Below are 52,189 nucleotides of genomic sequence, written 5' to 3'. Positions count from 1 at the left end.
GTAATGTTTCGAATTTGATTACATGCATGTCTTCTATCACATAATCCTTCACAACATTTATTGCACAGTCGCTTCTTCCCATTAAAGAAACCTGCAAAACGATAAAACATTATCTTTGCACGACATTTTGAGTTGCTGCAAGCACCAACTTGTGTGAAAGTAATAAAAAACTAACTACTAATTATTCAAACCACGTGAATTTTGAATTCGATCTTGGATTCTAATATTATAAACTAATATGCACCAAAACAAAAGAAATTGATTAAACGACATTCAAAAAACATAAAAGTATAATAAAAATTGCATAATCTAGAATGAAAAGACGTCAAACTGCTTGGAATTGGACTGAAAAGATAAATTGTTTGAAGATGAACACTAGATATTTTGCAGAGAATTTGCAAAAATTGTGTTTTTGAGTTGAGTTTTTGTTGTCTGTCGATGTCTTTCTTTTCTTCAGATTCTTAGACGGTTTTCCCACTCCCTCACTACTCTATGATTTTGCTCGATATCCTGACACGATATCTTCGATGTGTAAGACATTTGATTTATTAAAATCAATTTTGAATTGATCAGCTTATCTGATCTTCTCGCTTCTTTATTCTATTTGTACTTGAGCTCAACCTTTGGACCAAGAGTAGGTCTCATGTGAGACCGTCTCACGGATCTTAATATGTGATACAGGTCAACCCTACCCATATTCACAATAAAAAGTAATACTCTTAGCATAAAAAGTAATATTTTTTCATTGATGACCCAAATAAGAGATCCGTCTAACAAATACGACCCGTGAGACCGTCTCACACAAGTTTTTGCCTTGGACCAAGTTTATATGGGTAAAAAAATGGGTGCAAACATAGGGTATTTTAGTCATTTGTATGTATGTTATTGGGTATAAATTAGGGGCATAAACGAACTTAATCGATCAATTCTTAATAAAAATTTAAGGTTTGAATTTGGCTTGAATTAAGTATATTTGAGTTCGAGCACGATTCGAAACTTGAAAATTTTAGATTTTTTGACTTGAGTTTGACTTAAAATGAAATTTGAGTTTGCGTTCGACTCGAAATGTTCGAACATATTCACGAGCTATTTGGCCTAATGATCGAATACTAAGGCTCGAGAATCAAGGTTTAAAATCTCGAAACGTTCGAAATTTATATATATTTAACATATGATAATATTATATTAATATATATTAAGGCTCGCGAACGACTCATAAATTATCGGACAATTTTTTTTCTCATGTTCGATGAGTTCAAATATTCTGACTCAAAAACTCGCGAACCAATTCGATTCGTTTATACCTCTAGGCTAGACCATCTAGTTAACACTTATCTCACCATAAAATGGGCCTAAATAATAACCACTAATTAAACCGAGGTTATAGTTTCCAGATGTGTAAAAAATTTAAATCAAACTTGGATAAAATATGTGATCTATAGTCACAAAACATTTAATCTTTTGTTTATGGTTGTAAATGGTGACATGTTCGTTGACAACGAGCTCTTCATTGTATAATTATTTTTTTCACGTTGCCACTCTTTTTAGTCAACAGGGTTAGGTGTGATTTTTGGTCGGTTTTATTTTTGAGATTATTTGTCAAAAAAATTTAAACATTTGATTTGAAGATTTTTGGAGACATAATGTTAATGAAAAATATATTTGTTTGAATATGTTAAGAAGATATTGGATTACATTATCTTGAAATATGATGCAAGATTTGAAAAGCTAATATATATAATAAGACTCATAGATTTAATATCAAATCTTTCAGAGTTTTTCAGAGTTGATTTGTTATTTGTTGATTTTACATATTATATCCATTTAGACATTATTCGAGAGAAGATGATGAGTTCTCGGGAGATTACAATATTTCTTGCATATAACATATTTTATATTGTGAGTTTTTCAAGTTGATTGGGTGCGAAATTAACGAACTAAAACGAATATGTTTCTTCCGTATTGTATTATGTGTCATGACAACTTCCGACACAAGATTCAAACAATGTCACTTCATCATTTTGTTTTGAGAGATTTTATATTGCTGGTGAGGCACAAGCATCCATTAATTTATTATTCATTCTTCGGGAAATGATGGTGATGTTCAAAGGAGAGAACAATATACATGTTATCGAAGAGAGTCAAGTGAAGTATATTTAATGTGTTTGTCAAAAAACATCACTAGAAAAGATGTAGTCTTTTATTTGAATAAGTTATTGTAAGATTGTAACTGCTTATATTTAGCGGATTTACTTAATATTTGAGTATATCTCAGTGGATGTAGATCGGTTGGACCGAACCACGTTAAAAATTTTTGTGTCCTTATTTTTGCTTTCAGGTTTATTTCTTAATTGAGATAATAATGAAAACTAAGGAAAATAAGATAAAATCGGATCAAGAAGTGGTATCAGAGATGGTACATTATTTTATTATGTTGATCCTGGAATTCGGTTTTTTGGGGCAATGGAAGGATGCACGATGAAGAAAATGCCTCTGAGGGTACGTGTAATGCCCGGAAATTTAATCCCAGTAATCGGTAATTATTGATTTATAATTGATATGATTACGAAAGGATTAATCGAGACACGAAAACAAGACTACATGTGAACTTCAAGGGATTTGGACAGAATGTCTCGCGCCCGAGCGGTAGTTATTGACCGCCCGAGCGCGAGAGGATAATAAAATGAGGATTTGGGCAGAATGTATGGCGCCCGAGCGGTAAAGAATTACCGCCCGAGCGCCAATGGGTCATGAGAAAATCCTCGGGCAGAAACCTCCGCGCTCGAGCGGTCGTTTCTTACCGCCCGAGCGCGAGTCATGCAGAACGCGAATTTGCCACTTGGTCTTGTGTGCAACGTGGATATATATATATATATATATATATATATATATATATATATATATATATATATATATATATATATATATATATGTACAAATGTTAATTATCAGATGAAAATCGTGATTTGAAGGAAAAGCTTACTTCTTGATTTTAGAATTCGATTTGTGAGAAATCCGTCCGTTGAATTTTGAATCCGACTTCAGTACTGAGTTCCTATCAACGTAGGCTACAACTGGACGTAAGTTTTGCTACGTTTTGACATGTTTTGAAAATATGATATTGTCAGAATTGAATAGAATTCATATATGATGTTCTTGTCATGTTAGACATCATAGAATTGAAGTCAGATTGAGAAACGGACCGTTTATGTAATTGTTATGATTTTTAGATTCGATTTGACTGAGAATTCATATCATAACTGTATGGTTATTGAGATTATGACTGGTATCGACATTGATTATGAATTCGGGTATTATATCTGTGATGTTAGGACTGACGGGGTTATCGAGACTGTATTGTTATACCGTCGAAACATCAGTTAATTGATATTGATCGGATTCAGTAGCGATTTCGATTATATCGTGATATTGTCGATATGGATTAGATTGTATCTTGATTTGATATCGATCAGCATATATTTCGATTTGAATATTGATCAGAACAGGTATTGAATTGAGTTGTATATTGATATTATATCTGTTCGGTATGGTTATTACCAGATTGAGAATGGACCGAGATAGTGTCGGGAATTCTTCTTCTTCTTCTGAGCGAGGAGATAAAGGTATAAATTAATGTCGAGTTGGGATTGAACAACTCGAGTGAGGTTTGACTCGAGTTTTCCTAAATCACATACTTTATTTTATTGCATGGATATTTGCATTAAATTGACTTATGTACTTGTTCTCTTGATATTAGATAACAGGTATTAGACAAGTTACCTTGTGACAGAAGTGCCGGATAGTGGTGGTATCGCCACGGCACATTGCACGATGTCTCAAGATAGGATATTAGCGATAGAGCTACAGTCCTTGACGGTTAGGTCAGGACACTGGATATTTGGTTATATCGCGTAATGGAATCTATTACGGAATTCGATATAGGAACACCATATTTGGTTATATCGAGTAATGGAATCTATTACGGAATTCGATATAGGAACACCATATTTGGTTATATCGAGTAATGGAATCTATTACGGAATTCGATATAGGAACACCATATTTGGTTATATCGAGTAAAGGGTATTGGAATTCTTCTATTACGGAATTCGATATAGGAATACCAGGGCACTGGTTATATCGAGTAATAGAGATTATGGTTCCATCCTTTACGGAATTCGATATAGGAATACCACATCTGGAAACCGGGATCCCTAGACTAGGATTGAGTCTAGTCTGAATGATGTAGCTACGAGTATTGTCGACAGTTTGATATTGATTATGTTCCTGATATTGGTACATGTTTAGAATAGGAATTATTCTTGATATTGAATTATGTTCCTGATATTGGTACATGTTTAGAATAGGAATTATTCTTGATATTGATTTATGTTCCTGATATTGGTACATGCTTAGAATAGGATTTATTCTAGATATTGAATTATGTTCCTGATTAGGGTACCTGTTTAGAATATGATTTAATGCTTGTTATTGATTTATATCATGATGTTGATATAGGATATGATTTTTGTTATATGCTCTTATATGATTTATATGATTGCATGTATACATGATTTATACTGGGATATTTATATCTCACCGGAGTTATCCGGCTGTTGTCTTGTCTGTATGTGTGCATGACAACAGGTGGGATAGGAGCGGGGTCAAGAAGAGAACGAGGCTGGACTAGATAGCGTGGAGATCCGGGCTTCAGAAGCAACTTAGGATTCAGCACTGATATGTAGTTGAACCTAGTTGGATTATTGTAGATGACATCAGATTTGTATGTTCATGTTTAACATGTAATTGGATTTTAATTACATTACGTTTCCGCTTTGCATTTTAAAAGAAAAATTTTTAGACCCTGTTTATTCTGAATGATTAAATATCCCTAAAGACGATTAAGGAATGGATTAGCGTCCAGGTCCCCACAGTACGTATGATGGAGTGATGGTTGATATTCAGGAGGAGTATATGATTATCTGATTTTTATGTTCACGATTTTTTTCATGTGCTGTAACAAAACTAAAGACAATATTTTCAGATGCAGCTGATAGGGGGAGAAATTGATTGAAAACTATTGGTTTGATTTCTGAAGTTTGATTTATTATTTTGGAGAGTTATAATACTTTAATTTTTTTTATGGTTTTATGATTTTCCAAATATGATAAAAAGAGGGATATTGTGACATGTGACATTTGGTTGGCTTTATTTTTTAGATTATTTATCAAGAAAATTTAAATATTGATATGAAATTTTTTAGAGATAGAGAGATAATAAAGAAGATAATTGTTTGAATATGTTTTAAAGATACAATGAAGAATATCTTGAAAAAATATGATATACATCATTTGAAAAGATAGTGTCTATCTTTGATATGATGAGGTATCCTATATAAATGAATATTCATTAATTTTGAAGATTGCCGAGAATGGTCATGTATGGTCGAGGAAGCCCAATGGGATTTTAATATCAAATTTTTTAGAGTTAATTTTGTTGGTTGTTGCTTTTATGCACTATATTCATTCAAACATTTTTCGGGAGAAAAACATGAGTTCTCGTGAGAGAACAATCCGCATGTTATCGAAGAGAGTTCGAGTTGACAGATATTGAAGATGAATGGTGATTGCCAAGTGAAGTTTACAGAATTGGATTTGTTATACAAACATCATTAAAAAGATAGAGTTTTCTTATTTGAATAAGTTCTTTAATTATTGTAACCGCTTATATTGAGTGGATTTGCTTGTAGCCAGGCAGAACCCCATGGATGTAAGTCGGTTGGATCGAACCACGTTAAAATTAAATTGGTCCTTATTTTTCTTTCATTTCTATTATTTCTTAATTGATCTAATCATGAAAAGTAAGCAAAATAAGATAAAAACCGGATAAATAAACACCACAAAATAATAACAAAAAATGTATTAGAAATGTCAAAATGAATTGTGCCCGGACATGCTTGTTCTGTCGGGTAAAATAGTTGGGTAAGATTAGTAAGCATGTTCGTAAAATTACATAAAAAATAAAATAAAAAAAATAAAAATTAGCTAGGTAAGTCGGATTGATCTGCTCCGAATCTAAAATAAATGAGTTGAGTTAATAATTTCTCGACCAACAAAAAATGTGGGTCAGACCTCCTCACCCCGTTAATCTATTTTGACATGTATAGTTAATAATAAATTGAACAAAAACTCACTATAAGTGAAATGGTTGAGTTCAACATACATTTATTTTTTTCCCATTCGGCTAACTTTATACGAGCTTTAATTTTTTTATGATTTATTATATCTTTATATATATACATATATATATATACATATATATATATATATATATATATATATATATATATATATATATATATATATATATATATATATATATATATATATATATATATATATATATATATATATATATATATATATATATATATATAGTGGGCACTTTCTCGAGCCCATTTCTTTATTTCCTCACTTTCACACATTGCATTTGCAGTTTTAAAAAAGAACAACTTGGCCGCACCTACAAATATTCTCAAGACAAATAGATAGGATCGTGCCATTTTCTTTGGTTATAACCAATTTATAATTTACCATATTCGACGGATTTCTCGAACTTCTAAACCAAAAGTTATTAAAGAACAATATCTAATATCTATTATTGCTCAATTTATAACGTTTGGTTTCAGGACTTTTTTGGCTTCGTGAATATATAAATGTACAACATTCTTCCAAATACTGCACGTCTATGGATAATTAATCTAATGATGATTAACCACTGTTTATTTAAAATATAGGCTATTTAAAGTAGCGTCTCGATGTAAAAATTGTCAATGTTAATCTGCATTAAATTATTTTTGTATTTGTTTTTGTTATTATTCTGTATTCTGATCATTATCTAAAGTAATACTTTTAGCATGAATCAGGTCAAGCCGAATATCTCTTTCACCAAATTTGTAAGGTGTAATGCTTTACAGATCAACGTTAATATGATAACAGTAGTGTAAGGTTATGCATTTTTGTTTTACTAGAATTAAGTGTTGTGTTAAATGTTAGCATCGGAATATTAAAATTTGTTACGCAAATTGACTTTAAATAAATAGGTGGACAAGATTAAATATGCACAAGTATTTGCCTCAGGGCAAAAATTAATCACTAGAAAATCAAATCGTTTATAAAAAAACACTCACTAGTGATTATGACTAAAATCAAATTTCTAAACATGTTGAGAAAATAAACGCTTTCTGAAACAAATAACTAAAATAAACTTAGTCAAGAAAGCAAATAAAAACGTGATGCCAAAACAGGAGAAAAAAAAATGATCTTCAGCCAACTTCGTCACAGATATTGTCTGTAGTTGTCTCTAACATTCAAGGTAATACGCGATATCTGCACTCTTCAAAACTGCACACCTCTTGAAGAATGTTTTTCTCTAAAATTCCACAAAGCACGAGCGTGAGTATATGATTAATCGAGAGTGCGTCCAGCCATCACTATCCTCGCTTCTCTTATTTATGACATTCCTCACGGCTTCGCCAGCCAAGGCAATTTGTATGCCATTAGGTTACTCAAATTGGTGTTATGTGAACTTATACAAAACCTATTAGCATTCCCTATTCTTAATTACCTTAACATTATATAGATTATAAAGGAAATTTATAAGATAAGGAAGGTAACAATTTAATTAGAAAATAAACTCATCTTTTAAACATTGATACCATATCATGATAATATTTACATACTTATCTCATGATCTACAGAAACAAAATCTCATTAAATATTATACACAATCAAATCAACAAGAAAATAAAATATTATAGAAATTATTTAAGATAAGAAAGTATATCAATTAAAAAAAAGAAAATATATTTCCCTTCAAAATTGATTGAGAGAGTTTTTATGTTGGGCACTATATTCTTATGTGGTAAAATGATTAGTCAATTAACTCAATTGTCCTGATTGATTTTTTGAACCAAATTGGTTAAATTAAATCTTTTATAATTCTTAAAAAAAGTCGTCAATTATAATATAGACAAAATTATTTATATTTTTATCATATATCGTTATTAATATGATTTTTTTTTAAAAAAAGGTATAGTCCAAACCCCAGCATATGGAAGAATCTGGTCTAAAGATATATATATGCACAAGTCAAAAAGAGCGGGGGGCCTTGGATCCTTCATTTGACAATGACTCACGCAACATGATTTTGTATTTGCACTCCATGAAAATGCACTGCATTACTCAATTACCTTCTCTAACATTTATTGGCACTTGGTTCAATTTTATAACAAAAAACTTTTATATTTTTTTTAAAAAAATTTGTTCAGCCTAGCGATTTTGCGCGCGATGCATGCATATTTATGCATTTAATGCAAAATATATAATTTTATTTTAAAATTTTTATAAAGTATATTGTGTTGTTGTTATACCTTTTTCTTTACCAAATATTTCCTTTTTTCTACTAGTAATCAATATAAATATATAAATAGCTTTGCTTTAATGACAATATAGGTGAATTTTTAATTTTGCTATATATATATATATACATGTGGAGTGGTTTGATTGGGGGGAGAGAATACCAAGTTGGGGCAAAAATCAAATCGGTGGATCAGAGTTGTCTTACAACTCCCGCATATGTCGCCGATATGTACATTCCATAGGCTCGTATGCCTACAACACAAGCTCCTCCTTGGTACCTCAAACAATAAATTGAAAATGGCTCCCACCCGTTTGCCCTACACTCTAAAAAATATATGCAATAATATATAACATCCTCATAGCATCGAGTCTTTTGTCGTTTGTCGTCTAGTTTGTTGGCTTTTTCTGATTTAGTCGCACGCTAGTTAACCACCCCACACCCAACAAAAGTATATATCTAAATTAGCGTGTTGTTTATTTTCCAATGCCTACTAATAATTTTGGATTTGAATTAATATAAAAGTATTGTCTTCTACTGTTTGAAAATTTGAACTTCTTGTGAGTATTTATTTGTCTTCGATCTAATTTGTGTATCGAGTTCGGATTTTGATCTATCGAGAACTCGAAACAACGACTCTAATAAACTCAACTAAGATTTATCCAAGAATGGCTCAACTTTCTTGGGCTAATGATCGTTTATGTATATGAACTCTTTGTATTATGTTCACCTTCGTACAAAAATTAAAGAGAGCTGAAATCTATATGTAATCTTCGTTCAGAGGAATTTTGGATTTTTCTCAAATAGTTGAAAACGTAAATCAACTCAATTTACCTAAAGAATTACTCGACTTGCTTGTGCTATCCTGTTTTAACAGAATATACGAATTTACCTAAAAATGTATAAAACATATCATAAAAATGACGGCTGGAGATCTCAGCAATCAATATAAAAATATAAATCTTTTAATTCATTGATTTAATATATATATATATATATATATAGTTGATTTTTTTATTTTTTTTATTTTTTATTTTTTACTTACATACTCTGCATCGGTATGCAATTTTTATGAATAAATTTTGAGTCCATGCACGTTTAGACAGAGAAAAGAGTGTACAGAGATGGGTCAATATAAAAGCGTAGAACTCTGACTCTTTCCTTCACTCTCCAACCAAACCCCACTTCTCCATTACAATTACAATTTGGTAAAAGGGCCATGGATATTCAAAAAGGTCTTCCTCTCAACTGGACTTACTTCTACCAAGAAAAGGTGAGAATGTTCTAGCTTTTTTACCAGCAAGTTACGTTGCACTATATATAATTTTAGCTTGTTACAAGCAATTTGAAGTTGGTTTTCGTGTTAAATTGTTTGCACAGAGTATGGATGAGCTACGGCATTCTCTGGTGCTCGCAATGGAGCTTGAGGAAACCAGGTTGCAGGCACATGAGGAGCTCAGAAACAGGGACGAACAAATTCTGCAGCTCAAGTTACTGCTAAACAGGGCAATCGAAGAGAGGGATGAAGCCAAAGAGAAGTGCCAAAATGCCTTCTTTGAGAAACTATTGCTGCAGCAGCAACTGGAGCAACAGTGTCACCAATCTGCTCCGCATTCTGGGATTTCAGGGGTTGAAGACGACCCCAGAAGAGGGATCGACTCCAACAATACCTTCTCCTCGTCAGACAGTGACGAAAGCATTGTTTCGTCACCGCACCAACTCTCACCACTGATTCCCCCACCGAAGCCGGCCGCGGACGCTGAGCAAGACTTTCCCGTGGTTCCCGACAGGCCATTGCCTGAAAAGGGTAAGCTTCTGCAAGCAGTGATGAAAGCAGGGCCACTGCTTCAGACCCTCCTCCTCGCAGGCCCGCTTCCGCGGTGGCGCCACCCTCCACCACCGCTTGAAACCTACCAGATTCCACCACCGCCGGTGGTTATACCCTCGCCATCGCCACTGCCAACACTTCCATCGCTAGTGTCCCAACCTTCCATCTACCAAGATTCATTGCACTACGACATTAACAGCGATGTCAATGTAAACAGGAAAAGGGGTCTTTCTGAAGGATCTGACACCTCCACGGAGTTAAAACATCAGAAGGTTTTCTTCCTTAATAACCATTAATTTAGCAAAATATGTCTCTACTTTTTGGTACTGTCTTTATCCATCAACTTGAAGAATCACTAGGTTGAGAGTGATATTTTCATCCTTTAACGTTGAGTTACTTTGTGAATATTTGTTGTATAATCGTATTTAAAAATGATCTCCTATGATTGATGGATGCTCTCTGTGAAATGGGGAGCTTCCCAATACATAGAATTTTATGAATACTTTATCCATCATTGATTTTGAAGAGTAATCCCATCTTAATAACATATAAAATATATAATTTTATTATCTTATCTATCAACCATACCAACTCACCGATGAGATGAACCAGATCCAATAAATGAGTGTCATTTCATTGACAGACACAGAAATTGACACGATTGATGAACACCAGAACAAAACTATATATATATATACATATCTCGCATTCTTATAATTTAAAAAATTTCATTTCATCAATTATTTATACAATAAAGACTGAATTAATGTAGCATTGTATAGTGACTTTAGAAGAATAAGTGAGGTGAAGATCTAAAAATCGACCAATCACCAACTAAGAGCTATTTTTATATATATATTTTTTGGCCAACATTTGGGTTGGATTGTCTCCTTTCCACCATATAATTAGTCTTCTTTAGTGTAGACTTTGTATTCCTTATTTTGCCTTGTCAAGGTCATAGATTTACATCCATAATATAGTCGCAGCATTCAAATCTTAAGCCATGTATGTCACGCTAAAGTAGCAATGTTGTGCTTACTACGTCTCCATCAAAGAATAATGTATAATATGATTTTAATTTATTTCAATCGGACCATGATTTTAAGTCGATAATTTGAGTGTTCTCAATCATTCTTGGTTAAGGACTTAAAAAGCTTGGATAGATTTCTAGTTTCACATCGTTCCGATTTCGGTTTCGATTCCAGAAAGTAAAACTAGTGTCTTCAATTTTGAAACAAACATCAAAAAATTTATTTTGTTGCCAATTTTTCAAATCAAGTAGAATGATTTGAAAGTAAATGAAATTTTGAGATGAAAAGAGAGGGCATGGTATTTGTCTCATTTGTGCGTGGAATTGGTGTTGATGGTAGATGGGGGTGGGCACTAAGTAGGTGTGAAAGGGCCGGTCCGGTTTGTCGGGTTTAGTGGGCTCCCACAAATCAAATTTAGGATCCAAGACAACTCTACCCCCTTCGTCTTTATTATATTTAATCATTTCTTTAATCAAGTGTTGTGCTTTTTTAAATATGCGCCAAATTGTTTAATCTTAGATAAATTTACCTTTCATCATCAGGATTACTATTACATATGCATATTTTCCTAAAAGGGAAAAAAAAGTAAAAAAGAAGAAACTTTTTTGTTGACGATTTTTATATTCAAGAAATCAATAAAATATTATGTTTTATACTGGAGCAAATAAATGTCATGCTAAAAAGACTCAAATGATATATATTTGCTCGGAAACAAATTTTACAATTTTTTAAATATTATATATGTAGTTTCATTGCAAAAGTATATGTTAGTTTGAAATTGTCTCGATTTTGGTGATAACAAACAATATCGAGTTGTTTATAGGTCGAGCTACTAGTTCTTTACATGTTTCAAGCTTGATTTTATAGTTAAATCAAGACCAGGGGCGGATCCAGGGTTTTAAGTTTGGAGGGGCCGGCTCACCACCAATTATGATAGTTTTAAGTTGGGCATTTGACCATTTGTAAAGGTTCGTTATTTAGTTTTTCGAAAAAAATTGCAGATAATGGAACGCGGACCACATTTGTAAATCTTGAAAGTCTATAACCATTAAACTAATTATAGATATTTTATTTTTTTATGTTCAAATGATATGTATATTAAATAATAAAATATATCTTATAGAGTAATAATTTTTAAAAAAAATTTCGAGGGGACCGTCTATAGATATTTTATTTTTTTTATGATCAAATAATATATATACTAAATAGGGGGGGGGGGGGCACAACCCCCCGGGTCCTACACTAGATCCTCCCCTGATCAAGACAGCTTTATATTCAAGACTTTTGCTAGAGTTAGGCTGCATTTCTATCTATAAGATCAAGCTAATTCAAAGAATAAATTCGGATTGCACAGAAGCTCAAGCTGCTGATGAGTCTCTGCTTAGTATGCTTGCACACAAGTCAATCTTTGTACGTACGTATAAGCTCGAAGTTTCATAAGATCAATAAACCAATCAATGCATATTATTCGATGTCTTCAGTTGTCCTAGAACGTCTTCTAATAACACAAAGGTAAATACAAGCTTTCCTCTCTCTTGAATCAACTTATCAGAAGGTGTTTATTGGTATTTTTGGATACATGCTAGGAGCATTTATTGCAACATACTATGAAGAGAAAGGAAGAAAAAAAAGAACTTTTTTTTTATGCTGGCCATCAGTACAAGTATAATTTGTTGAAGATCTGACCGTTGAAGGAGTTCATTTATGTATAGGCATGGCTAGAGTTAGGCTGCATTTCTATCTATAAGATCAAGCTAATTCAAAGAATAAATTCGGATTGCACAGAAGCTCAAGCTGCTGATGAGTCTCTGCTTAGTATGCTTGCACACAAGTCAATCTTTGTACGTACGTATAAGCTCGAAGTTTCATAAGATCAATAAACCAATCAATGCACATTATTCGATGTCTTCAGTTGTCCTAGAACGTCTTCTAATAACACAAAGATAAATACAAGCTTTCCTATCTCTTGAATCAACTTATCAGAAGGTGTTTATTGGTATTTTTGGATACATGCTAGGAGCATTTATTGCAACATACTATGAAGAGAAAGGAAGAAAAAAAAGAACTTTTTTTTTTATGTTGGCCATCAGTACAAGTATAATTTGTTGAAGATCTGACCGTTGAAGGAGTTCATTTATGTATAGGCATGATTCAAGAATGATAGAGACTACTGAAACATTTAAAATATGTATTATCAAAGATTTCAAGCACTCTTTTATTGTTTTATATTCACGCTGCTTCATAGCACACACATATTGTTCATATCTAATCATTAAAGATCAACTTATATTGCTTTACCAACTCTAGCTGCTCAAGATATATGTTAAAGATTGTGTTTGTGTATGTATGAACCTAGTGCTCAATAGACAATTTGTGATCGCATTTGTGTAGAAGAGATACCAAGAGTTTCAGCATAGACATTGAATAAATCCTAGCTGAAATGAGTTGTTACAAGTTGTTGTAAAACCAAAGACTTTTAGTGAATTATTTCCTTGATTGAAAGACTGAAAGACGTTGAAGGATATTGTTTTCGAATTTATATATATCTTGTATTTTTTACCTTCAACAATTCGTATATATGTCTGCCTATCTATATGTCTGGTTTTTTGTTTAAAATGCTGCTAAAAAGTGTGTATGTATATATATTATATCACTAGTCTAGCATGACTCTTCCATACTTGAAAAACTATTTTAAGTAGTCTAGCTACATATTATTATTATATATATTATATCGTTGCCATGCACAGGAGATATACTAGCTAATAAATGCGTATAATCATTTCAAAAATGTATTATGGGGTACAAATTTTAAAATTACATTATTACATATAAACGGCCAACTTAAATCTTTTGCTACAAAAAAGAAGGGATTTTTTTTTCTTTTTTTGAAAAAAATGGATTTAAAGCCATTTTCCAACATTGCTTACATGTTTCAAATTTAGGTGACTTTTTGAGTAATGTTTATTGTCATCGAATATGACACCAAATCTCCAGCGAGTGTTGTAATGATGTGATTATTATTGTTATTGGAAAAACATTGCTTCACAAAATACTTCCTTTTCTTTATTTTTATATATAGTACAATTATTATTGTGGGAATGACAATTTACCATTTGCATTAAGGGGGTAATCATGAGTAATCAGTTGCATAACAAACAAAATAATGCCAGTGGTGTGAAATAATTGAAGTTTGTACCATGTCCTGATTTAGGAGTATCAAAATCAGACACGACTCATCAACCCGATATAGTTCAACTCGAAAAAATAAAGTTTGAGTTTTGGTTTGGGGTTTTCTGGTTCGGGTCGGGTTGGACCCCATAGCTGACCCAAAAATATTGATTGTATTAACGAAGATATGTTCAACTAATATTGATTGTATTAAAGTTTGAGTCAACGAAGATATGTTCAACTAATATTTCATCGTTCGAAACAAACGACCCTAAAATATTGATTGTATTAAGTGAAAGATTGGTGCGCTGACAGCTTAGAAGGGCAAAATTTATACGGTATGGAAAAAACAAATGTAAATTATGTTAAAACGATATTTTGAGAAATGATAGGGAAAAAAATTGTTGCTAGTGTGTATGCAATAATGATGTACGGGTTAATCTATATTACATTAATAGTGTTTCTCATCTTATTCTAATATCATTAGATTATGTCTCCCCCACATTTTTTAAACGGTAATTGAAACTCCTTCTCCATCTTTAGTTGTTTGAATCACCTTAGACGAATAGATTAGGCTGAGTGTAGTAGGAAATATCCAAAGGATTGGATGGTGTAATGTGAGAGGAAAGAGGCACCACCTCAATCAATTTAGGTTCATATCTTTAAATAAATTAGGCATAAATTTTCTTAGTGCTTCTCTGATATACTCTAGCCAGCTATTCCTCTGGTTTTGTGGATCATGACTGAATCAAGAAGTATAAACATAGCCATTAAACCAGTAAAACACTACAAATAAGGGATAGATGGAGCAATCCTTTTTGAATTATAATTAGGTGTATTGCAGGATTTTTTGTGATCTTGTAGATTTCAGTTAATTTTTCGAGAAATGAGTTATATTTTGTAACAGGTTGATTTTTCTAATGGAAGCTAAAAGAGGTAAGAAGGAAACTATTTTTTCCATTTCTTAAAACCTGAAGAAGTACACTGACTAGTGAGGAGCATTTTCCAACTAATGCTGAGATCTCAAATCGTGATTATTAACATCCAACCAAGTATCAAATAGTTTATACTGGTGTAAGTGATAATGTTTAACTAGATTCGGTCGTGCTTACTCTAATTTGGCAATGTGCAATGTCCTACCAATGAAAGAGATGCAAACATACGAGTTTATTACCAATTAGTATGTACTCTCGTTCGGTGAAGGATCGAAAAAAATTCTGGCTCCCCGAGTTCTGATGTGTGCATTGTTAGGTGGATTTGGTTTGGCCCGAAAGGAGGTTGGAAGGTTATGTGGACAGAACCCAACTCAAAACTGGACCACGAGGCAAGGTGGAACACCATTCATATATAAACCTCCACACTGAAATAATTAAACTTTTTAATGTGAGAATCATTGTGTTTTAAATTGCAGATGAATTGAATAATGGTATGATATATTGTTTTCTGGGGTCCACTGATTATGTGGGCCTGTCCTAAAAATATAGGCTTGTGGGGTTTAAAGAGCCCATATATTATCTGCTGGACATGGCCCATGGCAAAAAATCTGCATTTAGTATCTTATCTGCTGGACATGGCCCATGGTAAAAATCTGCATTTATTATCTTTTCTGCTTCCACAACAACAATAATTAAAATAATAATAATCATCATCATCCAATGGATTTTGTCAATTGTAATAATTAAATTCCAGTTGTGGGATTGGAACTCGAAGTCCGAGCAGCATGGCATGAATTTTGTAAAAACAAAAACTCAAATTATAAATAAAAAACCATATGTATATAAAAAAATAAAAAAAAAAAATCAAACTCATTTATTTCGAATACTAAATCTCTGATAAGAAGGTTTCACATATATATATATATTTGTGAGATATGTTGATTCAGTCCACAAAAGTAAGGCAAAAACTTGTGTGAGACGGTCTCACGGGTCGTATTTGTGAGACAGATCTCTTATTTGGATCATCCATGAAAAATTATTACTTTTTATTGTGAATATGAGTAGGGTTGACCCGTCTCACAGATTAAGATCCGTGAGACGGTCTCACATGAGACACACTCTAAAAGTAATATATTTTTTTACATAAAAAGTAATACAAAAACTCATGTGACACGGTATCACATATTAATTTTGTGAAACAAATCTTCATTCTGATATAATTCATGAAAAAAATATTATTTTTCACTTTAAATATAGATTGAGTTGATATGTTTTACGGAAATAGATATATGAGACCGTTTCACTAGAAAACTACTCAAAAAATAATATTTTTTCATAGATCAGGTCAAATAGGAGTCCGTCTCATAAAATTGACGCGTGAGACGATCTCATAAATTTTTTCACGTTTTTTCGACATACAACCATAAACATTGTTAGACTGCTATAAATAGCGATTTGGTTAGCAAAGAGTTAAATTTTGAAGTCGAGTATATAAAAAAACACATAATTTTCCATTATAAATTGTTTAGCCTCTATAAAGTATGTACCAGCTAACCATTTACGCCCAACTCATTGGAGTAATTTTTACAACTGTGGAAGAAAACACAATATTTAGTCTAAGTTTTTAAATTCAAATTTAAGTGCACACATAAAAAAAAATTATTGGAAAATAAAAATAAAACGAAAGTACTATTTTGTAATATCATTACTGTTGGTCACTTTAAAGATGTACTTTTTATTCTTTTCTATTTAAGTTTAATGGTTAAAATCTCCGAGTAAAGACAAAAACTTGTGTGAGACAGATCTTTTATTTGGGTCATCAATGAAAAAAAATTACTTTTTATGTTATGAGTATTATTTTTTATCATGAAGATGAGTAATATTTGTGAGACGTTTTGGAGGATACTTACTCATGAAAAAAATGGTTATGAGTCATGTTACTTTATACACTGAGCCGACGGAAAAGACTTTGGGCCCCCCAAGGTCACGATGGCAATAGTTCAATTTAGTGGAGAAAACAACAGGGAAAACAGAAGGGAGAGATTGGGATGGAACCATGGGAGAAACCCCGCCCTCGCCTCACAAGAAACAATGCAGTAGAAGTCCCATGAATCTGCCAAAAGATGCACAGTCTCGCTCCCTCGATATCAGGCAAAAAGCCATTCTGTACTACATATTAACTTCTCCTTTCACCTGTCCCTTTCCTCCTCCATATGCATTCCTATTCTCTGTCGCTGCTCTATCAATTCCATGACATGTCACCTCACTCCCTTAAATGCTTTATCCGCAGGGTTGGTTTTGGGCCTGGGGAGGGCGGGATCACTGATAGCTCATGGGTTGGTTTCATTTTGATTTAACGCGGGCGTGTGCCGTTTGAATTTGAGGCTCGACATTTTCCTCGCTTTGCTCCTCTCTTCCCCAGGTTGGCGTACCTTTTCTTTTCTTTTTCCATCTACATTTTTCTACACTCCCGAGTGAGGCGTTTTCTTTTCTTCGATTCTTGGTCCATTTTATTTTTCTGCGACTTGATTTTTTTATTGATTTTCTGCAACTGGTTTTACTTGCATTTTCATTCACGTACGGGTACGTGTAATGAGCAGGCAGTCTTCCGGGCAATTCGAGGTCTTTTTTTCCTCTTCATCTTTGGGTTGCACAACAGAACTGGAATTGTTTCTAATTTTTTAGGGATTTTTTGTTTTTATGCTTAGAATGGGAGATTTTTAGCTCTGGACTACTTAAGAAAAGTAGGAAAATATATGTGATTTTTTTTAGAAGTTATATTTATTGAAAAAATTCAGGTCTGACTCGTTTGACGTGCGGATTAAAGGGAGAATGAAGAAATATCAGCAACTGAGCCCAGAAAGAGCCAAAGTATGGACTGAAAAATCACCCAAATATCACTACAATCATCAACATAATAATCTGCAGCAGCAACAGCACAAGCACAAAGTGCCGGTAGTTTACTATCTATGCAGGAATAGACAACTCGAGCATCCACATTTTATGGAAGTCCCCCTCTCCTCCCCTGATGGACTTTACTTGAGAGGTACCACAATGCTGCTTTGCTTATGGAAACATTCCATTATTCAGTATCGCGATTTTCTTGAAATTCGAATTCTGTTTATATTTGAAGATGTGGTGGAAAGGCTGAACGGTTTGAGAGGCAGAGGCATGGCATCAATGTATGCTTGGTCTTGCAAAAGGTGTATATGGACCCATGACTTTATGTTCGATTCTTAGAATGCGATTTTGCCTTTCTGAAAATGTATCTTAACGTTATAGAGTAATTTTTGGATGCAGGAGTTATAAGAATGGTTTCGTGTGGCACGATCTTTGTGAAGAAGATTTAATCCTCCCGGCTCACAGGGACGAATATGTTCTCAAGGGCTCGGAGCTCTTTGAAGAATCCAATTCTGGTAAAGTGACCACCTTCCGTTGTAATAATTATTGAATGCTTAAGTTTTTTGAGGTTTTATATGGATTCGATGATTCGGTAAAGAAATCCTTCTTCTGCGATTATTAACCAAATTAAAAGTTTCATTGTGAATAAGCTGAGTACCGGGTTCAGAAACTGTAGAATTTAAACTCGTTGGTGGTGTTGTGGCGGTGTGTAGAATTAATATTTATAGCATGTTTTATGTAATTCTAAAATCTGTCAGTGGAACTTCCATTTCTGCAGTCGTTTGTGCGAAAATATAAGTAAAAGGAGGCAATGTAGTGCTATGTTTATTTCCTATATTTTTCTACGACCGTGATGATGGACTACATGTAAGCACATGTCAATATGTGTTTTGTGATAATAAACTGCCTTGTTTTCTAGGCCACTTTAGTCCTGCTGGAAATCTCATGTCACAAAATCAGAGAGCATTGCCAGAACCACCATCTTTCAGAAGCCAAGAAGAATCTTCATCTTCATCTAGCCTGAATGGAAGAACTATAAAAAGCTCTCAGGATGACGAACTATCACCTCCGGCTCAGCGTCTTTGCACTTCTGCTGTGTCTCCAGACTCTAACATGGGGAAAAATTCCCCTTGGAATGGTTCTTTGAGCCTAATAGAATACAAGGTTAACAAGAAGGATGGTGTTGCTGATGCTTCCACCCAAACCAAGGATAAAGGCAAAACTCGAAGAAATTGTGCAAGAGGCGTATCGACTGATGATGGGTTATTAGATCCTGAATGCAGCACTTGTCAAAACGAGGGTCTCAAAATAAAAGAGACTTCGGAAATTTGCAACTTGACATCGCCGCCTCCATCCACATCCAGTACATCATCAAGTGGTAGAACAGATACCTTGGAAGCTCTCATTAGATCTGATGCTAAAAAGCTCAACAGCTTTAGGATTCTTGAAGAGGATGAATTTAGAATGCCATCTGGTACAAAACTCAAGCCTTCGAATATTATAATGCAACTGATCTCCTGTGGCTCAGTTTCAGTGAAAGATCCCAGCTTTGGCATGATCCCGACCTACAAGCCAAGGTTTTCACATTCCAAAGTTCCTTCCCCATTGTTCTCGACATCTTTGATGTTTGGAGAGCTCGATTGCCTTTCGGAGAATCCTCGTCCAACTGGAGTGAGAGTGGAAGATAAAGAATACTTCAGCGGGAGCTTTGTTGAAACAAATATGGTCAAGGAAGGGATACCAACTCTGAAACGATCATCTTCATACAACGCTGACAGGTCATTACTTTATCTTCCCATCAGTTGATATTGTTGATATTTTCATCAATCAGTAGAGAACTCGATGCTGAAACATTAAAATTTCTTTTCCTTGTTGATCTTATATTAAGTCAAGATTGTGTTTATAGTTAATCAGGCCACTTTCAACAACCCTTGAAGCAATTTTAGTCTTCATTAATCGCAGTCTAGATACGGGAGTTAGCTTTCATGGGTTAGACTAAACTTAGAACTTTGTAGATATTTTCTTGCCCTCATCATGTTGAGACAAATAGAGAACTATTTCATGCAGAAGTACGCAGCAACTTGGCTCTGTTGAGAACAATGAAGCGGAAAATTCCACACGTGTGAAGTGCATTCCAAGATCACTCAAGGCTTCTATAACCAAGCAGCCAAGATGCGAATCAATGAGATCTCCTCTTTCCGATGGACGAAGAATCTCATCTGAGAGAGTGGAAAGTTCAAGAACCCTTACACCAGGCACACCCAGTGGTGGAAGCAAGAGGATTACCGAGCCGTCATCGGGGAAAACACAATCAAGAAACCTGGATTCTTGTGGAAATGAAAAGAAAAATGCGAAGAAAGTTGAGTTCTGATACCTTCTCAATCTAACCACTCAACTTAGCATGGTGCTGCAGTTCTTATTCATGTAGCTTGAGATTTCTGTTTCCTTTTCCTGATCAGGCTTGCTCCAGGAGCTCGGGTTGTAATATACAATCCAAAGCATGTGACAGCAAGAGAAACTCCTTGATGACAATTGGCATATTTGATGATTTTGGAGTGAATTATGTCAAAGCTATACTGTCAAATGATTTTTTTTATTTATTTATTTTATCTCTGGTTGCATTCAGATTTTGTGAATTATTAACTTAATGAAGGTAGTAGATTTTGCCATATTTTGGAGTGATGAATGATGATCTGATCCCGCTGGCATACTGGTTCAGTCACTTGATTTTACTGTTAAGATTATCCTAGAACCAATTTTGATATGGTGTGCACGTTCGAGTTAACCAAGTTGTTTTCAATTAGTTCATTTGAAATAAAAACTCCATTCAAAAGAGACAGAATTATACATCACAAATATCTTATCAAATTAAGTTTAATATTGTTGAATTCAATCATTTGAATTTAATAAATTTTGTTTGGTGATTCCCTTTCCATTATTTGTATTATCATCTACAGTTCAAATACATGCACCTCCATGTTATTTTTAGGCCGACCAAATTTTGGGTTTTGGGCATATCTCAGATGCAACTATCAATGAATTTACTTCTTTTAGGTTGTGCTTGTATTGAACGGTTTGGATTTAGAAAGTATTTGATGAGATAATTTAAATTGACATGACGTCTAATAACTAGCCAAAAATTATTTGGGTTTTGAAATTCATTGTCAAGTGAACTAATTCATTCATTCGTTTTTATAGATTTAAATCTCGAACTTCGATCAATCCAAATATAACTTAAATTGCTGATAGTTGAAATGTTATTTAATTTGAACATCTTATATACAAATTGATCTTGTTAGCAGGACCTATTAATCACAATTAGTATGTAATATGATCATATCTCAGTCATCAAATCCAATAATAATGTGTACATTTAAACTTTTTAAAATGTAAAAATAAAAAGACAAGAACATTAATTCCCACGATGTTTAAGCCATTGAATTGAAATTTATAAAAATTGTCTACCCAACAATGTATATGGAAAATTTAAATTGGAGCACGTGCAAGCATTGGGAGTGGGTTTGTTTGTTTGTGTATAAATGCTTTCTGGGAATTAATTACTTTCGTTTTCAGAGATTCTTGAAAGTCGTTTTTGGATTCTCTGACCTTCAATGGGTTCACGGTTGACCCAACACCAACTCCAAAATTTTCAAGTCAAAATGATCATTAATGTTAAGAACCCAAGTATTTAATTTATTCAAGACATAATTGTATATTTCTAAAAATCGATTAGTTAAAAACAAAAAAAAAATGTTCGATGGATGGGCGAGTTTGGTTTGAGTCTTCATCGATCGGGTGGATCTATATGACTCTTAGCATAAAAAATAATATTTTTTCATGGATGACTCAAATAAGAGATCAGTCTCACAAAATACGACCTTTGAGATCGTCTCACACAAATTTTTGTCTAAATTTTTTGGGGTAAAATTTTGAATTGGATTACTATGTTGGTATAAACTTTACAAACTATTTGAAATAAAGAGAGTGAGAAAAGACAAGAAATTATTATTCATTAAATCAAACTGATAATGTATACAAATAGAACATCAACATGGCAAATAATGTAAATTAATTAAATGAATCAACCTTCCTTCATGTTCTTCCCTCATCTGCATCATTCACCATCCTCACTCTGCGCCATTGTCTCTGAATACCATTGTTAAACAACCAAAGACCGCCTTCAAGGCGCGGTGACTCATTGAATTTGTCGAGTATTGTAAGAGCTGCATCGCAAGCATTTGTATGCCACAATGTGGTACTGCACCTCGCATGTCGACTCACAGTCATTGCACAGTATCCACACCTATTTATATCAAAAACATTCAATAAAAACAAGATATTTGGTATGTATTGCTTTTTTTTTTTTTGTGCCTTGAATTTTTCCAAATAAAATGATTACCATTTTGTTCTTGTACATTTCTGGCATAGGAGTTGAAGCAACCTGTCAGTCAGATTTTGCATAACAATACATATGAGGGCAATAGAATTTGCATTAATCACGGAGTTTCAAAAATGGATGAATTTGAGTAGGGTACCTCTTCGTCGAGCTTTCTCCATATGTTGGACATGTCACAGATGGATTTTGAGCAGACAGGACATGAATATCTGTATGGTTATAAAATCCAAGAAACCGTTAGAGCATGAAAAGCTAGCAGCCGACTCAAATGGTTTTGAACTATGATTGATACAATCACGAGAATCCTTGCCTGTGGTGAAGCTCCATTTCCTGGACACACTCCAAATGTATAGTATGTCCACATAGTAAAACAGTAATGTTCTTCATTGAGTCGAATAAAAACTGCAACCATAATACAGAAAACAAACCTTTATGAATCCGACTGAAATACTAAAAACATAAACTAATGATGCAGGAAGAAAAAAATTTATTTCAAGAGGGACAACTGTATGTTCATCCCTGGATAGCCCAAGCATGCAAGGTAACTCCAAGAAATCTCATTACCTCAAAACAAACTGGACAATTATGATGCATTGCTCTTTCCACACAATGATGGGCACCTTTGATCAAATTTGAATAGCAACACCCTAATTTATGCAATATATGACAAGACTTAGTAAACAGAATTTGGAAATCCAGACAAACTTTAGTTTGAGACTGGAGGAAGTTAACTTCGGCATACCACATTTGTGGCAGTGAAAAAAGTTCTCCTTGCCACCAGTTCTGCATGAATCATTTGGTAAGTTTTCACGATTTTTCAGGGTTGAATCGGCCAAGTAAATGGTAAGTGTAAGCAAATAGTCTCACCGACATATTCCACATTCATCACAATGGAATTGTTCCTTCGAAACCTGAATCCATGAAATGCAAAGTGTAAGAATTCAAGATTATGAATGAGGAAGAACAAGGGTAAATTACACTGTACAAAATTTACGGATATCTTACGTCGTCATCAAAGAATTTGCATATTGGGCAGAAATAATTCCCCATGCAAACTCCACAACTTTCACAATTTTGTTGAACCTGGAAAGTGGAAATTATAAAGCACCAGTAAATTAAATTACAAGGTAAACTTCTCAAAATTTGATCTTTCATACAGATCAAGAGATGCATTCAACTTACATCTTGTTCTGTGTCGCAAACAGAACATATAACCTGCAGAAAGTAATATCGGGGTCAGACAAGTCGAAACTTGGACGATTTTAGCTCATATAATATCTTCTAACGTGCTTTCTTCAACCCAAAACCAAGATAAAACTAGGATTGAATTGAAAGAGTTCAAGCAGAATTCCACATTGACGTATTATTTACCTGACGATATATTTTGTATATCGCTGATAAATGCAAAGTAATTGCTAGCAAAATTGGGGGATGAGCAAATAAATCAATGAAATGTCATCATTGAAATTTTTGAACAACCAATAATGATAACCAAATGCACAGCAACTAAAAATAGAATCATGGACTAAAAAAATTTACCCTTTTCACTTGATGTCGGGGAACATCATGCCGATAAATGGGATCGATTTCAAGAGCATTCTGTCAAATTAAAACCACAAAACAAAGAAAATAAAGAGAGGAAATTGTTGGTGGATTCAAACCCAGAAGCACCAAAGAGTATAACAAAAAATCCAAGTGCTAGATCTCGATATTGAACAAATCAAACCTTAGTTTCATTATGGCAATGCCTGCAGTCAAAGATCTCATCACAACAAGGTGCCCTAATCTTACATCTCCTTCTGTAATGCTTGCATCTAAAATTTGGAGATTTACAATTAAAAGGAAGATCACATCGGAAAAAGCACGATCAACGCATTTTCAAGCATCGGCATCATCTGGTGACGAAGAAAAGAAGAATCCCAGAAGAAGAAAAAGGTAAAAGCTTTAACTTACCCGTGATTCCCAGAAACAACCTCCATCTTAGAATTGTCGTCCGAAATTACAGAATTTCTTCAAAAGGGAGCAACACGCTGGTTACGTACAAAATAAAAATTCAAGAAAATGAAGCCCGAGGTTTTTATAAGGCGGGAAAAAGGAAGATTTTACAATGGGCGTGGATGGATTATGTCGATGAACCCAACAGAAGGTTCCAAACGAATCAAAAACAGCAGCCTAGTTCAAAGTTCAAACCAAGAAAGTGGAAGCGAAACTCGCTTTTTTTTTAAAACATCACCTTTTAGGGTCCGGCTGTGACCAGATCATGCGAGCTAACTTATGTTGTCGTTGATATATATATTTTGATGTTATAATACTTAATATATAATTATATTATAAAAAGAAAAATATTCCGTGTATCACCCTCCATCTTTTCCCAAACTAACCAAATTAATGTTGGCAAAAATTTGTATGAGACGGTCTCACGGATTGTATTTTGTGAGACAGAACTCTTATTTGTGTGATACATGAAAAAATAATATTTTTTATGCTAAGTATATTACTTTTTGTTGTGAATATCAGTAAGGTTGACTTGTCTCACAGATAAATTGTTTGAGATCGTCTCACAAAAGACCAACTCATTATGTTAGAACATAGACAATAAGCTAATAAAAAAATTGCCAAATAGGAAATTGTTAAAATTGAGAAAGGTGTAAATGGTAATTATGAAATGATAATTACTTAAAATTGACAAAGAGGCCAAATAATAGTTACCAAATTGAATAATGTTGATTTGACAGGTAACAAAAAAATAATGTCAACCTATTGTCTTTATTACACGCAACAACTTTAATATAGTAATATATATTTATAATGTTAACAGCTATATCACTTGACAGGTGATGAGATATATCTTTTGGGACACTATCAAAAGAAAAGAAAAGAAAAGAAAAAGAAAAAACAAGAGTTTCAATATAAAAAAGATCGTTTATCAGTATGTACGTAGTTAGGTTTGTTGATTTTGTAATAAACTCTACATTTATTATTAAAAATTCACAGTTGAAATTTCTCCTTTAACAACACCAAATAGTAACCATCAAACATTTTTAAAAAGATAAGGATAAAAAAAAAGTGGAAAAAACTATTACAACGTAAGTATAACTTTTAACAAAGATATTAGTAATTTATTTAACTAAAATTGATCAAAACAATATTTACGGAATTATAATTGATTTAGCGAAATATGACATACGAAATGTATGTATGGGACTAAAATTAATGTTGTTTGTTGCAAATGATGTAATGTAAATAACTCATTAGAAAAATAGTAAAAATTTGTGTGAGACGGTCTCACGGGTCGTATTTTGTGAGACAGATCTCTCATTTTTGTCATCAATAAAAAAATATTACTTTTTATGCTAAAAATATTACTTTTTATTGTAAATATCGATATGATTGATCTGTCTAACAGATAAAAATTCATGAGATCATATCACAAAAAATCTACCGTAGCAAAAGAGCGATAGTGGAGGGAGTGTAGTTTGTGAGTGCGACGAAGGGAAAAAGTTGGATAAGAAGTGGAGTGGAGTGAGTAGATTCCACGTCACTACTTCCATTAATATCTTAGAAGTTCGCAAAGAATATAAATAAATCTTCACTCCACTTTAAGGATTTGCTGACTCGATTTTATATCTATACAACTAATCAGACAGCGACTCTGCCCCGAGACACGACCATTGTTTTAGAAAATCTTATACAATATTTTTTAAAATTTTAATAAATAAATTTAAATATTTTACGTAACTTTTTGTAAAATATTTTGACACATTTCTTTCTCTTATTCTTTGTCCAAATTTTTATTTTATTTTTTAGGACTAAAGGAGAAGTAGTTCGCCGTACCCCGTGTGTGTTCCAATTAACGGTCCCTCGGGGTTCTTGCCTTTTTCAAAAGATAAAACACGATCTCCTTTGAAAATGAATATATGGCTCTTACAGTTACAATCCATTTCTTGAGAATAAGCATCTAGTCAAATAAAATATATGATTATAACACCATGGAGGGATTGAATTGTTGCATTGGGATTTGTTTTAAGGGCCAATCATATGTTTTCAGCTGTCGTTTGGTTCGATTTTAGATAAAAATTCGAACCACACGATGTTTTATAGAATTCACAAAATTTAAAACCAAATCAAACCATTAAATTTGGTCTGGTTCAAATTTTACGTTTTGTGCTTCATAGTGAATTGGTTTATTTCATCCTACCTATATGGTCATTGTTCTCATTATAGGATGGATGACCAATATTTGTCCATACATATATAAGACCCACTCTTTTTTTTTTGGAAATTGATATGTGTGACAAGATCTTACTCGTTGAAATGAAGTGAGGGTAGTGCCCACAGTAGATAGGATCTCATCTACCGAATTGGTGTTGTGTGATATTATTATTTGGAAAAAGTAGTAATTGACACTTGATATAAAGTGAGTGCACAATTTATTTTTTACGTAAAAATAATATATCAGAATGCTTATGCAAATTACAATATTTTTCAACTCATAGAAAGTTCTAAATTTTTTAAGTTTGTAGTTGAGTTTATTTAGGCTGAAATCTATCTGCAATAAATAAAGTATCAATGTAATTGAAATGTTAAAAGGCTCCCTGATGATAAAGTTCAAAATAAAATTCAAATTAATTTTTTGTATATCCAAGAAAATCACACTAAATTAACAAAAAATTATGACATGATTTTTCTATATTAATGTCACCGGTTTGATTTGATTAATTTTCTTTTTATCAAAAACTTGAACCAAACTAATTTTTACGGTTTGATTGATTTTAACAACAATCCAGACTATAATTTCCTGAAACTCGAAGAGATGCCAAAAGCGTCGGTAGCATAGTTCTTCACAGCAAATAGACGAGGGAAAAAAGGGGAATTTTTTTAAAAAGCAAAGGTACAAATTTTTGTACACATACAAGATTATTTTACTGGGAATCGATTCAAAAAAAGTTGTGAAGCGGCTGAGAAAAGAAGAAATGTCTTGTTCGTCCATTCTAATTTTATCTTTACATGTAAGAACCTCTTGAATAGAGACTGAGAAGTCAGGATCAACTATATCTACAGAGAACAAAGGAGCAGTTGATTATTTGGCTTCGGAAACACTAAAATACCAACAAGGATACAGAACTATCTGGACCTTCCAGCAGACATAGATGAAATCATTGAAGAAAACAAGATAGGAATAGGCTATTTGAGAATAATTATAATAAGCTAATAGTTCATGGCGACTGGCAAGTGATCCTCTCTCTTGTGATAAAAAAAAATATTATTACTTTCCATACTGGAAAATTATGGTTTACTAAAAAAATGTAAATTTTCTTTTTCTTAAAACAATCCTTGATTATAAGAATAATTGGATTGTAATTAAAAATTTAAATTGAACCGTATATTTTCTGAACTAAAAGTATTTAAAACTATACGAATTATCAGGTAAAATTTGTTAATTTAATTCTTAAAAGGTTACACAGTTAATCAAATATTATCGAGAAAATCAATTATATTTTTTACAAAAGGTAATGAACTTACAATGGTTTATTAGAATTTTAATCTCTAACCAACTAACGTATTAATTGAATAAAATATGTTATATTTGTCAGAATATTTAATTATTTGTTTGTTTTCAAATGCATTAAAAATTTAAAGTCAAAATATTCACATTATTCTTTATAATAATTCGCAAGGGTGTTACGGTGGAGTCGTTATTTTTTGATACACTGGGTTTTTATGTATCAAAATTTTTAGTTTAAAAAAATTAATTTAAATATTTTTTGGATATAGTTTTTTAATATAATAGATATAAAAAAAAATTATGCAATGACTTTATTGGATTTTCGAGGAAAATCGATATTTCAAAATTTCTTTTAAACATGAAATGTGAGCCCAAAGATATGGGCCTAAGTGGAAGCAATCCTTGGGTTGACCAAAAAAAAGGCCCTCAATAGAAGAGAAGCTTTGCAACTTTTGGAAACCAAAAAAAAAAAGAGTTTCACGAGTATTATATGCTATAGACTGATCTATATATGTAGTGAAAATAATATTTTTGATATAAAAATCAATAAATTTTCACGAGTGGAAGACCCGTCTTACAAACTTGACATGTGAAACAATGTCATAAGAGTTTTGTGTTAAAACAAGATATTGCAATAGGTTGTTCTACTAATCTACATCTTTCCTTCTATGTTTTTCTAGTTATATTTTTTGAAGCCCATATTAGATTGATTTATTTTACATTTATTATTTTTAGAAAAACTAAAAGTCAAAATAAAATTGATAAAATGTTATATATATTTGTTAAATAATAATAATAATAATAATAATAATAATAATAATAATAATAATAATAATAATAATAATAATAATAATAATAATAATAATAATGATGATGCATGATTTACTGAAAAGTGATGATAATTTATTTACCTGATAATCCCATGCACGTCCATCTATGATTCCAGCTCTCGATCAGTGGAAGAGTCACACTGAATATGGTTACACTCAAACTTATGGATTTCGTCCTCGGTAGCTTGAATCATTATCAACTTCTTAGATTGAATGCTTTCGGATTGATTGGTTTCGACTCGATTATGCAAGAACATTCCAACTCGTTTACATCACTTTTTTTTGTCATAAATCAACTCCAAATGCAAAATTACGCAAATCATTTGGAATGAGTCGTAATAGTAGATCAAATAAAATAATGTCTTTGTACCATATAAATGTTTATCTTCGAAGTTAGATACACAGTCCGATCCAAAAGAAAGAAAGAAAGAAAGAAAGAAAGAAAGAGAGAACAAATTTCACCATTGAAAAATAATAAACTCGGTAAAAAAAGTCCACCTCGGGCTGTGATTGATGGCCGATGCATTGAGCATTAAATTACAACTCGCTCCAAAACAATCGAAATCAATGTGATTAGTAAAGACATGGCCACAGTTTCTGTACGTTTGCTACAAAAAAAATAAACTTAGTTCAAAAGTGATAAGTCAAGTATTTGAGCGGACATATAAGATAAAGAAGCCCTAAGGAATTCAAAAATAATTTGAATAAATCAAAATTTCCAGTATCGTTTCAATCGATTTTTTTTATTTTGATACTAGAAGATTAGAATTGACGTTGAAATTTAAGATTCATTTTATTTAAATAATTAAAAGTTAGAATATAAAAATCACATTTTTATTATTTTTAATTAATTGAAATTAATGTGGATAGCATCTTACATTGTCCGTATTCTGCGAACAGTTTCCTTTCACATTCATACCTATTTCAATGGGTTTTTTTTTTTAATTTAATTGAATATTATAATATAGACCTACATGCCATGTGAAACATAAGGCATGCCAAAGTTTGGAGCCTTCATATTTTGTACTCTGTAATTGATTATTGCCAATGGGGACCTCCACTTTCCAGCAGAGCCACAATATTTTCTTTTATGTGGTCGCATTCATCCCAAGATTTCATGGGATTCTTTTTCTACTTGTCACCATCAATTATCATCTTGTATGGTTAACAAATAATATATTTAATCATTTAATTAATGTTTCGAACTAGTAACAAATCCCTCCATCAATTCGATAATATAATAACTTGAATTTAATACATCCAAATAATTCAAGAACTTATAAATTTGGACCACAAATTTCAAATACACTCTCAGTTTTTTTATATTTGTTAAGGTTATTTTGAAATAAAGGACATAATTCGAATTTTGGTACGTAAAAGACACAAGGCCACACAGACCCACAAAGAAAAGGATTGCCAGCATATCCTCACGCTGATGAAATATACTCGAAATATGTGATTTCCTACGTTTCAAATTAATTAATGATGCTAAGTTCTTTATTTATAAATTATCAATAATTGCTTTGTTTAAATTTTTGTAACTTATGTTGATGTTGGAATTAAAAAATATTATTAGAATATTATATTGTATGCATTTAGTCGGAGATGATTTTGATGTAACATTATTGATGTAGTGTAGAATGTGGTTCGTGATTAAAGAAGGTAAATGTAAACTCTTCTTCCTAAACTATAGTTTTGTTGGATTAAATGTGAGGTTTATGGGCTTGAGGTTTATGAGCATTTCCAAGTAAGTGAATGAAAATTTAGAAATATGGGTTTGTTCTACATCGGAAAAATAAAGTGATATAATTAAATTTATATGTATTATATTTTATGAAGGTGTAACAATGATTGGTCAAGAGACTCTCTCTCGCGCTCACCAACGCAGAGGGGTGCAAATTATGGGCCCGATTTGCATTGGAAAAAGACTTGACTTGTGTACAAGCGCGACCAGGGTGCGTCGAATGTTGGACCGATCAAAGCAAAAATCGCCTAACAGTCTATGACATATTTTGTTATTTTTTTCGGTTGAGACCTTTCACATGCCCTTGAGACCTTTCACATGACTTGGCTTTTGGTGTTTAGTCTCTTCAACTCTTGGTGTTTCGTCTACCATCTTTAAGACAATCTTTGGCCTTTCATATGAATGATATTGACATGTATAAATAGGAGATGTGCCTAGCCAAGAAATTACACCAAATGTTAAGAATGAAACTTGAACCTAACTCAACCCCAAGAGCTGATACCATGTTAATTGTCCTAAATCGGTTGGATAAATAACCTTGGAGTTGTATATATGGGCTTGAACAATCCTCTCTCCTTGAACGAACTTTTGGGGTTGAGTTATGACCAAGTTTCATTCTTAACATGGTATCAGAGCTTGGACAATATCCCCTCTTGAGCTAGCTTTTGAGGTTGAGTTACGTCCAAGTTCCAATCTTAACACCGAAATCCACTTTCTCCTTCGTGTTCTGTTTCTGCTCGTTTTCTTGTGCTACTGCTTCTGCTCGTTTTGCTACACCTCTGCTCCTACTCAATCCAATGATAAAGTTCAGGTACTGTTTAGTTCGCTAGCATAGTAATTTGTTCTGCATCACTGTTGGTCTGTCCGTTGTATCTTGGAAAACAGACGTCCGCTGAAAACTCTAAGCACATACTGGTGGAGGCGAATCTGTTTAAAGAAACTGTACAACACTACGGGCCTCGGTTTGGTTTTGTTTTCGGTTTGGTTTTGTTTTCCTTTGCACGATAATCATATTGTGAACAACAACACACTTATTTCGTTTACAACTTTATCTTTGCGATTTTGTTTCTACTGCTAATGTGGTTAGCATATTCGTTCCAACAAGTTTAATATTAGAAATCACATATTCGATACACACGATTACTAAAAGTAAAACCAGAAAATAAATCGAGATGGAAAATAAAATAAGCCATATTCCGAGAAAATAAGCAGTGCATTTAAAATCCGACGCAGAAATCAAAGAGAAGACAATGAAACCAAGTAAAATTATGGATATAGAATGCACGAGGACACACGTCTCTCAGTAATCAACGGGCAGTGGCTCGTGAGTGTGGCTGATGAAGAACACCTCGTAAACTATGCCGGCCAGCCCAGCCCCGATCAGAGGACCCGCCCAGTAAACCCAATGGTCAACCCAGAACCAGCCGACCAAAGCTGGACCAAATGAAACCGCAGGGTTCATCGAAGCTCCAGTGAACGGCCCGCCGGCGAGGATGTTGGCTCCCACGATGAAACCTATAGCAATGGGTGCGATGATTCCCACTTCACCTTTCTTTGGGTCAACGGCAGTTGCGTAAACGGTGTAAACTAGCGCGAAAGTCATCACTATCTCGAATACTAAACCGCTCCATACGGACACGCCGCTCAAGGAGAATCCGGGGGGCTCCTGGGTTTACAAAAGTCGAAAACATGGATAAATATATAGAATTCTATAGTTATTGTTAATGCATGAGAAATACGTGGAAGAAGAGTCGTTGTAGTCTAAGCTAGCATACCAAGCCACCAGTAGTGAAGAGTAGGAGAGCGCAAGCGGCGACGGACCCCAGAAGTTGAGCAATGATGTAGAGAATACCGCGGATAAGGGAGATGTTTCCACCAACAAACAATCCAAAAGTGACGGCGGGGTTGACGTGGCCTCCTGAGATGTTAGCGGAAATCGAAACCGCCACGAACAGGGCGAAACCGTGGGCTATCGCGGCAGATATGAGTCCTGGAGGGGAGGCGGAGGCGCCACCAGTAAGCTTGTTATACGCAATGCCTGAACCAGAGCCAGCAAACACGAAGATGAGTGTGCTGAAGAACTCTGCTAGAGCAGCCTTCACAGCGCCAGGTTTCTGGAGCTCATCACGTTGCCCAATGGCGAGATGGCGAAGAGGGACGTTGAAGTACTCGTTCGGACGCGGCATGGTCGGAAAATCTTGAAATGGGGGCGGAGTAGGGTGTCACAGTTTGAAAATGGTGTAACGAAAGTGGAGATGCACGGCAGTACTTATAATGGAAAATTCTTAGTGGGTAACCGGATTAGCCAGTTGTAGGTGGGTGGTTTGTCGTACAATAATTGCCATAATAATGTAAAACAAAGATATACCTTTCTCTATTAACAAATTTAGATTTCTCTCTTTAAACATATTATACGGTTGGAGCTTTTATATACACTATTGGTTAAAATGTAGATTTCAAATTTAATTTATTTGAATTTTGACTCTTTGAAATCTGGAAAGTATAAACTATGTGCATGAGAGAATTTTACAAACATTTGTTCTTTTAAGTATTATCATTAGATTGAAAGTTTATCAATTTACTAACAGTAATTATACAACTTTAATTTTTAAATTTTATTGTATTTCAACAATTTTATTCATAATAATTGTACTCATTGCAATTTATGATAATATAAGATATAGTTTTGAATTTTATATCAACGGTAGGATCAAATATTTGTAACTTACCAAAATGTACTGCTGATGTTACGAAATAACTTATCTTCTTAACAGTATCAGTATCGTAGCTCAAGCGTTATATCAATCATTTTATATGAGAAACAATTGTTATATCTCAACTATCGTATGTGTTGTTCATTGGATTCGATTGTAATTATTTTAAAGTTAATTATTGATCTAAATATTGATTAAAGACCAAGCTAGCCACCCAAAAAAAGAACAAAAACCAGGGCTGTGTCTAGATTTTTTTTTTTGGGTCTAGGTGGAGAGGTTTGGGTATGTAAATAATTGTTTATACATTGAAAATAAAATAGATGTATGAATTGTTCATTTGTTTGGAGGAAGAAATCATTATTGTCATTAAAAAAATCTCATTGTGTCAGATTCGTCCAAATGATAGTTGACTAGCCCGTGAGTCGTGACCGTACATGGATATGGGCCACGTCATGCTCTATATGTGATTTGACTGTGCTGTCCCTGCACCCAAAAAAAAGACTCCGGAAAATTTTGGTTTATTTTTTATGTTTTTTTTAAATATTTATTTGGATTCGTTTCAAAATATTATTATATTTTGTTTGTTTCTTGTTGATTTTTTAAACTTATTTTGAGAAAATAAGTTACACTTTTAATCAAAATTATATGTAAAATTTAATGGTGGTTTTTTTTAAATATATATTTTCTTATTTGGAACTTAAACTTTTGTGTAGTTATTGAAATTCTAATAATGCGCTTTTAAAATTTTAGAATACATAGTATGTTAAAATATAATGATTATTATAATTGTGAGACGTGGAATTGAGTTAACTGAAAATTAAATGAAAGTACAGTATTAATGTTGTTTTTATTTGTTTGTATTGGTTTCAAAACAACAAAATCATGCCTGTTCGATTTGTTTTATTTTGAAAGTGTTGAGATTTCTGTTTAACATAAATTGTAACAAATTGCGTGTATCAAATATGAATGTTGGCTCAAAAGTTGTAACATCTTGTGATAACACACAACATAATATTATATCAAACAAATAAATAACTTAAACAAAAATAACACATAGATGATTATGCGCAAGTATTTTGGACAAAATAATAAATAGAAAAACAACTTGAGTTTATAAAACCAACCATAGTGATTCTATGAAAACTATCTTCCTTAAATTGTTAAAGGAATCACATTGTATCCTAAAACAAGTAATCATGTTTAAAAGTATTCAAGGATTGCAAACAGTGTGCCGAAAAGTGGAGCGACAAAAACGCTATCTTCAATCAACACTTTCACAAGTGTTATCTTCAAATGTATCCAACAATCACGGTAACACATTGTAGCAGCAACAACGATCTTCAAACGCGCGATAATCTGAGACTTAATCCTTCTCTCTGATAATATTTATCGTCGTCCAAATATTTTTTTACAACCACTACTTTATCTTGTTTATTAGACTCATTTTCTCCTAAATTTGATCCCAAAAAAGAATCCTACAAAATATGAAAAACTGTATTTTTATAAGAAAATGGTCTTTTAAACAATAAGATCATGTCATGAAAATTTTAGCTTAAATATCAAAAATCTAAAAAGGTAAAACCCTTAATTGATTATTTCACACAATCTTATTAATAAGGAAAATATTATTTGAATGAATAAATTATATCTCGGAAACCAATACTTATTTTTCCTTTCAGAAAGTTATATCCATGGGTTTTGGTTTTGTTTTTATCAAACAAAAAATATATATTTTTGTTTAGTTTTACATATAAACTAATGTAAAACGGTCTTATAAGTCAATTTTGTAATACGAATCTCTAATTTGGCTCAAATTATGAAAATCTATTATTTTTTATGCTAAAAAAAACTTATTTTTCACTTTAAATATGAATCATTGTGATATCGTCTCGCAAAAAACGTATTCTATCATAACATGCTTGGTTCCATTGCATTTTCATGAATATTTAATGTAGTGAGTATCGAATATTTGTTTAGAATTTTTAAAAGTGTGTGTGAGTATCGAATTTCAAATTTGTGTAATTTTTTAAAGCTTGTATTTTGTTGCGACAATTTAAATTTTTGCTTTTTAAAAAAAATTATTATTATTATTTAAAAAAAAATGAATGAGCTGTCTCACCAATTATTCGAAGAGTGATATCGGATTGAGCTTTAGCGAAGGATGTAGATGTTGGGTAAAGTAGACGCTGGGTGTGGGGGCAGTGCCCCCACACCATATCAAGGGCCCAAAATTCACTTCATGGGGAGGGGGGAAAATAAAAAATAAAAAAAAATGGGCCAGAATTTTTTCTGGCCCTTGGATCTACCCCTGCAGGCAGTGCCTGCAGGGGTAGGGTCGAATTTTCCTAGATGTTGTCCCTTGGATGAACCGCCTTTTTCCGATAAAGTCCTCAATCACTTCATATTTCTTTGTCTTCTTCATATATTGATAATAAATGATATTATCTATATCTCTGGATTGTTATGGCACATTAGGAGTGTCAATTCGGGTGAGTTGGATGAATTAGATCGGGTTGAGAAATATTATTATTCAAAAATTGTTTAACTCGAATCCGAACCAATTCGAAAACTCTCAACCCGAATTCGAATCAACCCAACCAACTAGATCAACCCGATTTTGAAATTTTTTAAAAAAAATTAAATAAAATTCAAAAAATAATATATTTTAAATTAAACACATAATAACAAAATCTCTCATATATATATGATTTAAATTTGAAAGTTTAATTGAAGAAAAATAAATATATTTAGTAAATCAAATAAACAATTGTTTTAAAAATAAAAAAATGTTCAAAACAAATATTAAATTATGAAAATTTATGATATAATATATAATAAATATTTTTCAGACATAAAATATATAAAAATGTAGGCAATATTTATTAATTATATTTTTAAAAAAATTTTAAATTTTCGGGTCAACTCGAATCCAACCCAACCAGATAATTTTTCGGATCAGTTATCGGGTTCAACCCAATCTGACCCGAACCCGAATACTCCAAACCCAAACATGATTTTTTTTGGTTGAAACATGTCAGATTGGTGGGTCACGTCTGATTTTGACATTCCTATTACACATGAATATATAATTTAAATCAAAATTTCAAATTTGAGAAAAATTTTATAATTAAATTTCCTTCTTCGCTAAATGGAAATGGTTATTGTGTTGGCGTGGACCGGATATGATCAGGTTGGACCGACCAATTCAGCTGAGAATCGACCTCGAGTCCTGTTCTAACCAAGACAAATAACCGTTTTTACGATTAAATCAATAAAAAATCGACCGTGAAACGCTTAAAAACCTCTCGACTGGTTCACTTTTGTTTAATTTTTATATATTTTTTAAGAATTTGGTTATTTTTTATATATTTTTTCAAAATTATCTCTTATATTTAAATTTTATTTTATTTGTGTTAGAGCTTATTTTGGTTTATTTTTGTCTACAAAATATAGATATAATTATATTTGATTATATATGTGTTTTTTAGAATTTAAATTTTGATAAATATATTTATCATTATTATTTACATATATATTTAATATTTTAGATTTTTAAAAATTTTATTATTTTATATTATATAACTATTTTTGGGTACGACCAATAGGTTGAACTATTTTTTTTAAAGATAGATGGATTCGATTGTAATATGTTTATGAGAACGTTGTTACATTGAGTTAAACCATCGATTTTCCAACAAATTCCATAGATAAGTGGAACGACGCAAGGGTACCTTTTTGAAACTTTAAGAAAACCAAGGGCCTAAAAAATATTACAAACATTTGCAAAGACTATATTTAAAGCATCTTAATCTTGGAAACAAAATATAATTTTGCGCATTAAAATAATGAGAGCAAACCATATTATTTCATGTTTCCACTATTAATAGATATTTTATGAGACAATCTTATATATCTTTATCCATAAGATGAATCAATTATGTTCATATTTATAATAATAAGTAATATTTTTGTTATAAAAAAAATAATATCTTTTTATGGTATCCCAAATAATAGATCTATATCACAAAATCGACCCGTGAAACCATCTCACAAAATTTTTTGTCCCAACTATAAAATATTTGATTCCATTGAGGTTTTTCCGAGAGAAGAGGATACTCATCCTCTTTTTCGTTTTTTCAAAATAAATTAATATGTTTGAACTGATGTACGATTTAAAAAATTAGAGTCACACCATCACCACCAACTATAATTTTTGATAAAACAACAAACATTCATTCCTATAATATTTAACCAAATTTGTAGTAATTATTTTGTATCAAATTCACTTCGACCTATGCATTTGTTGAACTCAATTTTAATTTCCATCACTAGACAAAAGAACGGGTATATTATATATGGACAAACATACGCTTTTAGATTTTATTTTTATTTATCAGATATTTTTGAAATAAGAAATCGGATTTACAAATTACAATCTCATTTTGATTTTCCTCCTGAAGTAGTTGTATTTGCAATCCATGCTGATAAAATATCATAGCATACAATTTTGAATAGATTTGTTGTCAGGTGATCTCACGAGTCTATATCTGTGACTATGAGACGAGTCAACCATACCGATATTCACAATAAAAAATAATATTCTTAGCATAAAAAGTACTAATTTTTCAAGTATGACACAAATAAGAGATCAGTCTCACACAAATTGTTGTCTACAATTTTTATATATATACACTCTACACAACGTTTTCTTTAGACAAATTTGACTTTGCACAGCAGTTTTGAATCTTTGTTCCAATCAGAAGGCAAATCATTGAAACCTTGGTTTATAAATAATATAATAATAAAAAACCCACGCTTTAGATAATGTATATTATTTTTTATATTTCCACGTGACCTATCCATTTTATACTATATATATAATAAATTAAATAGATTGTACAATATGAATTAAAATTCCTCTTTTCTCAACAAAAAAAAAAATCATTAAACTGGGAGATACTTGGAATCTTCCACAAACCAATTACACTGGGAAAACACATGTTTGGTACGTTTTGTAGCAGATGTAGCTAATTAGGTGTTTGCTATTTGTAACTTGTAACATAATTATTCCCTGTTTCAATCAATATTATAAATAATGCAGAACCAAATCTCTAACAACATGTAAAAGACGGTTGTCCCAAATCTAAGTTTGTGTCCAAAAATTGGTAGTTATTTTTAGAGTAGGTTTCTTGAGAGACGGTCTCACGAATCTTTATCTGTGAGAGAAGTCAACTCTGTCGATATTCACAATAAAAAATAATATTTTTTCATGGATGACACAAATAAGATATCCGTCTCACAAAATACGACCCGTGAGACCATCTCACACAATTTTTTTCCTTATTTTTATGTTTGAGGTTCATGACATTTTTCCATCGACCTTATATATAAGAATGAATAAGAATAATTGAATGCAATCTTGTATATTGGAAGACTAGACTCGCCTTAATCCGGAAAGATGGTAAAAATTGCTCGGCTGTACTGCCTTTTGTCGAGTCGCAATTACACTTTTTCTTGAATATACAACCAAAAAGTAACAGAGAAGGAAAAAATGACAGAAATTTGAGAAGTTAAGGGAAAAGCATTAATGGTGTACATGTGAATGTCTATATCTCCAGCCTGGCCTTTGTCGCCTACCTTAATCATTCGGACAGTGATTAAAATAGTCAAATCCAAGAGTAGAACTCGGTTTTTCATTTGCATTGGTGGGTTAATTTTCACTTCTCTTTCTAATTGTTTCAGTGTTGGGTTCATATTTCAAAATTCCAATTTCCTCACAATATTTGCACCTTTGCAATGTCGTCTTCCTACCAACTACTGCTAAATCCTTCCACGTTGGATACTCCTTCTCCATTTCAAATATTTGGTTATTGGTTACAATTAACAACATTCCATCGTATGTAATATACATATATATATATACGATACTACACAATAATCCATTCCCCTCGACACTCACTTTCTTGAAATATCGGACGAGTCAACGAGTTACAGAATCTTAGCGCGACGAGCAAACTCATCCTTACAGTCGACTAAACCATTGAAAAAAAAATCAGCAACAACCAGTCGATGCAAGCGGATTCAGAATTCGTGGATCATATATCGAAGTTTCAAATACAACTCGTCATTTCATATAAACATTCCAACAGGTTTATCGGGGTACAAAAAAACCTGATTTTAATCTCATGCCGGTAGAGACACATGAGAGGCAACATGCGTACAAATTCCAGAGGACATCGATAAAAATAAATATTTTAGGAATACTCAACATGTTAGGTAGCTCAACTATCTGGAATCATAGGAACCAACAGATAGAACTCTGAATCCTCGTTGAGGCTTAAATTGTCGCTGCTTTTGGACAAACTTTCTCTGGCATTGGTTCTTGGGAACACCATTTTAGTTCGGTAAATACCAGCAGCGTTTAGTGATAGAGCAATTTGAACGAGTTCTGAAGATGGCGTGCTGCTTGTCATCATATTGAAATACGATGAACTCCACAAATTCCAGTTCAGCCTTCCCAGCAGCCCAGTAAAGTATCTCGATGACAAAACCTGAAAGTAATGGAGGCTTAACTAGACTCGTAAACATTCGGATAAAATGGTCAGGCAGAATAACTGGGGAAAAATTCAAAATAAAAAATAGAATAAGAAACTATGCCTTCTCCATGAACTGTCTACCCATTAAAATTGACCATGTAACAATCTCACAATTGTGATCACAGAAGTCAACCCACAGAAAAAAATCAACGAACAATTATTGTTGCATAAATAAAACCCAAGGAGCCATAGGTGGTGTGCGCATGGTTATAAATAATCACCACCACATGGATCCAAGATCTCTAACGCTTCCCACTCCATGATCCACAAAATATTCTTTAAATACTTCTGCATCACTAAAAGACGCAAAAGAGCTCAAGTGCATAGTATTAAGTCTGGAACAAGCATAAATTACATCCAGTAAAATGGAGATGAAAATACAAATACATGGAGGAGGGAAAGCACCCAGCATCCCTTTGGGAAAACTAAAGGCCGCGTGATCAGTAAGGGAAAAAATCACTTCTCCAACCCATTCAATAACCTCGTATTTTCATTCAAATAAACACAGCAACCTTATGCATGTGATGACGACTAAGTATCTGTCGACTCCCTGATAGTTTCCCATTACTAGGTAATGGCTCAAAACACAATTTCTATGTCATACATACTCAAATGAATGTAACAGTTGTCTTTTAATGACTTAACAATTAGTATATCCCTTTTTTCAAGAAATACCAAGTAAAAAAAGTCAAGGCAGACCTAGCAATGTGTCAACTGGAAAGGTGGAGAAAGATTTCAACTAAATATGAGGCTTCTCAGCATCGCAAAATAAATGAATCCATACTCGAATATAAATGGAATATACCATAGGCTCAGGGGAATTCTTCACCGTTGACGCCTTGACTTGAAAATAGTAACATTCCACGATATAGGCAGAACTCCCACTTTAATTATGCGACTAATCCCAAATCAAGTTTTTTTGTCTGACACAACCTGCAATGTAGTTCCTTTTGTAATCCAGGCTGTGAGTTCTGGTTGATTTTCAGAAGGCTTAAGAGAATGTAAAATTCCATCCTCAAGTTCCAACCCATAAACAAAAGGAAGCCTTAGAGAGAGAAAGCTATCTGGCGGCAAAACCACTGGACAACCCAAGCTAAATTGTAGTTTTTGGTCTCGGTCAGGAACAGAAGGAGGTAGACATGACACCTGCGGTTCAGACAAAATTAAAGCATCCAAATTTTTATCACAGGAATCCCCATACTTCCTTGAAGGAGGCCAAATGTTGTCGCAAACAGAACACTTGTACAAAACTAACAAAATTCAACATATCTAAACCATAAAAAATTTAAATACACTTCCACAATTCACGCTAAAAGCAAAATACTACTCAACAGTCACTTTGTGAGAAATAAAGAGGGTAAGAACATTGAACAAAGTTATCAAATTACGAATAAAAAATCACACATTTCCACCAATAAATACACATCTAAATTTCAGAACGGTATGATTCATTCTGAGAGATGAGGCAGTAGAAGGTTAATCTTGTTACTGTCATCTAACTGCGAAAAAGGGAAGTAAAATCAGATGAAAACAAGAGGTCACCTTAATTTTATACGGACTCCCAGAAAAGGCTTCTATTGGTTAGGTTATGAATGAAACATGAAAAAGGTTTCCCAATTGAAATTTTTGGAGATGCTAATAAAGATAGTCATGAAATACAATTATTTCCTCATTGTACCCAGCTACATTAAAAAAAGAAGAAGATTTATTTTGACCAAAATATCAACGAAATTCAACATCTAATGCTTTTACCTTCTTGATTTTCACTTTACTAGCTTACTTCACTAATATAAACGAGTGCATAGAGTCACATAACATTACCAAAAAACATTGGTATTTTGTGCACTATATACAAAACTAATAACAATAAATGGCAATTCATAAACTGACACATACCTCAAATTGAATAATTGGGTTTGCAGCTAAAAGGATAGGAAAGGAAGGTGTCACCTGCACATAAAAAATAATCAGCACATGTTCACGCCAACCACACACACACGTATGCCCACATGTATATAATTTGTTTTTTATACACAATGGGGGTGGGAGATTTCCTAGCTAACTAAACAACCCATAAAAGTGGGATTTGAAACAAAGATTTCACATTCAGGTTTTATTAGGGAGGAATGCTCAGGACAAAGTTGAAAAATCTAGTCACACATTAAAATCCACGAAAAAAATCATGGTAAATTGTTCACAGAAATATCAAGTCAGAAAAATAATATGGTATTTATGTATTTAAAACACTTTCAAAGAGCTTAAAACACAATACATTTGAGATACAAAAAACAAAAAAGAAAGAAAGAAATTGGTAAAGTAGCACAGACATTGACTGTACACAGAAATCTTGGAAGATAAGTAGTATGAGAAAATGCTTATTAGTGTAGGGTTGAACTTCTCAAAATTATACTCAGCTGTACTTGCTCTGTAATCCACAGAATCTGCTTATAGTCGTCGTCATTTAAAGGACAAAATTACTAGACCCGTAATTATCTCTGATAGGATAACAACTAGGTAATGATAACACTAAAGAAGCAAAAACACCACCAGTTGGCAAGTCTTTTTAGAAAGGACATGTAAACACTCAAAACGTAGCTCACCATGTGATTACACAGAAAAGGTTATAGTTTTTAATGATTTACGGGTGAGGGTGAAATGAACAGAAAAAGGAGATTTCAGGTGAACCTTGTCGCTAATAATTTTAGCTACCAAGCCCCAAGACTTAACTTAACAGAAGAAGGATTCGTACCACGAAAATCCTTTGCAATTGTGAAATTGTGCTAGCAAATTTAATATTTAATGCATCAGTCTGGGTCTCTGAGCCCCTACAATACGGACAGTTCATATAAATAGGCAAACTTCTGTTCATCAAGGAGAAGGCACAACCACCATCTACAGAAGTAGATTGCACAAAAGTATCAAGATTTTTCATCGGTTCAGAAACATTTGTCCCATTGAACTGTTCCTTATGTGGCTTGGTTGATTGCACAGCTTTACCTGTGTTTTTGTTTCCATTAGCTACTTGCTCTCGAGGCTTCTCTACGTTTTTGGCCTTACCACCACCACCACCACCATTAATTACGCCATTTGTCTGCCGTCGTGTTTTACCATGGCTAACAATTTTACCATGTTTCACATGATCTTGTTTTTGTCCTGATTTTACCACTGAAGATAGGACAACATTCTCTTCTGGCCCCGTACATGATGAACCAGGCTCAGTAAGATGATCTGGGGTTAGTATAAATCGGTGGCCATGGGGACACTCGTGTTCAAATCCAACATATGCCATAACATGATCCATAGAACTGGAACTTCTAATCTGCCCAACATTGCTTTCAACGTGTGAAAAGGAATTACTGTACTTCTGGCCACCAGAAGCAGTCCGATTAAAGTTCAGTGTTTTGTCAACTGAATCAATATTTTCAGAAATTGGTGGTTCTACATTATAAAGACTTTCACTAATATTATTCAGATCCCTATATCTAGAATGATGTTTCTTAACAACTTTATCAGCATAAGGAATAGGTTGCTTTCTAGGAAAAAGAGGAGGAAATCCAGAGTGAGCAGCAGCTGATCCCGAAACGACTTCAGAAAAAGGTTTTTTCATTGTAAAATTGAACAATCCTCTACCAACAATTGTGTTCCTACTCCCCAAATCCGTCATGTTAGAAGAGAGCCCTATTTGCATTTCTTCTTCACTTTTTACTTGACCAGAACTCAACAGAGACTCAGCACCATCCGATGTCTTAGTCTTTCCATATGTAGCACTTTCAACTTTGATGTTTGTATCTAAGCAAACTTTCTGAAAGTCTTTCAGCATTGAACAATTTGCTTCTATTAAATTCTCATGGAATATAGCCCATCCGAGAAGAAACTTTTGTGTTGCATGAAAGCCACTCTGAAGTAAACCTTTTGAAGGGTCATAATACTTGGCACTTCCAATTCGGACTAAATTCCATGATGAGGGTTGAACGGGTCCTTTAACGTTTTGTTCTGGAAGCAGGATGGCAGGAAGAAACTTGTCGCAATCAGCAAGAAAACTGTAGGCCACATTCGCAGTTTCAAAATCAAAGGGATCTGGCCAGAGTCGCCTAGAACGGCCACAAGCACATGCATGAAGGTACACAAATCCACTTGAATGAGGCTTGCTTACAACATCTGAAAGAGTTTTTTGATCGTGTCTTTGATGCATACAAGGTTTTCCTGTCAGACTAATAGCATCACATAATTGCCTTCCAGAACTCCAGATAGATGTACAGTCATCTTTCAATTTATCTATATACAGTTGCACAACAGGTCCCTTCACCATCAAGGAGAAGGTGCGCAAGGCCTTCTTTAAATGGTCCTCATGCTGAGAACTTGGATAACAACGAGGTAATTCATCTAAATAAACCTTCTTGGCAACCGGAAAGGCTTTTTGGCACCACATGTTCGAAAACCTAGAGTTCAGTCCAGTAATACTCTCTAGATGAGATACGGCAGATTCTAACGGATCAGATGAACCTGCTTCCTGTTCACGAGTTCGGTTAATCTCAGTTTCATACATGCACAAACGTTTGGCAGAAAGTATTCCATTAAGAATAAGCAGAGAAGAAGACAACCAGATGTCCAAACTAGGGAGCTCAGGAGTATTTACTGTCTTTCCAGAAGCCGCTGCAGCAGCTGCCGCAGCTGCCGCAACAGCAACCATGCCAACACCAGCAGAAGAGCCAGCGTTGGTGCTAGTAACCAAACTGCCTCTCCCTCTTAGGAGCTCACACTGTCTGTAGATGAACTCCTTCAAGGCAAGAATATCATCTTTGTTTGCATACTGTTTATGGTTTTCAAGCAGAAGAGAGTCTGATGTTTCTTTCCCATCTAATACTTCTTCTACCAGGCCGATAGCAAACTCAAGCGATTCACCACTCTGGAATGAACCAAAATCAACAAGTGAAACAGCCTTTGATGCATCAAGGGAAAATAGAGGGGCTGAAGTAAAAATATCCCCCCTCCTTGAACCAGCATGACCGCTTTCAGAACCAGAAAGTGTACGACATTTTTTAATTGAGAAACGAATTTGTGCCTCGAGGGATGATTGCATTTTCTTTCTCAGTCCACCTTCACACTTGTTCACAGGTCGAGTAAGAACAACAACAGAACTAGATCCTTGCATGGGCAGGCTGGGTTTAGCCGAATTGCTCGAACTAGATAAATTTAGTGAGGAGGCTTCTGTAGGCTCTTCCATTTTGCTACTGTGGCTGCTGTGTTGAATATCATCGAAGTCATCAAGAAAAACAAAAAGTACAACCGGCGTACATAGACCAGGTAACAGAGAGGTATAAGAACCTAAACCTGACATTAGTGTGCTTGCTGAAGCATTACGCTTTAGAATACCTAGACTTTTACCAGGGGAGGGATTGTTAATTGAAGTTCTGAAAGCATTCATTGTTGAAGAAGCTGAAGAATGTGACCTAGACATCTCATGTAGCTCATTTACAAATGGAGCAATTGATTGCTTAGCAGCTTGCAGAAGCCGAAACTTTTTTAACAACTGAGTATCAAAGCGTGACCCCTCTTCAATAAGTACAAGTACGTGACAGACCTGAAATGCTAAGGAAAGATTATATTACTTAACTTCGAAGATTACAAAGAAAGTATGAAAGGAAAAGTCTGTACTCCTCATTCATTTAATTACATTTATAAAAATGGAGTCCAACGTACAGTTTTTTTAATCTAGTGATTAAACTTATATCACACATACTACAAAAAACAAGAAAAATAAAAGGGCAAGGAACGAAGTAAACACAATCTCTGATTAAAGAATTCATAAATGATGAATTAGAAGAGTTAAATCAGAGTAAGGAATTCATGCTTCATACATCCTTGAGAAAAACCGAAAAAAATACCAATCTTGCCCAAAAAAGGAAAAAACATAGTGCATTCACAATACAAAAAGCATTTAAGAGGTATCTTCCTATCACGAAATCCTGAAACCTAAAATCATTTCACACATTAATAAGATTCAGTAACACTGGGAGCCCAATTCAATCAGGTAAATCTCAAAGTTATGCAAATTAATTCTTGAATGTTCTCATGGTGCAAGTGAAACATCATTTCAAAATTCATTCAGAAAGAAGCATTTATTTATTTTAAGTATATTTTATAAATCTGAGTGAATAGCAAAACCAACTGTCTTTCAGCAACAAACATCAATATACTTCTCTTTTCATGTTTAAAACAATATGAAGCTTCATTTCACAAAAGAAAAATTAACAAGCAGCATAGTCTGCTTAGATAGAACGAGGGTACCATAAAATTTGGAATTAAAATCCACGAACAATCGTATGCATTGAATGCAAATATTTCGCAAGCGCAAAAATCCCAGAAATACTTATTTTTTCCGGTTAAAATTGAATTCCAAAGTCTACTTGCATAACTGAATCACACTCAAAAAGTCAAATAAACCAGAACTTAAACTGGACGAACGGTGAATATCGAAATCCATAAGCAAAACTAAACTTACAGAAAACATAAAAAGCAAACCCTGAAGATCCTCGAGCTCATGGTCCTCGAAAACCGAGACCGACGCAGGCCGGGTCTCCCACAATCCTTTCGAAGTCACTGGGAAGCCAGTCGTCGAAAACTGCAAGTACAAAATCCCCTTGTTTTGATAGAAGCTTAATTTCCTGCTCCTCAACCATTTAACTATCTCCGGGTTGATATCGTCGCCTTGAAAAGGGAAAGGCCGGTCCAAATTTCCGGAGCCGAAGACGTTGGAGTCAATGATTTTGTTGATCAGATAAGCCACGTCCTCGTGGCATTTCCCGACAAACCCTACGACGGTGACGCCATTCTGAGGGGAAGTAGACGATGGTTCAGGCGGAGTGAGAGATGGCTGTGCCTGAGGGTAAGGTGGGAGGGGTGGTGTGGAGGCGGGACGGACAAGAACCCGCATAGAGGGGGAACGGGTGTCCATTGAAACGCGCACTGTTGCAGGTTTCGAGGTTCTATGGGCTTCTCCGGAGAATTCCGGGCCACTGGGGCTCCATACCCGAAAAGGTTTTGACCCGCTAAACCTAGCTTTGGTTAATCGGGTGAAGACATTTGACCCAATTATATTATACTAGCTACCTGTCGACACATTTTTGGTGTATATATATATATATATATATATATATATATATATATATATATATATATATATATATATATTAAAATAATATATACACGATGCATGTATAATATAATATACAAATATTATGTGTTGTGAACATATGATATAATAATTTTATATAAAAAAAATTGATTTTGATATGATATATATTAAATTTAATAGTTTTGTGATTTTGTTTTGTAATTTAAAGTTGGATATTTAAAAATATTTGATTCTAATATGATATATATTCGTAATATGATAGTTTTGTGAGTTTGCTTTGTAATTTAGGGTTGAGCATTTCAAAAGAGCATCTCTATGACCCTAATATATATTTGTTTTAAAAGTTATGATGTAGTTATGGTATTCAACAAAATTAAGTAAGATTGTTTTATTTATAATTCAAAAAAGGCAGAAACTTGTGTGAGACGATCTCACGGATCGTATTTTGTGAGACATATCTCTTATTTGAATCGTCCATTAAAAATGTTACTTTTCATTGTGAATATCGATAGAGTTGATTCGCCTCATAGATAAAGATTCGTGAGACCATCTCACAAGAAATCTACTCTTAAGAAAAAAAGGATTCATCAAAGTTTCCTATTATTGAGTTCTTGCTTTATTAATAATATTAGTATTTTATCGGTGTGATTCAAGAAATGATATTTTACATAAATAATTTTTGAAGTATTAGCATTTAAAATTATTGATATAATACAATATCATTTCAGATAATGCTTAAATGAGATAACAATCTTCTGTAGTTAAATTGTTTCCTTAATTTTGCTGAGTGAATTTATTACTAATAAAAAAGTTAAAGAAAAAATAAATCTAAAAAATCTCATGATATTTTGTCTATCAAAATTTTAAACAATAAATAAACATTTTTCTAAAAGTCAATTTTTTTAATCATTTATTGGATAAATAAATTTTGCTTAAAAAATTTAATTATTTTTTAGAACATGTTTAAAAATATTTATATTGAAATTATAATCAAGGAACATAATAATAGCAAAATATGATTATTCAATATACCAAAATTCACTACGACGCTCGTAGTATTATATAAATTTTTTTTATTTAATATGGTAGACAATTATAATAACTAAATATATAAAAATAACACAAAATTCAAAACCATAAATGAAATGATATAATCAATGTAGACAATTAAATATAATTATATTTTCAATGGACGTCAAATTCAAATTTTAAAAATGAAATTTAAAAGATTTAATTTCACATTTATTTCTTATTTATTTTCAAATATTTAATGTGGTAGGCGAATATATTAATCATAATAAATATTTCTATTTATATCATTTTTTAAATAAAAAATCCTCACGAGATATACACTACTCAACAGCCCACTACTAAAAAATCATTCACGAGACTTCCAAAGATCATCAAAGGCTTCTATCAACTCACTTGACTATTTCTTGCCAAGATCGTCTGAGGAGTTTTTCGATGCAATCAGTCGAATGATTCTTTACTTTATTTCAGTAGTGTTGTATTGGTTGTTGATTGTGCGTCTCAAGGAAAATAATAGGAGTTTCAACTTAGACAATATATAAGCTTTAAAATTGAAGCGGGTTGTTACAAAGTGTTGTAAAACAAAAGTCTTCTAGTAAAATATTTCTACATGCATGTGAGCTCAAGTCTCCGAACATCCAAAAAATAATTATATCATTTCCTTATCACAATTATTTATCATATTAATTCACTGTATTTCAGTATATAAACTTCATAAGAAACTTCGGACCATTTTCCGCACATATTTGTGGTCTGACCATTTCTTAAAGTGTTGAGAGAAAATCAAGTCCTGTATAGCTAACATTATCGAGTTCGGTCGTATTATTCGATAGCTTTTAAAGAAAATTTTAATCATACCGATTTTCTGTACTGGTTTTATTTTGAAGAGCCTTAAAAAACTGATATATATTAGCTACGAACTTGATACATACATATATATATATATATATATATATATATATATATATATATATATATATATATATATATTAAAAAATACAATTTTTTAGTAGTATATATATTTTATAAGATATTATGATTAGTTTAAAAAAGTTAAAATTTTAAATTGTAATAAAAATAATTAAGAACACATGGAATAAAAAATAAAAAATATAAGAATGAAACATAACTTGAAAAATTAAAAGTGAAATATAAATTAAAATGAGAATAAAAATACAATTTATTTTTAATATTCGTTTTCTTTTTTTATTACATTTAATTAATTATAAAAAATTTAAATATAATATTTTGAGTAATTAACATTTGGTAAATTGTTAGACTAAAGTGATACGGTTTAGACTAAAAACGAAAACCGTTGTCGTAGAACGTACTTTCGACAACACCGACAATTACAACAGTTTTAAATGGCATACGACAACATATTTTATCCGTTGTCGTTTAACGTTTTTGTTGTAGTGTTGGCTCTACTGTCATTATCTTATCCGACACTTCTGGTTCCGTCAAGAATTTGAACCAAAATAGATTGGTCCAGTCCAGAACGTGTGTAAGCCTCCACAAGAGAAGATCCGGAAAAAGAAGACTCCAGCCTTCAAGATTCCAGTGTGATTAGCGATGGCCTCCACTTCTCATTTTTTTCTTCTTTTGAATGTGAATTGTATTGTTCTTCATTTATTGTTGTTAAAGATTAATGACATGTAGGCAGTGTGTGTATACAACGTTGTTGACCGAATTTATTAAATCACACCATTTCAAATGCAGTCAATGTGAAGTTTAAAGGTTCATGAATTTGTAGTTAATTATTTCAAATCTATAATAATATCTCTAATTAAATAAATTCATTTCTCGTTGGATTTGAAATTCTTCACTACTTAGTTTTTGAATCAAATGTAATGCATTTCAAGTATGTCCATTTCAAATCCAAATTTTGAATCCTTCCATGGATTTTCATCAGAACGCACGACGAAAATTTAATAAAACCAGATTATGAATATTGATGCACACCAACACATCTATTCTGATAGTGTCACCATTAGCTGACTGTAAAACAAGAAGCACACCATTACTTCAAGGCAAAGTCAGACAGTTGTTCGGTTGGGATCTTCCAAGTGCTTAGATTTTGCGAAGTTTTCTTTCATGGGGTTTGTGATTCGGGTGGTTTTTGTTGATCAGATCATAGTTGTCAAGGCGTTAGGCGACGTCAAGGCGACGAGCCACTGCCTAACGCCCGAACGCCTAGGCGACAAAAGGCGATCGCCTAGCCACGAGGTGATAATATCGACAACAGGTCCAGGAGCTTCAATCTTCAATCAGCAGGGGAGAATGGTGTGCGCAGAACTACAGGGGAGAATGGTGTGCGCAGAACGGCACGGCAGAAGCTTCAATCGGCAGGGGAGAAATGAGAATACGTATCGACATGCAATACTAGGCTTTTTTAAAAAATAAATTAGTTATGGGCTGAAATTAGCTTATTTAGTTGGGCTTTTTAAAAAATAAAGGAGAAGCCTGCTTATGTGATGCGCACAGGCTGCTGCAAAGAGACGGAACGCCCATCGCCTGGAGAAAAGAGGCTTCAAGGCGCTAAAGGCGCTCGCCCAGCCATGCATGTCGCCTGGTTGTCCATAAGGCGCTGAAGCTCCGCCTAGACAACTATGGATCAGATGCAAATAATTGTTCCTGAAACCTCATTTACTAGATTATAGTGAACTTTTTTTAAAAATAATCAATCAATGTCAGCATGTACATAATCAACAAACACAAAGTTCTTTTGCAGTTCATTTACAGCATAGGCCAAACCAGCACTCAAAATCGAAACAGCCCCCAAAACAATTCTAAACTGCATGTCTGGAGGAATCCCTGCTGTTGCAGCGCAAACAACAGCAGTACCGATCAAGAATTTCTGCAATGTCTGGAAACTAGAATGAGCACTTCTACACGAAGAACACTTCCGAGTGTGCTGCTCAAATCTATCCAACATCTGCATAACACAGATCAACAATATTTTTGATGTTTCATGGAGTGAGGATTCAAATGTTTCCATTCTTTATAGATTGGAGAAGTCAAATACCTGGCGTTTGGAATATGTAATAGAAGGTAATGTCTGTTGATCATTGGCGACACCAAACCACTCCGGCTGGCTGTTGCCATGTCGCCGAAGCCAATTCCTGAATGCCAAAACAAAACGATCCGCTTGTGTAGGGGTAAAGGTTATCTTTGTGTACTCTTTGTTGACATCTCCCACGCCATCCTTCGATTTTGAAAGAAAGATCTTCTCTTGACCTTGCAGTACTATCATATCTCCATCGTATACTTTGTTCGATGTCCAATGCTCGTGCCATCGAGGAACCACCTATTGGCAAAAATTAATTGAAGGGTAAAAATATATTATTTTTAAGATTGTTACTGGAAAATGAGAGGAGCAGGACTTACCTGCCACCATTTGGGACCTGGCATAGTGAGTTGGAAAAAGTTACGGGCACTGCAAACAATTGAGCGAGTCTTTCCGGGCGCCATTGGAACGTTGAAGGAGCAAATCCATATGACCCATTTTTGGTCCCCTACTACCGGAAGTTTGGTGTCTATCTCGACTCTGGCATCAACAAAACGGTAAAACAAGGGAAACCAAACTCATATCCATATCTATATGTAAAATGAATCTATCCTTATAAAGATATTAAATAAAAACGCAGAAGGTCTTGTTTCCACAGCTACTTTACTTACAATAAAAACATGGCCGAAAGAGAGAAACACCGTTAGCCATGTAAATCATACATTTTCAATACTTAAAACGGATGTATTTTACTAGAATTACTTGGTCACCAACCCTTTTACATGACAATTGACATTAACAAGCTAGGAAAACAAAAACACGAGGTTTTATAGAGGTAAGGACTAGACAGCCGCAAGCAACTCAAATATCTCAAGAAATTAGACCGTGATCAATTCTATTATTCATTTGATTCGTAACATATAACAGTAAAATAACTCTCGGGGCCAACCA

General features: G+C 33.3%; 6 protein-coding genes across 11 annotated transcripts in view; 2 read left to right on the top strand and 4 right to left on the bottom strand.

Moving 5' to 3' along the window:
- Positions 1 to 9,510: 9,510 nt before the first annotated feature.
- LOC140809703 (uncharacterized) lies at positions 9,511 to 10,651 on the top strand. The gene is made up of 2 exons (XM_073167415.1): positions 9,511 to 9,691; positions 9,799 to 10,651. Exons 1-2 carry the CDS (start codon positions 9,638 to 9,640, stop codon positions 10,540 to 10,542), a joined length of 798 nt encoding a protein of 265 aa, XP_073023516.1. The 5' UTR covers positions 9,511 to 9,637; the 3' UTR covers positions 10,543 to 10,651.
- Positions 10,652 to 17,411: 6,760 nt separating this feature from the next.
- LOC140810694 (protein SOSEKI 3-like) lies at positions 17,412 to 21,059 on the top strand. 4 transcript variants are annotated; one of them, XM_073168569.1, is made up of 7 exons: positions 17,412 to 17,546; positions 17,671 to 17,802; positions 18,179 to 18,426; positions 18,514 to 18,583; positions 18,681 to 18,796; positions 19,201 to 20,059; positions 20,349 to 21,058. In XM_073168569.1, the coding sequence occupies exons 3-7, from the start codon at positions 18,213 to 18,215 to the stop codon at positions 20,650 to 20,652; spliced, it is 1,563 nt and encodes a 520-aa protein (XP_073024670.1). In that variant the 5' UTR covers positions 17,412 to 17,546; positions 17,671 to 17,802; positions 18,179 to 18,212; the 3' UTR covers positions 20,653 to 21,058. The 4 variants fall into 4 exon arrangements, with proteins under 4 accessions (XP_073024670.1, XP_073024671.1, XP_073024669.1 ...); XM_073168570.1 differs by having other exon boundaries at positions 17,412 to 17,802; positions 18,208 to 18,426; positions 20,349 to 21,059; XM_073168568.1 differs by having other exon boundaries at positions 17,412 to 17,802.
- A 1,207-nt stretch (positions 21,060 to 22,266) lies between these two features.
- Positions 22,267 to 24,943, bottom strand: LOC140810117 (E3 ubiquitin-protein ligase RZFP34-like). The gene is made up of 12 exons (XM_073167935.1): positions 24,631 to 24,943; positions 24,404 to 24,491; positions 24,217 to 24,276; positions 23,860 to 23,892; positions 23,683 to 23,760; positions 23,545 to 23,588; positions 23,420 to 23,460; positions 23,242 to 23,324; positions 22,988 to 23,079; positions 22,817 to 22,886; positions 22,681 to 22,722; positions 22,267 to 22,584 (listed from the first exon to the last, which is right to left on the bottom strand). The coding sequence occupies exons 1-12, from the start codon at positions 24,654 to 24,656 to the stop codon at positions 22,477 to 22,479; spliced, it is 765 nt and encodes a 254-aa protein (XP_073024036.1). The 5' UTR covers positions 24,657 to 24,943; the 3' UTR covers positions 22,267 to 22,476.
- A 6,989-nt stretch (positions 24,944 to 31,932) lies between these two features.
- On the bottom strand, positions 31,933 to 33,011 carry LOC140809283 (probable aquaporin TIP1-1). Its single transcript, XM_073166862.1, has 2 exons — positions 32,533 to 33,011; positions 31,933 to 32,423 (listed from the first exon to the last, which is right to left on the bottom strand). Exons 1-2 carry the CDS (start codon positions 32,941 to 32,943, stop codon positions 32,058 to 32,060), a joined length of 777 nt encoding a protein of 258 aa, XP_073022963.1. The 5' UTR covers positions 32,944 to 33,011; the 3' UTR covers positions 31,933 to 32,057.
- Positions 33,012 to 39,546: 6,535 nt separating this feature from the next.
- LOC140810638 (uncharacterized) lies at positions 39,547 to 47,148 on the bottom strand. Of its 3 annotated transcripts, none has more exons than XM_073168492.1 (5): positions 46,570 to 47,147; positions 42,817 to 45,648; positions 41,964 to 42,017; positions 40,873 to 41,213; positions 39,547 to 40,022 (listed from the first exon to the last, which is right to left on the bottom strand). In XM_073168492.1, exons 1-4 carry the CDS (start codon positions 47,020 to 47,022, stop codon positions 40,977 to 40,979), a joined length of 3,576 nt encoding a protein of 1,191 aa, XP_073024593.1. In that variant the 5' UTR covers positions 47,023 to 47,147; the 3' UTR covers positions 39,547 to 40,022; positions 40,873 to 40,976. The 3 variants fall into 3 exon arrangements, with proteins under 3 accessions (XP_073024593.1, XP_073024595.1, XP_073024594.1); XM_073168494.1 differs by having other exon boundaries at positions 39,548 to 40,022; positions 42,817 to 45,656; positions 46,570 to 46,806; XM_073168493.1 differs by lacking the exon at positions 39,547 to 40,022 and having other exon boundaries at positions 40,994 to 41,213; positions 43,065 to 45,648; positions 46,570 to 47,148.
- A 3,758-nt stretch (positions 47,149 to 50,906) lies between these two features.
- LOC140809137 (pheophorbide a oxygenase, chloroplastic-like) overlaps positions 50,907 to 52,189 on the bottom strand; it is a 3,606-nt gene continuing 2,323 nt past the window's right edge. The window contains exons 5-7 of the mRNA XM_073166626.1: positions 51,619 to 51,778; positions 51,257 to 51,538; positions 50,907 to 51,166 (exon numbers count right to left, since the gene is read on the bottom strand). Coding sequence (XP_073022727.1) covers positions 50,912 to 51,166; positions 51,257 to 51,538; positions 51,619 to 51,778 — 697 coding nt within the window. The 3' untranslated portion in view covers positions 50,907 to 50,911. The remainder of the gene's footprint in view (positions 51,167 to 51,256; positions 51,539 to 51,618; positions 51,779 to 52,189) is intronic.

The sequence above is a fragment of the Primulina eburnea genome, chromosome 13, assembly GCF_022965805.1.
Source record: "Primulina eburnea isolate SZY01 chromosome 13, ASM2296580v1, whole genome shotgun sequence".
Lineage (NCBI taxonomy): Eukaryota > Viridiplantae > Streptophyta > Magnoliopsida > Lamiales > Gesneriaceae > Primulina > Primulina eburnea.
Note: the sequence above shows the minus strand (reverse complement) of the source record. Positions and strands in the feature narration are given on the sequence as shown.

Coding starts and splice junctions, on each gene's coding strand:
- LOC140809283 (XM_073166862.1), bottom strand. CDS start 32,943: ATGCCGCGTCCGAACGAGTACTTCAACGTCCCTCTTCGCCATCTCGCC. Junction 32,424..32,532: donor TCTTCACTACTGGTGGCTTG/GTATGCTAGCTT, acceptor TTGTAAACCCAG/GAGCCCCCCGGATTCTCCTT.
- LOC140810638 (XM_073168492.1), bottom strand. CDS start 47,022: ATGGACACCCGTTCCCCCTCTATGCGGGTTCTTGTCCGTCCCGCCTCC. Junction 45,649..46,569: donor GTTTGCTTTTTATGTTTTCT/GTAAGTTTAGTT, acceptor TTAGCATTTCAG/GTCTGTCACGTACTTGTACT. Junction 42,018..42,816: donor AATTGCAAAGGATTTTCGTG/GTACGAATCCTT, acceptor TTTTATGTGCAG/GTGACACCTTCCTTTCCTAT.
- LOC140810694 (XM_073168570.1), top strand. CDS start 18,213: ATGAAGAAATATCAGCAACTGAGCCCAGAAAGAGCCAAAGTATGGACT. Junction 18,797..19,200: donor CTTTGAAGAATCCAATTCTG/GTAAAGTGACCA, acceptor CTTGTTTTCTAG/GCCACTTTAGTCCTGCTGGA. Junction 20,060..20,348: donor TCTTCATACAACGCTGACAG/GTCATTACTTTA, acceptor TATTTCATGCAG/AAGTACGCAGCAACTTGGCT.
- LOC140810117 (XM_073167935.1), bottom strand. CDS start 24,656: ATGGAGGTTGTTTCTGGGAATCACGG. Junction 24,277..24,403: donor ATTGCCATAATGAAACTAAG/GTTTGATTTGTT, acceptor TTAATTTGACAG/AATGCTCTTGAAATCGATCC. Junction 23,893..24,216: donor CCCGACATCAAGTGAAAAGG/GTAAATTTTTTT, acceptor TACTTTCTGCAG/GTTATATGTTCTGTTTGCGA.
- LOC140809703 (XM_073167415.1), top strand. CDS start 9,638: ATGGATATTCAAAAAGGTCTTCCTCTCAACTGGACTTACTTCTACCAA. Junction 9,692..9,798: donor CTTACTTCTACCAAGAAAAG/GTGAGAATGTTC, acceptor TTGTTTGCACAG/AGTATGGATGAGCTACGGCA.